The sequence below is a fragment of the Nymphaea colorata genome, chromosome 10, assembly GCF_008831285.2.
Source record: "Nymphaea colorata isolate Beijing-Zhang1983 chromosome 10, ASM883128v2, whole genome shotgun sequence".
In the NCBI taxonomy this organism is placed as follows: Eukaryota; Viridiplantae; Streptophyta; class Magnoliopsida; order Nymphaeales; family Nymphaeaceae; genus Nymphaea; species Nymphaea colorata.
Window position 1 is genome coordinate 24,439,215 of NC_045147.1, and position 71,865 is coordinate 24,511,079.

The 71,865-nt window shown below is 39.8% G+C and overlaps 5 protein-coding genes across 10 annotated transcripts in view; 1 reads left to right on the forward strand and 4 right to left on the reverse strand.

Moving 5' to 3' along the window:
• Window positions 1-5,993: 5,993 nt before the first annotated feature.
• LOC116262996 (flowering-promoting factor 1-like protein 3) lies at window positions 5,994-6,665 on the forward strand. The gene has a single exon (XM_031642553.2). It carries the CDS (start codon window positions 6,119-6,121, stop codon window positions 6,452-6,454), a length of 336 nt encoding a protein of 111 aa, XP_031498413.1. The 5' UTR covers window positions 5,994-6,118; the 3' UTR covers window positions 6,455-6,665.
• Window positions 6,666-10,204: 3,539 nt separating this feature from the next.
• On the reverse strand, window positions 10,205-38,276 carry LOC116262542 (DExH-box ATP-dependent RNA helicase DExH8). Of its 5 annotated transcripts, none has more exons than XM_031641996.2 (15): window positions 37,987-38,276; window positions 30,859-31,036; window positions 26,755-26,931; window positions 26,125-26,272; window positions 24,175-24,492; window positions 22,587-22,733; window positions 22,315-22,495; window positions 20,243-20,526; window positions 20,001-20,123; window positions 16,375-16,519; window positions 16,044-16,303; window positions 15,766-15,954; window positions 13,886-14,419; window positions 13,440-13,694; window positions 10,205-11,290 (listed from the first exon to the last, which is right to left on the reverse strand). In XM_031641996.2, exons 1-14 carry the CDS (start codon window positions 38,102-38,104, stop codon window positions 13,479-13,481), a joined length of 3,018 nt encoding a protein of 1,005 aa, XP_031497856.1. In that variant the 5' UTR covers window positions 38,105-38,276; the 3' UTR covers window positions 10,205-11,290; window positions 13,440-13,478. The 5 variants fall into 5 exon arrangements, with proteins under 5 accessions (XP_031497856.1, XP_031497857.1, XP_031497855.1 ...); XM_031641997.2 differs by lacking the exon at window positions 10,205-11,290 and adding an exon at window positions 12,560-12,576; XM_031641995.2 differs by lacking the exon at window positions 10,205-11,290 and having other exon boundaries at window positions 13,068-13,694.
• A 1,924-nt stretch (window positions 38,277-40,200) lies between these two features.
• Window positions 40,201-49,084, reverse strand: LOC116262526 (aquaporin SIP1-2). Of its 2 annotated transcripts, none has more exons than XM_031641978.2 (3): window positions 48,406-49,084; window positions 48,016-48,288; window positions 40,201-40,539 (listed from the first exon to the last, which is right to left on the reverse strand). In XM_031641978.2, the coding sequence occupies exons 1-3, from the start codon at window positions 48,694-48,696 to the stop codon at window positions 40,390-40,392; spliced, it is 714 nt and encodes a 237-aa protein (XP_031497838.1). In that variant the 5' UTR covers window positions 48,697-49,084; the 3' UTR covers window positions 40,201-40,389. The 2 variants fall into 2 exon arrangements, with proteins under 2 accessions (XP_031497838.1, XP_031497837.1); XM_031641977.2 differs by lacking the exons at window positions 48,016-48,288; window positions 48,406-49,084 and adding exons at window positions 44,388-44,660; window positions 44,777-45,570.
• An 8,124-nt stretch (window positions 49,085-57,208) lies between these two features.
• LOC116262780 (vegetative cell wall protein gp1-like) lies at window positions 57,209-59,185 on the reverse strand. The gene has a single exon (XM_031642274.2). It carries the CDS (start codon window positions 58,778-58,780, stop codon window positions 57,332-57,334), a length of 1,449 nt encoding a protein of 482 aa, XP_031498134.1. The 5' UTR covers window positions 58,781-59,185; the 3' UTR covers window positions 57,209-57,331.
• A 2,772-nt stretch (window positions 59,186-61,957) lies between these two features.
• LOC116263087 (protein PIN-LIKES 6) overlaps window positions 61,958-71,865 on the reverse strand; it is a 13,472-nt gene continuing 3,564 nt past the window's right edge. Inside the window, exons 4-10 of the mRNA XM_031642675.2 lie at window positions 70,876-70,997; window positions 69,521-69,712; window positions 68,462-68,536; window positions 66,320-66,420; window positions 64,803-64,855; window positions 63,315-63,509; window positions 61,958-62,382 (exon numbers count right to left, since the gene is read on the reverse strand). Coding sequence (XP_031498535.1) covers window positions 62,261-62,382; window positions 63,315-63,509; window positions 64,803-64,855; window positions 66,320-66,420; window positions 68,462-68,536; window positions 69,521-69,712; window positions 70,876-70,997 — 860 coding nt within the window. The 3' untranslated portion in view covers window positions 61,958-62,260. The remainder of the gene's footprint in view (window positions 62,383-63,314; window positions 63,510-64,802; window positions 64,856-66,319; window positions 66,421-68,461; window positions 68,537-69,520; window positions 69,713-70,875; window positions 70,998-71,865) is intronic.

Consider the following 71,865-nt stretch of genomic DNA (forward strand, 5'->3'; position numbering starts at 1 on the left):
CTCATAAACCATGAGCAACTTCCCTAAATAGATTCAGTCAAAGATTGGGTTCCTCAAATAAATGTATCTGGATACGCTCCTTAAAATAAGTAGTGAGGGGTAAACCATCATTTTGTAGCGGCATTGGCAAGCAAAGTTGAGGAATTGGTTTTATGCGCCTCTTTTTGCCTCCTGGATGTAATTGGTACTCCTCCTTACTTTGTTGCTCACTCATGTTTTTCCTACCGAAAGGATTTTTTTTTTTTTTTAAACCTTCTTCCTGTTCCTTGCATGATTAATCTTCTGTCCGCTGAACTCTCGAGAGCTATTTCATCTGTGCCTACTGAACACTTTACGATCGTTGGGCCACTTCGATAGGGTAAATAAACTTCGCTGGATTAGTATGACACTTGTCCAACCATGATCTTGGAAAAGTTGACTGCCGAGATGCCTCACTGGGGCCTATATTTCTTTATGATGCTGTCCGCCAGTACTGCATGCAGGGCCGCAGGTACTGTAGCTGCAATGAACTTGACTCCACCATCTTAATAGTGGCTTTTTTGAGTGTGGAGAATATTGCTCATGTATCCACTTAATGCAATTTCCTTTTCTTTTTTTTGGGGGTATTAAGAAGTGGCGGAAAGAACAGAACAGAAATCATGTATCACTTCCTTCCTTCAAAAAGGCCTTACTTTTTCTTGTATTGTCACTGAATCCTATATATGGATGAGCAGATGCGTCGTAAATGATTTATTTAGTTAGAAACGAGAAAATTAAACGAGTACTGACTTGCTACCAGCCTACCACATATTGTATTTCCATCAACAAAACACTCAATCCTCACAATGAACATTAAAAGGCTGAAACATTGTTGGATACCCTTCAAATATGCCAGATTCATCAGGGTTGAGTTTGTGGGCATTAGATGCAGTAGTGCTCCCCATGAAATGCGGGACCTGAGCTGAAACCTAACAGGGGGACATGTGCCCTTCATGCGCCCTATGACACCGCCATACCACCATATAATGGATGACAGCCGAAAGATAAGAATTGGCCCCATACATATGATGCGGTATGTACAGAATTGTTCCCGGCCGGTGAGCTGCAGAAAAGGTCCTACCATTGGCAAACAAACACATATGTCACAATAATTGTGGATATTTTCATCACAAATATTTGTTCACTTCAACTCTGAATAGATCAAAAACACCAACGAAAGATCATGAACGCTTTGGAATACTTATTATATATTCTGTAGAAACCTGCTACAAGGCCAATGCGATCAAAACCTTCGCTGTAAGTTCCGCTAATCTGTATAATGATTTCTTCCTATATTATAATAAGTGACAATATTTTCTCAAATTTTAATAATGCATAGAAAGACAACATCCGCAGTAGTGTGTTTCCTTCCTATTGCTGCTGATAAGCCGATCGAAATTAAGAATGCGTGCCAATGTTGTAGTAAATCGATGACATTTTTCCACTCAATTATGCTCCTTTTATAAGAATACTTTACTTGGCCAAAAAATAAGATGCATGGCTAGCTAGCTACCTGCTGTGACTGCCAGGAAAATACATACAGTGATCATGTGGAAATCAAAGCTGTGACATGTTCCTATCTTTCTTCGGATTTCTCAAGAATTTCTGACCTACGTACGTACGTGCCATAAAAAGAGGAATGTCCGTCCTATGCCATTAATTTATTATCCAGTCACCTGGCATTTCAGACAATTAACATCATAACATGGACCAGGACCAACCTATGCCCTTCACGAGCTTGTTGCTATAGCAGTCATGTAAACTGCATGTGCATGAAATGAGTGGCTCTGAATTCTGACGGTGTTTTACATTACTAACCTACAGCACCGCGCGTCCTAACCATTTCAATTCTGCACACATTCCAAAAGATGTATCTGTTTGCATTGTTTCATTTATATATTGAACCACATGAAGTCGATCCCATACCACTCATTTCCTACAAAAAGTTAGAAGAATTTATATTTAACCCTATTTTTCCACTAAAAATCGTCTACCTACGTACTGTGATTTAAGCACATAGAGTGAAACAAAACGGAATCTGGTGACTGCATCGAGTCCGGTGTGACTTGATCCAACAGATGGACAGGTAAAAATTTTGGAATGGGTGTCAAGTACTTTTAGGGTCTGAATGACAGCGGCATAAGAGAATCGTTCTCTCGTACTTAATGCAGAGTAGAGAAGTACTTTCCCCTGCCGCTTTCTACTCCATTCATTCATCTGTCGAATTTTGTGACCAATTACTTTCAAGACTGCAGATAAGACCGCCCTTGACCGGACGTCTTCTGGTGGTTACAAGACCAAAGCTTGCTAACAAGATGCAGTCGCAGTATGATTGAAAAGAGAGAGGGATTGATGTGAAAGAGATTGAGAAGGGGAGAGTGTAACTTCTTACTCCTGCCGGCTATATTGTAGTTGTAGCTGGCTATATTGTAGTTGTAGCTAGCTATATCTTGTGCACGAATCAAAGAGTAGGACATGCGTTATAGTTCTGGTGTAAAGCTTGGAATTTGAAACCCCATTCACTTTCGTGAGCTAATTGTCTATTTCTGTCGTCTATGAACTTGATCGCTTTAGTATTAGCTAGGTTTTGATCTGTTTGGCTCATAGACATGACCGACACTGACATGAAGAATAAGCTGATCCTTGGTCGGAAACCAGTAATGCGGGTTACAAGGGTCATGAAAAAGTAAGGACAAAGAAAGAAAAAGCCGGAGAATATTACAGCACAGAGGAATGTCAAATACATCTTTTCTTTGTTGGAGTTTATAAATATCAGCAACCGTCGTTCACTAAACTTACAAGGAATAAAAAGCAAACAAAAAAGTCTGTTTCTTTTTAAGTAAAGGGGCCGGGAATACAGTCGCGAGGAATCTAAGGATGTTCCTGCTCTTTTGGTTATTTTCTATTTCTATCTCCTAGATGAGAATATATATAACCAGCTTGAAATAGTAAAATAATGGAAGAACCAATCATTTGAAGCGGAAAAGCTTAATTCCAAACTGAAGCATAAACATGGAGGGGAAAGCCGGAAAGGAAAGATGGGCAAAGGAAAGTTACTTTGGTATGCCCTAACTAACATTTGCTTTCTCTTCTCATGAGGTGAGGGTGTGGTCAGCAGTCTGAGTGGATGAGTGATGGAAAACCGAACTCTTCTACAGCATTGCTTTGCTGGTCCAATATGGGACGGAACGGACTACTCAATGTGAATACGCTGACTCCATCTGCGCCAGATGCTCACGATATCGGAAGTCTTGGAACTTTTTGAATAGATTGGTAAAAGTGGGCAACACCCAAAGAGTGATGTAGGAACAGACGAATAACTTTTTTATATCAGCAAGTATGTTGACCGACCTGTTACCCGCAATTTACAGAAATCAAAAAGCGGTTCTGTTCGGTAAGAAAAACCTAACTTGCGACTAGGAGGCCCTGTTACGACTATTCCATGTCCTTGAGAGGGAGGAATTCACACTTCACAGATAATACTATACATAGGCAAAGTAAATATGAAACTCGTATGGACTGATTACAAATATGTTTTTGTCAGTTTAATTGACAATATAATTGTTATTAAGGTGCGACATGTAAAGGTAATTTTTACAATGTATTAGTTATCACGACATTTTGTAAACCATCAATTAATATAGTTTTTGTGTTTGCTTATTGAATATATGTGTTTGTACGTGTGTGTGAGGATGCTACGCACACCCCCATTACAAGGAGCCGCAGTTATTTAATCTACAACATAAATAAATAATGGAAAAAACAAAAATCGTGAACTCTCATGCACCTACATACATAGACACGCTTTAGTTATATTATGCACAATATTTAATTTGATGGACCCTGCATGCTATAATTAAGTTGATTTGTTGGAAATGGATGTTGCAAATTAAAAGAATATGTTCGGACTTAGAACCTCTCCCAAATTAATTAATTGCTCTCCGTCTCTTTCTTTCTCGGGGTTGATGTAGAGAAGCGCGATCCCCGTTATAAGTTGAAGGTGAAGGATGCGCGGCCATCAGAAGAGTGAGTAGTTGGACGTATGGTCATATTTAATTTGTAATTGCATGGGTTAATATTTGCATATTTAATTGTGGAATTGATACTCTTCGTGTTGGGAACTTTATGCTTTGAATGGGAAGTGCCATGGGATACAACCATGTAATATTTGGCAGAGCATATGAACTATGGTTTTTAAACAATATCAATAAGCGCATGTCGCGAGTTTGTCATAGGTAGACATGGCTTTATGACCTAAGCAATCAATTTTCTTTATGTAAAATTCCCTTTTCACTCGGTACTTGCTTATATTATGTATCCTTGAAGGTATAAATACCCTTGATAACGACCATCATTAAGAGGAATATTCCGGGCTCGAACTCTTCACAACTCGTATTGGGATTCCGTCCCTCTATAAATATATGAAAGCGCGAATGTGGGTGTTCATGTGTTAGAGATAGAGATGGAGAAGTGGGATTAATTTTTGGGATTTATAGATGATTTTATTTTTATTAATATGTATGTGACAGGGGAGAGATTCTTCACACACTACATTCTCATCCGGTGGCTGCCTTTCCCTCAACCAAATTCTAGCCTTCAACTTTTTATTGGGAAGGAATCCAAATAATTGGGGGTCAGATGTTGAAAGCCATCGGCTGGGGAGTCACCTGGCATGCATGCAGCGATTACTGCACAAAGGTAACAACATGTTTGGCATGAATCCAAACTAATTAACGAGAGATAAAAAAAAATGATGGGTAGAGCATCTAGAAATTAATAGAACCGGTGAATGCAACTTGATTCGATCCTGGACCCATGCCACGTGAACTTCATCCCGACCCAGCGTCCATCCTTGTGGTGCTCTCAGTTGGGGGGATGGGTGGTCCAGGTTGAGTGGGGGCAGGAATTTTGACGCCCAGAAAAGTAGCTACTGTTGATGGGGGAGGGAGTTGCCTTGATTGGTATGGTCTCTGTCACCGGCCCTCTTGGCATGGAGAAAGAGCAACAGGAAAGGGGAAATCATGCCATCCATGCAGGGTGACACATATGGATGCTCCAAATATGTTCACCAGATGCACCACCTTTCTTTCACTAAGAAGTGCTTGATGTTTTGTATCTTATCTTTGGAGACGTCGAAGTGGAATTGGACCGCTGCCAACTTTAGAGAGATGGTTTTCGATGTTCTGCTGAGGTTCGATGGTTACGTGATGTGCAGTTGGTATCCGCAGAAAGTTAAGAGGGGAGAGTTAATGTTACTGTAAGTAAACATTAAAACAGTGCTGCCCTGGGAATGCTTTTCTGTCTCGTTTCAAAAGGAAGAGGGTTCTTGTCCGGGTCTCTTGGTTTCCCAAGAAATCTGAGCATCCCAATCCATGGGAGTTCAAATTTGATGATCCAAACATGTTCAAGCAAGCTCCGATAGTTCAATAAATATCACTTGGATGCGGATGCCCTCTCCCGGATATTTGTAGGGCCCAAAAAAGCCTGCCACGTGACTGGTCGCCATCCCCTCCCCTTCCCTTGCATAAGACAGAGCCCATGATTTGGATCTCATCCACGGGCGGAAATGCCCGATTAATTGTCAACGCATACGACGCCCCAATTAATTGCGATGAGGGGAGAGTGATCGATCCTCTTCCAAACTTGCTGGCTCAATCTTCTTCTTCTTATTAGCTGAAATAATACGCGGGAACATGAACTTACCTCCTCACATCATACACTTGTACTTGCTCACAGAGACCCAACCGATTGATCAGAGAAGCGAATAATTTGGCATTTTCGTGGTTTTGGATTGGACCCAGTTGGTTTGGCACGGTACAGTCAGTAGCCACAAGGCACGTCAGTAAAGAAAGAACATTAATCAATCCCATTTTTTTAAAGTAAATCATCCGCTTTTTTTTTTTTTAATTTCGACGATGGCCGTCTTTCACGTGTATATAAGTCCCTTCCCCCCTTCGTCTTTCCATCGCATCCCATCACCACCTTCATTTGAAGCCTCCTTACTAAGCAGTAAGCACCATCTCCTCTCTCTGTCTCTCTCTCTCACCGATCGAGTACTGCTTGCTTTGCTTAAAGCACTCGCAAGTTGAAGCAGCAGAAGATGTCCGGAGTGTGGGTGTTCAAGAACGGAGTGGCTCGGCTGGTGTCGAACCCGGCGGTGGAGCCGATCGACGGCATTGAGCCGACCTGCACGCGGCGGAAGGTGCTGGTCTACGTCCCCACCAATGAGGTCATCACGTCCTACGCGCTTCTGGAGAGGAAGCTGCTGAGCTTGGGGTGGGAGCATTACTACGACGACCCCGACCTCCTGCAGTTCCACAAGACCTCCTCCATCCACCTCATCTCCCTCCCCAGGGACTTCTCCAGGTTCAAGTCCGTCCACATGTTCGACATCGTCGTCAAGAATCGCAACGTCTTCGAAGTTAGAGACATCTAGTTTTCCCCACCTGCCTTTCCCTCCCTCCCTCTCCGTCGCTACTCTTACTACGTATATGTTGTCCTCATGACTTGGTTTAGCCCTAAGGTGGTGCAGTGTTTGAGAGTGGTGGTGGTGATTCAACCAACATACATACAGCGGTATGTTTGGTGTAGTGTAGCTTGGATGTTAAGATGTCGTTTCTGAGTAATGAAAAAGAATATATTGGCTTGTGGCTTTCTCATTCTTCGCGTTTTGGCTTCGGAAAGGTGCTGCCACATTCTTGAATTGAGCTGTGCACATCAATCGAACCAAAGAATATCCGGTCAGTCTTGTCAAACTGCAACTCCTCCCTCCGTCCTCGGTCCCCTTTTTCTCCCACTAACTGCTTGCTGTGTACGTCGTCAATCAACACCGTCGACGACCGGTTCATCATTGAACGAAGGCGATAACTTGAATGGGGGGCGGAGAGACGACATTGGCCTTTGACTGTCCTGAGAAAAACGTTTGATTCGCCTGGCGATCTGCGAAGAATTCTAGCAAATAATTTTCACAAAAACAAAAAATCGCAGCTCCAAACATGCAACTTTTCATTTCTCGTTCACCGTAAATGGTGTTCCCGATTTGTTAACTGAACGCTACCCAGGACGGCGCGTCGCGAAGGCACTCGGGTCATGGAAAGAGAAAAGAGGTGACTGGTTAGAGGCCTCCCCATCTCTTTTCCCTTCCTCCTCGATAATGGAGGAGAGGGAGAAGGATGGCGTGTCAGTGGGACAGCTGCTGCGATTTGAAGGTCGGTGGAGGACGACCCCCGTCACGTGACGTCCTACAACCTGGGCAGGACGGCGTGAGAGAGAGAAGGGACAAGAAGGGCGAATTAGCACCCGAAACACGTCCGAGGATCACCGTACAACCTTCTTTCTCCCCAAACGCGTCAGCGTCGACCCAAATCGGGAAGATGATGTCATCGTCTGGCCGGAGAGATCGAAGAATCCCCACCGGCGTTCAACGGCACCAGCCGGCCCCTTTTTTGCCCCACACTTCTTTTCCGCGCTGGCCTCCTTGCTTTGCATAGAAACAACACCAAGGGAGAAATCGGCCGGAGTGCTCTTCTTCTCTGCCGCTGCTCCCTGAAAAGCCTCTACTGCTTTAAAAATCTATTTTCATAAACAAAAGCAAGCGGATTAAATATTACTTCTGCACAGTCTCGTTTACTCTTCGATTTTTTATGTGCCATTTCACTTAAGCGTACTTGCGAGAGTGAGAGAGAAGCGCAGGCGTTCATGATTCCTATCGTGAGAGTACCATACCGAGTTCATTCTTCTTCCAAAATCCCGTAGAATGAAAAGGCTGCACTTGAAGCATAAGTAGCGGACAATCAAGTGCGTGGTTCCTAAATGGTGGTTACTCAGTTTAGTTTAGGAGATACCAACCGGACCCTTAACATGCACTATATCTGGTCTTTTGCTCAATAGCTTAATCTCCCCTGATTGATTTGACCATCTTCGTCTCAATCCTAGAAGACAGAGTAGCCTATGCTTGAAAGAACCTCAAGACGTTACAGCAAATATGTTCTGATCTGGAGGGGAAAGTTGTTGGTACCTCCAGCCCAAATTCCGCATATACAAATCGGTTGGTCGAGTATCTAACCGAAAATCTGATGGGTGGTACAGTCGGAAAATGAACCCAGTAACTGATGGGTACGCGGCAGACGATAGTCACATGAGAGTACTGGAGCAAGAGCGCCTGTCAGTGTGACCGGCGGATCGAATTGAGCTGTCAATGACACACGGAGCACATGTTGCAGGCTGGCGCTGCGCTTACCCCAACCTGACTGACACCCATTGAATGTTCAGTCACTCATGGAGATGGACTAGTCGAGAGGGTGGAGATGGGCAGCCAACCTCCGGCCACCTTTTTCCATAGGCTTCCAACTAGTTGGTCAGGCCTACTTGGGGGGCCTACCGTCCTCTTTTGCCACCCTGCCACTACATCGCAGTCTTGGATGCTACTCAGCCTTTGCTCGTCGGAAACGGCCATGGCATCTCCATACCCCTCCATTTAGGTTGTGCAGTAGCAGCAACCATGTCCGGTGGTTGTACGTGTAAGTTGCCGTTCTTTCAAAGCTGCTTTCCTGGCATAGAAAGGGCACCCATAGCCTGTTGTGCGATTAGCTGTGATTTAAAAGAACATGAAACGCCGATAAAGTTAGAAACAACCATAAATTGGGACCACAGCCGGTTTAATTAATTTGTTCCAAGCAAGGAGATGAGGAAAGGTTACATATCTAGTGTTCACACAACTTCGAAACAGGAAGTACACGTATCCCCTACTAACCTTGTAAGAATGTTGAGGAAATATTGTAGGTTCATGCGAAGATGAACAATTTTAATTAGAGGCCTTTCATATCAACTTTAACTGCAATGAATAAAAGCTCGGCAAGAAGCCAGTTTGTTTACAAGGCGAAGGTTTGTACCAAAACATCGCTTTCTTGCTCTTCTTAGTCAGTTTTATTTTTGTTTTTTCAAACGGTCCTACTCAATTTTACTTTTTCGATGAATATGGATCTACTTTATTTCCAAAAGCAAGCAGAGTTAGGCCGACTCTTGCTAGATTATTGCCCAAACGGGACTTGACTTTTGGGCTCAAAGGTTTCGAGTCCCTTAATTTGATAAGGCAGATGGAGGAGTTGTCATCCTTTGCATATTTTTCAGTTTTCTTCGGATGAAGGATTTTGTATTTTCCATTGGGGAACTGCGTTGACTGCAACACTTCGTCTCGGAGAATATCGGCTAATACCTGTCGTATCTGCTACCATGCCGACATGGGTTTTGTCTTTTCATTTTATAAAATTAATTTTAACCTCACATAACCAAAAGATCAAGTGATACGGATCAATCGATGAGACGATCACTTAGGGTGCATTTGGGTACCTCTCAAAACGATGTTTGAGAAGGAATTCAAGGAAAACAGTGTTTTGCTTTCCAAAAGCCATTTAGAAGGTGTTTGGATGACTTTTAAACGGTGTCCAGTTTTTCAAAAACGACGTTTTCTTCCTTCTTTTGATAACCTCTGGGGGAGGGGGGTTCCTTTTTTATTCAAAAACACGTTTTGGGGCACACCATATCATGTTCATTATAATTATTCAAATTAAAAGTAATAATGTTATGGTCATGTTTTCTCATTAATGTATGATGCATAGTTGTTTTAATGGTTTCCTATGCCATAAAAGTTTTAACACATTTTAACACAGTGAACTTTAATTCCATTTTTACTAAATTAATTCACGTATACATACGTGTTTTTCTTATCATACGAGTACTTGAGATGGTTTTTATGTATGTCTACAGCTTCGACTTCCACACTCTGATCAGTAGCACTGTTCAGCCCGTTTCCATTTCTTTTATTATTAAACCATAATAATATAAAGGTTCTATACAGCACCATCTAAAAATCATTTTTTGTTATCCAAACAAAAACTAGGTTTTAGAGAGTGAAAACCTAGTTTTTTATCATCTCATCCAAACACATTTCAAAATTCATTTAAGAAAATGGTTTTTAGAAACCAAGTTTTCACAAAAAACAATTTTTCAATGTCATCCAAACGCAACCTTACATGTCGCTGATGCTGTAATTTACCACATTAACTGGAGGCTTTGTTAAAGTTAATTAATGAAGGCACGTTAAAGTAGGGGTAGAACTATAAATTTTTTTATTGAACAATAAATAAATAATGAACAAACTTTTATTTAACCTCAAGGTAGAGATCCGAGTGTCGTGGAGCTGCTAACCCAAGTCCACCGAGATGCAAAACCAGTCCCCACCTATCCTTGCCCCTTCCTTAAAGAATAAGAAATACAAATTCTCACTGAAAGGACACGAGATAGGTTCATAGTCTCTGTCATCAGGACACGTGGTAGGAACAGTCTCTTTCAACAGAACAAATGTAGCATTATCACCTGACCAGAGCATGAAAGAGGAGGGCCGATTCCTTCTTAGTCCCCATCAAGTAGTGCCTGCCCTTGATGTTTACACCCCCCGTCGGTAGAGAGAGAGAGAATTTCGTCCTTGCTTTATCTGCGTATCCACATTGCAAAATTGATTTTGATGAAAAGGTAGTGAAGGTGGTTCAAAGGTAGAGTTACATTCCTTTTCAAAGCAGACTGTTGCCCATGATTCAAATGGCACCTTCGATTCCAGAAGCAATAATTAAGATTTTGCATGCCCAACTTTTGCGTCCCCATTGTTTTGCCGAAAGAATGCATAAACCACCCTTCTACATCCGCAATCCCAACGGCCGTTCATTTTAACGCCTCGCAATGTCTCGGAAAACAGCCGTCAACACCATCATCATCAACAAAGTCCATGGGGTTTGTCTCCTTTTCTTTGCAGCGCCTACCTTAATTTCATGCGGCTCGTGGCCCCATAAAAATTTTCATTTCGCAAATCGAGAAATCTCCGTTGGAAAAAGTGGGTCGTAATTATGTAACTAATAGAGTGGCCAGGATACGCCTCTAGTTACCCTGGTTTAACTTTTGTATCTGTTTACTGTTATAGTCTCGGCCACAGTCTACAACTCAAAGACTGAAATTTCCTTGGACGGTTGAACCGCAGACACTTTCATCATGTTGCTCAAACCGAATGCAAGAAGTCATGTTCATCACTCAGTTCAACTAGAGCCAACTCGCCCATTCCTTCCATGATATATAAGCACATGTACAACTGACCCTTGGACCAACGCACCTTAGGCTCATTTTGTCGTAGATGTCAGATATTTCAAGTGGAGACAGGTTTGTTCGAGATTCTCCTTCAGTATGCAGGAAAACACCGTGGCGCATCTCCACTTTCAATGAAGGCCTGCGATCGTCACGGTAAATGAAAAAAGAATAAAAGTGGATCCCATCATTCTTCTAATGGTTAGTCTCATAAAACGAGCCATAGGCATAGACATGTTTCTTAGCTAAATTCACCTCATAAATCAATGGCTGGAGAAGCATAGGCATGCTTTTAGCTATCCTACTCTCAACGCATTGCATGCATAACTTTAGAGAATAAATAATTCATTATATAGCCTGAGCCCACCAATTCAATTCAAGTATATTGAATTGAAACCAAAAACTTAAGAGCCCGTCCATGTACGATCCATACTAGATCTAACCTCCAGCAAATCTCTCGTTTGCTTTTAAAAATTGATGTTCCTTCTCTTTATCAAAACGTTTAGCTAGAACTTAGTGTCTCATTTCCATACAAATACATTTAGTCCACCAAGTAGACACGAGGTTCCACTTCTTTTAATTTCATACTGTTTTACATCTTCACTGTTTTTCTCCGTCGAATTCAAGCCACTATTGGTGATATGTAAACCATCTAAAAAGATTTTTCTCCAACCCACCAATCTTCAGAATGCCGGACATGACAACCAACGGTTTTACTTTCCTATTTGCTAGTATGAGTGGGCTACTGGAATAACTTAATAAAATATTAAGTATATTACGACAACGCACATGCTTGCCTCTATGAAGCGACAACAGCTCAAGGTAGAGAGACAAGGGAGCTAAATGGGTAAAGACGTCAGAGTCAACCCCTAGAGATCAGCACACAATCTCTACGAAGCCATCCATATTAGTTTCCGGTCATTCCTAAGAACTTACAGCAACCTAGGATTACTGATCGATTTCAACGTACATATAAGCTCGTTTCAAGGACAGAGCGGGCGGTCAATTCAATTCTTAAGATATCATCGCACGTAAGCGCGCGTTCAGCAGGCATTCCAGAAAACCACCTCATTGACCTGAATAGTTGGTTTTGAGTAAGAGCCAGGATCAACAAAATGATCCAAATCTCTTCAAGGTACTAAAGGCAGATAGTCCAGCTGGAAAGTTGAATGAAAATCAACATTGTGAAAGGTAGAAAAGCCTCTTGTGGCCAATCTCTACTTTCTTCCCCAGTTTCTGGCTTTACCAAACCATATAAAAAAGCAGCATAGTACCACGACTCCATGATTCAAAACTTCTCCCACCACAAACAAAACGGTGGACCTGGTTAATTCAACGCACGCTGGTGCAACTTTTGATAGAATGTGGTTTCAAAGTCTCAAGTTAGCCACCGTGCCAACTAAATGCCTGCAAGCTTTCCGCTTTCCTCTGGAAGAAAAGAGTGGCTCAGCGACTTTTTTCCCCACACACACAAACACAGAGAGAGAGAGATGCTTTGAAAAGGAAGAGAACTGTCTCAGCTTTTCCAACACCACATCGGCTATGGTATACAGTAGAAGATTAGTCAATTAAACAAAGCCACAAAAACGTGGTTTTAAGCATGCCAAACGCAACAAAGAAAACAGAAACAAGCCTTTTCCGGCTTTAGCAAGGGACTGTCAGAAAGAACCTCTCTGAGTTGAACTGGGACAAATAACTTTTCGCTTACACAGGAAGCCAGCATCTCTTCGGCAAATCAATCATGAAGCTATGAAATATGCACTTTTTTACAAGCTAGAAGAGGTGTGTGTTACGTGCTACGACAGTGTCTCTTCAGAGACATCCCATAACATTGTAACGATACATGCTTGCAACAATTTTTAACATCTTATGGGACTAAAAACTTCCTATTAGCAATGGTCACCTAGCACCTTAGCATGTTCCAAGCAACCAGGGCCTCGTATTTCCACAGCAATTCCAGCAGTAAGTCTAGATACACATTCATCGGAAGTTGAAAAACTATAAGCAGCTTGTTGACTGTATACCTTTTCACCTCCATACAGGGAGGTGTAACTGTTTTTTCCCCTTAGCCCATTTTACTCACCTCTAATCCATACATCCTCTTAACTTTGACATTTTCCTTTACAACAGCATATCAATGTGTTTATTTAAAGTGATGAATAAGGAGTAGGGCACACCAGGCAACAATGCCACTAGCAATTCTATTTACAGAGCTACAAAGTCGTCGAAACTAAAGTGATCCTAAACAGGAAACTCAAAAAAAGGAACATATATTACGTTAGCAAGATTACCTTCTGAATCTGGGATCGTGCCAAACCATTAGAAATTCATCATTGTGTACAATATAGACCCTTCCGCAGCATTGAGGAATAATCTCCAAAAAGCATGTCACTGGGTGGATGCAGATCAAAAACATATGAAACAGTTCTCGAAAAAGCTAAGCTGCCACTTGTACTGGCAATATTTTGAAATGCTCCAAAACTTGCTTCATCAAATGGAAATGATTCAGTAAGGAAAAAGAAGCAGTCCCTTCCCAACTTTTCCACCTACAGAGAAAAAAAAGATTATCACAACCATGTACAGCAGGAAGCTCCATGAAACAAAAAACCATTGAAATCTTCATAAGGTAAATAATATTCATAATGCAAGTGTCCCTTGTAATTTGCTGAAGAAAACGGAAATATCCCAAGGTGAGATTCCTTAAATTTAAAGCACTTGAACAAAAACACCTTTATACCCGTAGATGTGCGAACTTGTTGTTGTTCATGATTAGGATAACTCGAATATCAAGCAAGGCATCAGCTAACATTCTAATGGCAAAAGACTCGAAAAATTTCTGCACCAGTTGGCGTTGCCTTTCTGTATCTTCATCATTGAAGAACTCAGCAAACCATAACACCTTCTGGACCTTCTTCCATGAAACCTTCATGTCCTTTTGATTTGTGAGAACCAATTTGTGGATATCATGAACACCCCCTACTATTTCGACATTGTCCAAACCATCAAATGTTGGCATACCGGACAATGATGAGGTTGCAATTATCATCAGTGCACTGAAATGATTAGACAGGTTGGCAGAGAAGTAGAGTTCAGTACTATTATCCAGGATAAGTATAGACCGGCCATCATCAGGAAGTAAGATTTCCATAAGCGAGTAAGCGTCAGTATCAGCATCAGCTTCTTCAGGCAAGCACTCGTACTGTAAGTTTAATGGCATAACATTTTGCTCAAGGCTGTGAGAAAAATAGCAGGATTCACCATATCGACACCCCTGCACATGAACAAAAATCATAAGCTCCAAAACCAACGACAGTCTGTGCTACATATCCAATAACCATCTACGTAATGGATAACAATTTGAGACTATCATGCATGCACAAATGCAAACACACAGACTGGAAATGGATATACACATCAGGTCAAAGATAAAACAAAACATAACTAGAACAAATAAGTAGACGCATCCATCCTCTTATCTAAACATTAACCCATCTTGCATAAGGGCTAGCAAATGAGCTGACCTGGCCTTGTTGTACCCATTTAATAAAGTTGAAATCTGTAGAAGAACAGTTCGCAAACAAATCAAGCTCAATGGTGTATGATGAAACCACTCGCTTTCTCAAAATGTTTTTCATTAAAATACTGTTTAAAATTTTCATATATGATATCAAATTATATGTACATTACACGATATATGTGTATAATACAGAAAAAACACATAATATACACAGCATACATGTCCAATGTACACAATGTCTAGAAACATGGAACAAGAGGTCTGGAGTAAATAGTGATGATCTATATGAATCCAGCAGCCAGTCATGGTACATTGCTCACTGTGTAACTGTACTTTCAAAGCCCACTTCGCTCATTGGATATTAGCTATTTTTGCAAAGCCATTTTGATAGTCATGAATGAGCACTTTCGTTTGCCAAGTCAAGTGATGAACCAGAGACATGCACCTCATTGCCGACCTTGCTACATCTCCCCAATGCTAAAATATCTCCATGTTTTGTCCAAACCCTGTACACTTCCATTAACTCAACCTTATCTAAGCTGCATAACACAATTAACAAGCAGCATATAGGTTATAAACTTACTAAGCCACATGTGGCACTTCATGAGCAAAACAATTTGAAAATACCATTCTTATGCGCAATTACATAAATGTCCAGTAAAAACAAATTTTTCATGGTCAGCCTAAAAATGCTGTTGCATAGGCACCTCCTTAATAGTGGCAAGAATTAAAATTGAGAATGAAGAGATAAGTTTTCTTATTGGCCAAAACGGGATCTTAGAGTGAAACTCATAATTATTTAGCAGTTATCACGATTAAGAGCTGCCTTCTCTGGTTCTCCTACAAACCAGGCAACAAAGACATGAACTCAAAGAAAAGTTCTATCACGTCCCAACAGGTTCTTTTACAAACAAATTCATACATATCCAGCCCTCCAACACTAGCTGATTTTATCATCACAAGTTCAAGCCTGAATAGCATTCAAACACAACTGAAGCATGTCAAGCAGATATCCCAGCATTCTAGCTGATTTTACCACAAACACTTCTGTCAGCAGTTTATGAATCAGACAATTAATTACAAAAAAGGACAGATGGTACCTCGAGAGAGAGAAAAAATTTGCACAAGGGTCGCATCGCTTCATGTGAATGTGAAAAAGGACACAAGCTTCCCCGGTTGCAACCTCCATTTATGAAAAATTTACATTGAGGACCTGTATTAAAGGATGTAAAAGAATTCACATGATGAGGTTGCTGCTCAGGTGTATCCTCCGAAAACTGAATTCTTATCTGTTCAACAAAACCATGAAAAACTGAGTAAATTACAGAAAACAAATTGAAGGCAAGAAATCCAAAAAGGGGTAATTCAAAAAGAAGACCTCCTTGACAATTTTCTTCAATTGCTCAGCAACAATACTAGAACAAAAATCCATAGAACCAACAAATGGTGACGCGACACACTTTCTGGACTGGGAAGTGAGATCAGAAATAGTAGGTCCAGCATCTACACCATCTAAATGTTTTGATTGAAGAAGGCATATGTGCATGAACTCGTGAGGTTCATAGTAAGTTGGAGGTTCATGTGTCACTGCCAAAAATTGTGGACGGTATCGGTGCATCGAACTGAGAACAGCCTCATCTGCAAGGAGAAAAGTAATCATCTATGTGCTGTTTTTTTCTTTTCTGAAGTAAAAGCACAGGAACACATACATGCTTCAGCAACAGCATGCAGTGATGTTGGAACAAGATTGTGAAAACTGCACCATTCCACCTCAAGGTTTGGAAATTCCAAAACTGTAGCCTTTGAATTTTCAACACTGAGAACATTGTTTAACAAGTCCAGGTGCTGCTTATCCTTCAAAGGACACAATGCTAACAAAATCAACAATAAAGCATATACAGTAAAGTACGTACAGGTGATGGAAGAATTGGCACAGGGATAAATACTTGCTTTCCAATTCGTGTACAAGTAGCACAAGAAGATGAAATTATGGGGCTGTTAACAAGTGTGTACTCTTATTCTAAGGATGCAAAAAAATGAACTCAGGAACTTCATTTTCAATTAATAAAAAATCAAATCAACGTCCATGTGAAAATAAAAAGAATCTAATTTGAGAGAATGAATAAGCATGCTGAACAGGGAAAAAGAAAAAAAAAAAAAAAAAAAAAGAAAGAAAACTATTGAATGCTGCTTTCCATCATCTCACCAAGTAAATAAACTAAGGCATGAAATACTTAGCTCAAAAGCTTACATCTAAACTTTTAAAGAGACAAAACTGGGACATCACCATGCTCATATGCTGGAAAACCAATCTTATCAACTTTCCCCACATCATAGCACACCTTTGTCCAAATCAACTATTTAAGAAAAAGAAGTTTTCAAACAGCTCATGTTAACTAGGGGCATTGTCATCTTTTTTTATTAATAGATGGTATCCCTGAAGCATGGCCAAAGATGCATGAAATGCATCGTATTATACATCATAATTCAAGAAATTATCCATGCTTTTTATTGTTTAAATTTTAAATATTGTGTCTACGATACTTTGAGTGATTGGATAACAAGATTCAGGTTTTACTCAAATTGGAGCTAAAATGAGAAAATTAGAGGCGCTTTGGAGCAATTCTACCAAAGGATTCAGCCTGATCCAGATAAAAGCTAATGTGCCTTGGACCAGATAAAAGCTGTAAATACAAGCCAAATCCAAATCCTTCTAATATATTTAGTGAAATTCAAAATAGCTCCTCATATGGGACATCCAAAACTTGGGAGCAATTATGGAAAGATCTTCGAATTTTCTGAAAAAAAAAATTCTGGAGAACCCTATTTAGAATTCCCCAAAAAAAAGTTTCTCCACAACAAAAGCTGAAATCCTCCTCTAGGGAGGGCATCCAGCCGAAAAGTTTCTCCATTGTGCATTCCCCTTCTCAGCTAGCATAGCAATGCTCCCTCAACTCCAGCCACCCTTCTTTCCTTTCTGCCTGATCCTGTTTTCAATGCCCCCTTTGATCTTATTACACCTACCCTTTCTTGAATTACAGTTCATCATTTACATTTGCATTGGGATTTGCATTCGAGTAGGACCCACATTTAATCTAAGATTATGTCAACATTAAGCTCCACACTGGATCACATCTATGTGGGCCCATTTGGACTTTCATTGCATAGATTAACTTCTGTTAGATCCCACGCATGTGCACTTGACATTAGGATTAGTTTAGCCTCACATTATATAGCATCTGAGGTCAGGTTAGAGACTAGACATTATAAAACCCACTTTCCTAGGCTTCCCTAGGCTTGATCACCCTAGACATCATCCTCTCTTAGGCTCCACTTCTCTTCTCTCTCCTCTCTCACATTTAGATTAGTGTTGCATTTTATTTAACTGAATTTGCATTTAATTGATTATAGTTTTTTTCTTTTGCTTCTCATCTACATTATAATTAATTTTAATTGCATTAATAGCCTGTGCCTAGGTAAAGCCCATGGTAGGTCGTGTCTCCCTCTCTGTCTCCTCTTAGTTAAGTTTAAGTCAAGTCCTAGCCTATTTAGGTTAATCTATACTGCCAAGTCACTAGTCAAGGTCTTTTGCCTTGTTTCTTTGATTTTGCTTGTTTGATTTTCGTTTTAGGACATTAAATTTTTTTATTGTCTCTCTATTTTAGAAAGACAAAAGTGTAATTGAGTTGTCTTTATAGTATATTATAAACAGCAGGTTTTCAGTCAATCTTGCATCGTCATTCCGCATGAATCTCTGATGAAGTTCCATTTCCAAATACTTTTGGTAGATTCATCCTCTTCTTGACTGAGTGCACACCAAAGTGTATCCAATCTGAAAGTCATCTGGCTAGGTTTTTAGAGATCTTTTCCAAACTAGTTTTCAGATACATAGAATTTCAGGACTTTTCAGGTTAAGGGCATTATCACACTTTTGGAACCAATATCTTGAGGTTTCTGATGAACCTTTCAACTCGGTAAATTGGTTGTGCTTCTAGAACGTGTGAAGAACCCAATAAACATGTTTTTATCAAATTTGGATATTGTTTGCCTTCTGAAATTTACAAAATTCAACAATTTGTCCCTGATCTGTTTTTTAGCACTATAGAAAGATGATATAAACAGATTTCATTTCTTTTCTTGCATAGACTATTAAAACTGTTCACTAACAAGTAATAATGTTCTCTGTATTCTTAGGTGCTTTTGAGTTGCCTCTTTTGGATGTCTAAGGCCTGAAATTGAGGAATTTATTACTATTGAGGATTCTCTAGGAACCATTGACATACATTAAAGGAGAGGGCTCAAGCAAGTTTAGGATTTTAATTGAGTTTCTGCTTTCGTTTTGAGTGCAATTAGTTGTCAAAACTTTTATTTGAGTTCAATAAAGTTGAATCGATTTTCTAACTATCCCATCTTGAAACCCCTTCCCAAAATTTGATCTGGACTTGCCTCTTCCTGGATTCCAATTATTTAAATTTGGTCTGCAGTTTCCACTTGTTTTTGTCGAAAATATCATATCGAAAATACTCCATTGCAAAATTGCCTCAACAGCAAATAATGTATCACATTTTCTTGTCAAGCATCCATTCTCGTTTTGTGTGTGTGTATTCCTCCTGCCACACAATAAATCTAATGTCAAGATGAATGGATGTCTTGCCACTTTGCTCATTTGAGCGCCACTTTTAACAAGTCCAACTATGTATACCAATGAAGAATTTACACAACCATATGTTCAAAGAAGATTGTGAGAATCCAATGTACGTCAGATTTTAGAATGATTTTAAGCACAACAAGCTCAGACTGTTAAACTTTCTCAGCTCATAAAGTTTAAGCTCACATTGGATTTTCCCGCTATTTTATTATTATATTTTCCAATACTTTGTGTCCATCAATGCAGTTAGATTTTCGAAGAAGTGATAAATCCTCAGAAGGCATTTCATTATTATATTTTCCAATCGTGTCCATCAACGCAGTTAGATTTTCATACATATATACATATATACATATATATATATATACATATATATATATATATATACATATATATATATATATATACATATATATATATATATATATGTATATATGTGTGTGTGTGTGTGTGTGTGTGTGTGTGTGTGCCCCAAATAAACCAGTGAATTAAAACCTTGAATATTTATCAGAACAATTTGCAGAAAAGAAAAATAACTGGCAATATAGGCATGAACAAGAATATGTATCTACAAACACATGCCAAGACACCTGAAAAAGAAGTAAAATGAGAGCAGAAGCCATCACAATATACCACGAAAGACAACAAAATTCACATAAGAGCAAGAGCTATGTTGGTTTACTTTACCTTAAACACACGCATCCAGAACTCAAAGGCACACAAATTTCCCATAAGAAGTAGTTCTTTTCTATCTGCAGACACTATACCTCGAGAATCATACTTGAAATACTGTTCAAGATGTTCTGCAAACTGTGGAAAACAGAAACATGAGACTAAGGGGCAAGCAGACAGAGAGCCATGATATGCATCAATTACAAGCATATGAATTCATTACATCAATTAAATGAATATCAATTCATTGAACATACCAGCTGGTGCTCACCAAATGGGTAATGAACAGGTAGTGGCTGTACATCCATCATTATACCAAGCAGAATACCTTCACGCAACATTCCACTAGCACCAAATTTGATTGAAAGAACTGATGCATCAAATGAAAGTGGAAGACACCCCAGTAATCTTCCATAGAAAGTTGGTTCATATCGTCCTCTTGAAGATTTTGATTTTTCCAGAGCATGGATACGAACCAAAAACCCCAATGCATCTTCAACTATTTCAGGATTTGGAGGATCCAAAGCCTTCTGCATAAGAGCTTATATACACAATGTAAATCATTAACCTGGAATTCTTATATCCTTATGTCATTCTTATACTCAAACATTAAAATTTTTAAACTGGATTGAATGTCATGACATTCAGTTTTTACTTTATTATACAACAAAATTTTGAATTTTGATATATCATGTATAAGCCTATATAGCTACCTATTATTGTCAAGAACATTAATAATGTACGTCAACCTGTGTCATGCGCTACATGGAATCAGGATAGTGCACAGGCACGAGTAATTTTCCCAAAACAACATAGGGGCTAGTTATATAAAATTATAAATAATTACATATATGAAAAAAAAAAGCAAAAAGAAGATATTTGATATTTCTGCTCAACTTTTTAATATTTTGAAATTTTTATTGAGAAAAATTAACCAAGAAAAAATACTTACTGAAGAGAACTTCTCTAAATTCCTTAATTTGAATATGTCATACTGGTACTGCTAAAAAGGAGCAGTACCTATGTCCAATGGGTACGACAACAGTATGGGTACCGGCACAGCCCAGGACCCAGGTTAGTCAAAGTTGACCAAGTACTCTTCCATCCTAAAATTGGGGCTATTTTTCAACTATGCATATCATTCATGCCATGTATTGCTAGTATTTGTGTTGTTTTTCCTTTTAATTTATAAGATATACCATGTTGTATGTTGCATACCGTGCTGTTACTGTTGTGTGCTTTTAGTGTATTAATATGTTTTTTACATAATGAACATAGAATGATAACAATTCGTTACATTTATTAAAAACCAATAACTTTTATCTAAATTTATTTCGTTTGAACTTTTTTTTAACAATAAGTACATTAACTTATTCTTGTAGTATTGACTATATATTATATTGTTATTTTCTAAGTGCTGCCCTCTTTGAGTTTAAGTCAAATGATGGGAAGCATGTCATGTTAGTGACTTCCCCCTCTTCAAACTTTAGTCCTAAGTTGATAGCGAGAATGGATTTACTGCCTCTAAAAAAAGGAGGTGGCCATTTGAGGGAATGCTATAGTTTGTTACGAAGTGATAAAAAGGTAATGGTGCTAAATTGACATACCAAAATTGGACCTAGGCATGGGTTTAGGCTTCTTAAAGGACTTATTGACTTAAGGCTTTAAAGTTTGATTTTTTTTTTCAAAATTTTCTTTAAATTGAGTTTTAAAAATGATATTTTATATATGATTGGATAAGCTAAAGAGATGAACAAAACCATACATGACATGGATCTGACCGTATTTCTCACATGGTGTGAAAAAAGAAGTATGTTTATCTTTACGCAGGTCTAAACATATCCTTGCCAAATTGGACTAGGATCCAAACTCGAATTTGAACATGATATATGATGGATGCAGGTCCCATTCCCATGAATCTGGATTTCTATTACATAGTTGCGAGACATACTAAAAACTCAAAGCCAAATGAAGAAAAAAATGGTACAAACAGTGGACATCAGAAACATCTTGATATGCACCTAACCTCAGACCTTCAGAAGGAAGAACAAAATACTTTTACCTTAAAGCAGAGAATGCAAGTTAGAAAAGGGTCAAAGAATAGGACTACGGAAGAGGAGATCAAAGCACAGTTCAGTATTAAAATTCATGATGACCAGTTCCTTTAATTTGTGGAATCTGTTATCCATTCACGGTAACTTCATGTTACTTTCAGTAGAAAACAGCAACTTAAAATGCATCAACATCTTCAAAAGCTGCCTTTAGAGATAGGCTGGTGGGACAAGACAATAAGACATGAATGAAGATCATATTTCATAAAGTGACTTACCTTTAGGATCATTAATTGCCTTTGATCCAGAGCAGCATATCATAAGAACATGCTTCCTTAAAGATAATCTCAACAACGCTGGCCTTTCAAATTCCTCCAAATTGGAATAAAAAGATCGAGAAACTAACCGATAAATCATACCATCACAGGTTCTACCTGTTCTTCCCTTACGTTGATCAGCCTAATAGACAACATATGAAGTTATACACACATCTGCACTTAAAAACACATGCACACAAGTGCACACAGGTACACTTACAAAAAGATTATACCTGGGACTTAGACACCCAAACAAGCTCTGACACATCCCTCTTCCTATTGTCATCCCAAAAAATTTGTAAGGAACGACATGAATCAATTACAAATGCTACTCCAGGTATTGTTACTGAAGATTCTGCAATATTTGTTGCTAGTATCACCTACAAAAGATGCCAAATTTAGATTAAACAAACAAAAACAAAGAATAATAAGAAATGAGATGATATGATCTAGGGCAGTATTGACATGATCTAGGGCAGTATAGTTTGGCATCAATGTTCCCAAATCAGACAAATTCCTTAAATATATTAGGCTCATCTGAAAAAAAGAAGGAAAGGAAACAAAAGGACCCCATTCTTGAGTAACGTTAGGATGCAAACCTTAAGATTTTTTGGTTTCAGGATATTTAATATTTTCAATGACAATATTCATCAGAAAGAAGATTTACTGGGTTATGGTAAGTTGAAGTTTCCTAGCATCCTATCAACCCTGTACTATTCATTTCTAAAAATTAGACACAACCAGCCAACATTATTCGGCTGTCTGGATTTGTACACAGCCAAAAATGGCAGAGAAATATGAAATAAAAAATAAAAGAGAAAGTACAAACTGATTCAGGTTCCAAACAAGTTGGAATTTAACGAGACCAATTGCTGGGTGGACCTAGAAATGAAGCTGACAACAGACCCAATGTGTTTCACATCAAGGTCCAGTCACAACTCACAGTTATTGGAAATTTGGAACCATTTGATGTTGGTGGCCTCATGCACAAAATCCTTGACCATGAACTTGTGCAAGCCAAGGCAGAAAAATTCAAAATGCTCTGTTACAATTAAAGTCTTCCACTGCCTGTGGATATGGTCATTAGAGAAGAGGTAGGACCATATCTTCGTGTAGTTTCCAACATGAGTAGTATATAAGGGCATGTAGGATAGAAACCGGAGAGTCTAGTACTAGGTCTTATACACTGAATCCACCGAAAGTAATTTCATTAGAAAATTTGTGCCCACTGCCCAGTAAGTGTTTTCATCTTTTATAAAGAGGAAGGCCATTATTGGACACTGGAAAGATGGTTTACTACAGTAATGTAACGATATTTTCTACCAAAATTAATTACATTCATCTTGATAATAGATGAACTACAATAGGACCAGGTATCAGGATCAGGCCCAAAAAGGGTATGGAACAAGCTTCTCAGGTGAATATCGTAATTGAATCCAGATATGAATCCAATATGCGCTAGGACATGGATTGTTTTGGATATCCATCAAGCCATTCTGGCAGATGCAGGAATATCTGACCAAACTGAGCTTGTATCCAGATTTCGCATGCTGAAGCTAACTCTTTTTTTCATACAACCCTATACTTTGGACACCACCAAATTTCATGAATCTAACAAGGTTGAGTTGGCAATCTGTTCAGGACACTGATTGGCCCCAGGCATCCTCAATCCAGTAACAACTTAATTATGCCGCAATAATAACGCCATGAAGCATGTGTGAAGTATGTTAAAACTGATATCAGCAAATGACCAACCAAATCAATTATGACACAGAGATATCGAGGCACTTACGAAAAAAAAGTAGCAGATAAAGAAGTCACCTTGCGATGTGACATCGAGACTTGCATGGCCTTAAGTGACTGTTCTGTATCAATGCTGCTATGTAAAATGTGAATTTCAAAAGAGAACTGTTCTAAGGACCTTAACTGCAACCATTGCAGTTCCAATGCCCTGTATGTTGGGAGAAAGACTAAAATGCTTTTCTTGATATCAGGCTCACTTTTATGAACGTGGACCACCAAGTCAGAAATGAGTTCATGCATTCGCTCTTTGATTTCAGCATCATCAGAAAAGAAAGTCATTGCTGAATCCTCCATTCCAGACAAAGATTTGGCATGTTTGCCAATTAGTTCAATAACCTGGACTGACAAGAGTGCTGGATTAAACAAAAATGAAGGCTTAATTCATATTGCTAATCAACAAAGCATTTCCACCAGATGCTCAACTAAGAACAAAAATGCATCTTTATGAAGAAATAGGACAATAGCAAAAACAGAAAAATTAAAAGACAAAATAGTTCTCTTCCATGCTTGGCAATAAATTGTCAAATAAAAATGACGAGTCCATCTTATGATGGAGATAACATGTAAACCTCTATAGCACAACACTTTCTTTGTAGAAGTTCCTAACAACAGAAAGAAAGAACAAGTAATGCACACAAAGTGCACAAAGGAATATGAGAAGAGGACACGTTGTCAATGCATCAGTCTTATGATGCAGATAACTTGTAAACCACTATAGCAAATAACACTTTTTTATGAAATTTCCTAACACCACAAAGAAAGAACAAATAATGGACACAAAGTGCATGAAACGAATATGAAAAGAAAAGGCGTTGTCAATGCATCACAAGTAAAGAAGATTTTGGAAAATTGTCATAATTTTGCTGGAAAACCATGCCTGACTCGCACACCGACTTCTTATCAAAAGCAGCTTGGTAAAATCTCATAAAGCAGACGAATTATGCTACCATGACAAGATGGCTATTGGCTAGGCTTAGAGGTGCATATCAAGCCTACCCAGACCAGTGATTCCAACGTCATCATGATGGCAGCTTAGGTTTGATTATTGTGCCTGTCTACTAGCATGTCAAGTTATTAGTTTTGGGGGTGCATGTCAAGCCTAGTCAGACAAATGATTCCAAAGCCAAAACAATGACAGCTTGGGTTGGTGCAATCCGCTCTAGCTGAATCCCCATCCAACTGTTTCAGATGCCCGCTATTGCAGCAGTATTTCAGGGAAGGGGAGATAGAGAAGCTACATGACATGCCAAATTTGGCAAAGTTACCATCATCAAACCTGAAGTATCTTCAGATCAGAAAAAAATTAGGCAAACCAAAAATACGTCTTTCCACACCTGATTCTAACTTTGCCATAGATTTTTCAGGAACGATTCAGTATTAAAGGGATATGATTTGACCATTCATAGGGAGATAAGCATGTCAATTAAGACAACCATGTGACATAACTCACATAAGTTACCAAGTAGGGAATAAATACAAACAGACTACGCTTTATCTAGTGATGAAAACAAGATACGGAAGCTCTGTATCATTAGGTGGATTCACGACACCATATTTTTTTTAACTGACATGACAGAAGCATGGAAAGTAGCATAGTGATGTGAAGAATTTTCCAGAGGATAAAAAGCGTGCGAGCCCTGCAACACTTAAATACGCAGGAGACACACCTTATGCAAATCAAAGTGCACAACCTTTATCTACTTAACAATTTTTCAAGCACTGAGTAACAAATTATTGCCCAAAAGCGCAACCTAGCACGAAATTTCAGGAAAATGTAGTTTGTCAACCTCATTTCTCATCTAGTATTTTTTTCAATTAACACTTCTTGTCTTCTATTTTACTTAAAATACAGTTTGTAATGATAGGGAAGCAAATCTCATTTGCATCAACAAAACTTATAGAAGAAGACAAAGCGATAGGAAGTTCAAACCTAGAAGCTATAATCAAGCGAAGAAACATATTGATCACCTGTTCAAGGTATAAGACCTGCCTCTGAAAGATTAATTGCTGTGGATGATTTGGTATTGCAATAACTTCCACTTTTTCGTTCCTTCCGAGATCTTTGAAATAGTCTCTGTATCTATTTATATCAGCCGTAGCAGACATCAATACAACTCTAGATCATGAAAGAGAATCAACGAGTCAGCAGTAAGATTGTGCTTCCTGGCTCAGCAGTATATTCATAAAGGAACAAACTAATACTTGAGGATATGACAACAATGAATGCTGCCTCTGAATGTTGTTTAACTGACCAAGATGAAATATTAGAAAAACGGCAGTCCGTCAAGGCTGGTTTGTCTTGTTAACTTAAAAGAAACAAGAACCAATAAAAAACTCGGTAACTCGTCCAGCTATATCATAATAATGCAACAGCCAATCAGAAAAAAGTGACTTCTATATACAAGGGGCATGCAGCAGAAGTCAAAGTGGAGAGTAAGTGCAACGTAGCTTGCCCAGCTCTGTGTTACATGCAACCATGTCTTTTCTCCAATGACTTAGCTTGCCAAGTCCACATTAAGAGAAACCATGTTTTTTTCTTCAGTTGCACAAGAAAGTGAAGGAGAGAGAAAGAATAAACCATTTAGTCAGACTGCGCACCTCAAGGTTCTGTTTCTCAATAAGAATTGTTTCACACACACAAGAACCATATCAGATTCCACAGATCTTTCATGCACTTCATCAAGAATAACAATGTTGTACTTTGTAAGGGCAGATAATCCTCTATCCCTCATTTCTTCCAACAAGACGCCAGATGTTTTGAAGACAATTTTAGACCTGCCAACATGTCTAAAAAATGAAACAAATAGACGACAAATAAACCCTGTAATAGTCTAATAGATAATGCTTGAGAATGCAATAAAAAATAATGCTAAGTGAAGCACTTGTACACCAAGAAAAAACTGTAACGGAAGAAAAAAAATAAGAGGCAAAGAAGAACAGAGAAGGCTGTCTTCTCAAACGTTCAATGAGGAGTCCCTCTAGAAGCACCACACCATCCAAGTCACATAAGTGTGGGCCCAGATGGGGTATTTTTCGAAAAAGTCAGATAGCGGTATGCTTTTAAAACATTATATTTTAAAAAAAAAAATCCATCCCCGCTCCCTTTTCTCTTCATTGGGTTAAAAAAAAACCTCTCTCTCTTTCTCTCTCTCCTTCCTGTTGTCTTCTAACCATCGCCACAAATATCATCCACGGGTTTTTATTGGCAAGGTTTTTCTCGGGTATTTTTCGGCAAAGTTGCTTTTCGGAGAAAATCTAGGAGATTTTTAAAAAATTAAAAAATCAAAATGTTAGGTACTACTTTTCCTACGGCCACTAGTGGGTCACTACTTTTGCTGGTGTCAATCCTCAACCAGTTAGCAATGATTTATTAACAAAGATACTAACAAAGCCATGCTGCTTTGCATCACCAGCAAGGTCATTTCAAAATCATTGTACAAGCAGCCTGAAGACCATAATGTCTGCATTAAAAAAAATACTACTCATAAACAGAAGGATCAGAATGACTATGAAATAACTGTTCTAGCAAAGCCTTAGGTTGCCTTCCAGATAGGTTGCATCTATTTCACATGGGTGCAAGAACAGGTGTGGATATGGGTCAGATGCAGACACCAGTACGAAGCATTTCAAAAAGATCGGGTACAAAGATATGGCCATGTGTGTGCGTGTGTGTGTGTAATATATATATATATATATATATATATATATATATATATATATATATATATATATATATATAGGAGAATTGAAATCAGCCGACCACCAAATCTTGTCAGATGGTCAAGATCACCATCAACAGTCACTATACCATAAACGATCGGTAATGCCCTTGTGGTTGTAGAGATTCACATTGAATGACGGTTTTAAAAGTTTTGGCCATTCAGCAACATCTAGCAGCCAGCTGATTTCAACTTCCCAATGAGTATACATATATAAAGAAAGATAGAGCAACAATAGCATTTTAAGCAACACACATGTTTATTGTTTATATTCATAAAATACAAATTACTAAACAAAAAAGTACCAAAATATATCCAAAAATGCAACAAATAAGCTTTTTGTGTCTTGTTCCCACACCTATGCCTGAACATTGAGTCAAGTAGCTCAGACTCAACTCAGTAAAGCTCATCCTTAAGCTCAAGTTTGAGCCAACTCCTTTTGCAAATGAACGACTTTGAGTTTTTTTGAAAAAGAAAACTCATTGTTTAACCAAAATCGGGCTCGAGTTCACTGAATTCGACTCGATAAAGTTCGACTCAACTCATGTGCCCACAGGTCTGTTTAAATCTTTTTGCTTGTGGAGGATGTAAGAAAAGAGAGGAGGCAATTAATTTCTCTCTCTCTCACTTTCTTTCTTTCTTTCTCTGACATTTAAGGTACGACAATGGCTACATTAATTACTATCCCCCTCTCACACACACATTAATTACCCTTTCTCTCTCTTCATCATTTGGTCTTGTCTACCTATGTGTGATGAATGTGAGATTAGACCCTTTTCTTTCTTTTTCTCTCTCAATCATTATTCCAATGCATTGTTGGCAAACTCGACAAGTTGGCTCGGGAATCGCCCGATTCAACTCGAGATTGTTCTCTCACTGGGCCACAAGTCAGGACCCATGCAAGTTAGCACCAAAACTCGGGAGACTCTGCCAATAATCAACTAACTCATTGGGTTGGTGGCTCGGATCAAAATTGCCCAAGTTTGGTCTAACTATTTTAAGGTGTAAAAATTCATCTTGATTCTTAAGTTCTTAACTTATCAAAGATGTAAGAGGAATACTAGCCCAACCATTTGCAAGAATATTCTCTCCATCAATCTCTAAACATCCAGAGACCAATGGAAAATCAGCTGGTTGGTACCTACGACACACGGACACGGCAAAATAGCACGTGTACCCGCTTCGATATGCCAACACGCGGACACGGCAGGATACGGCTTGGATCAGGTCTGCGTTAGACCCGATCTGAACCAATTTTCTAACCCGATTTCTTTACAACCCTCAACTTTCCTTTTACGCACCACGCTCGACCTTTAACCTTCACCATTGACGATTGCTGCAGCAGAGAGTTTGGCAACAATGGCGGGAGACCGCGACGACGTCCGGCAACCCACGGCGATGTCTGGTGGTGTTCGGCGACAGACAGGTAAGTGGTTTTTTTTTTCTTTTCGAAATTAGAACTTAGGGTTTCATGTTCTTGATTTGGGGTTTTTTTTGTTTTGGATTTGCCAATTTGGGGATGTTTTTGTTTGAAGATTGGACGGTTAATCCGTTGATCTTGATCCTTAACTCTTCTTCAATGCTATGGATGGTTTTTTTTTTATTTGCTCATAAACAATGTTTTGTAATAAACAATGTTTTGTTTGAAACTTTCTTTCTTATGAGATTGTAAGAGTGAACTATTAATTTAATGTTTTTTTTTATTTTATCATTTTTTAGAATATAAAATTCACCGTGTCCGTGTATCTAAAAATTTTGAAAATTGTTGTGTCCCCGTACCAGCAGCCATGTGACATAGGTTAGCACACACACACACTAAGACACAGAGAGAGAGAGAGAGAGAGAGAGAAATTCTTGATAAATACAACCCTAACCAAGTGTTCTTAGACTCACGACTTCCTTCATGGTTAGTGCCACTGACAAATCATAACCAAGATCATGTTGCTCCATGATAGATACAACAAGATTACAGTAAAAATACACTAAAAATTTACAACCTGACCCGACCGAGTCGCCAAGTCAATTCGCTGACCCACTGACCCAATTGTCTGCCAATCTGAGTTTGATTCCCCAATTTACCAACTATATTTCAATGCTTATATGCCTCGATATTGAAGGCAGCAAAAAGTTTTTGTTAATTATTTAAAAATCAAACAAGCGAGCTTACCAAATTGAGTCGAGCACCAAAAATACATTACCAAGTCGAGCTTGAGCCCAATTTGTGGAGCTTAACGAGCTCGAGCTGAGTATTTCAAGTGTCGAGCCACCCAGCTCGAGCTCAACTCGGCTCTTGTTCAGGCCTACCCACACCCCTATCCAGCTGTGTCGACACAGATATGGTGTCTTTGCAAGAGTGTCTATGTGACACAGTTGCCATATATGACCACATTGACTTTTGTGTTTATTTTTCTTCAAGATGATGATCTTAAAAAGTATCTGCTTTTTAACACTTATTAAAACTAATGGCTAATAAAATGAAGTTATGCAAAGCCCCAAAAAGCAAAGCTTGGTGCCAACGTACACCTTGCACAAACTTTCAATAGCAAAGAGAAAAAGCCAATAAATTACAAAATATACTTTACTTGCCACCTTGTTTGAAAGAAGGAAAAGAAGAAAAAGAAATATTCAAGTTCTCCTTAACGGAATGTTTCTGAAAGTATTAAAGGAGACATAATTATGGAAATCTAGGTACAAAAGAAGTCCAAAATAGATGCATCTAGAGTCTCCCTTAAGATAAAGAGAAATATTTGGAAGTGTGCCTCACAAAATTCTGACTTATTCCAGGAAGATTTTTCTGAGGCCCACAGAGCCTCATAAATTTCACCAATGGGCAACAGTTTAACAATTATTGGAGGCAATAAAAACATTGGGTCCTCATAGTAGTAATAACAGTGCAAAGAACTATTAGTATATTCATATAAACAGAAGAAAAGAAAAAAACAGGATGACAATGAAAGTCAACCACTGGCTAAAGTTATAGTACCTTGTAGCCACCACCCTTGAATAACCAATATGATAACCCACTTCATCTCCAACAGCAGTATGACGAGCTTCTGCAACCATCTTAGCAATTGCAACAACAGCAAATCTTCGAGGCTGTGTGCAAAGTATTGGTTCCAAATTCTCCTCCAAAAGAAATTGAGGTACTTGAGAGCTTTTACCTTCAGTAGCAAGTCATCATATTCATAAAACTTAAAAACAAAATGAAAGTGTAAAAAAATTAATAAGATAGCTTATTATATGTGCTAATTAGTAATTACATCATATGATCAATACAACAACACTAAAAATCAAAGAACCAAAATATACACCGGTAGCAGAGAAGGTATAAGATTAGATAGATTGCGCATTCACTCTGTCTTCATTTGCACACCACCCCTTCATGCCCCTTGGCCACTGCAAACTGGAACTGCTCCAGCACTGGCTGCATGATCGTCGATCAGCGCTACCATGAGGATATTTTGTGTGAATACAAAAGATATGGGTGGCTGCTTGTTTTCTATGATGGCATGGGCGCAACCAAGAGGTTTTATAGACAGAGGCAGAATAAGTTCCAGCTGACCACTTAATTGAAGTGTTTAGCTCCGATAAGAAAACTAACAAACGACAACATGAGTCTTCTTTTCCATAGACATGCCGATCAGTTGATTTTAACGTCTCATCAGAAAATCAGTCTCACAATCAGGAATAATCACAACCGAATAATAGTCTGTCAAGACCAAAATCATCCAATGGTCCATCGATGGCAACTGTCGACAAGATACATAGACAACTACGGCTCGTATGCATATCATTAGTATGCGGACTCTCCAAATATCTCTACTTGTTCTACAAATAAAACAGTCGTTTGTGTCTTTTAGACAGTTAAAAACCGAAGCGAGAATGACTCTGGATTGTTACCCATAATTTGCTCCAAAAGTATCAGAGAAAATGCGAGGAAAAGAACAAGACATTTCACATATCCAATTATGCATGTATGTGCGGGTTCATGTATAAGGACTACGCAACTCATAGTACGCCAGGATATTGTCGAGAATAGAAAATAGCATGGCGTACCAATGCAACTGCATGAAGAATAGACTAAACCATTTGTTTTCATCCGATCGAAGTAAATGACAGCATGACAAGTATCAGAGAAAATGCGAGGAAAAGAACAAGATATTTCACATATCCAATTATGCATGTACGCACGGGTTCATCTATGAGGACTAGGCAACTCATAGTACACCAGGATATTGTCGAAAATAGAAAATAGCATGGCGTACCAATGCAACCGCATGAAGAATAGACTAAACCATTTGTTTTCATCCGATCGAATTAAAGGACAGCATGACGAAACGGAAGATAAGAATAACGCCACAAAACGAGAGTTCGATGGAAGCAGCACATGTCAAGGATAAAGCATCACAGCCCTAAGCAAGAGCTGTTACGCAACATTCTCAGTGGATTAAGATGCACATGATCGCCTCGAGAGAATAGGGATACACATGGAAAGATATGGATGAACATGATCTTTGTTCCTAAAATCGGGTGATGATAACTTACCAAAGATTGTAACGATGCCTTTCTTGTACTATATATACGTTCAAAGGGATCAATAGAAAATGAAGTTCTCTCCAGCCTTCTCCGTTCTTCTCTAGTTTTCTCATGGTATCAGAGCATAGGGAAGACAGCAAAGTCCAACCGATTCCTTCCATGTCTAGAAGGCTGGCCTGCTGCAACTATATCTCGTTCCTCTGCTATGTCCCCAATTTATCTCAACAAGAACAGAATGATGACCACGGAAGGACCGGCGAACCAAGCGGCTCTGCCAGTACGGCACAGGAATTTTAGACCGCAGATGGTCGTCGCCGACGCCGCTTCTTTCCCTTTTTGAAAATCGGCGTCTGATCGAGCCGTTTAAGTCGGCTTTCCTTCTCCACGGCCTCAATTGCTTTCTTCTCGTCAATATCCTTCAGCACCTGTTTTTTTTCATCTTCAGCTTCATCTTGACAGAAGCCCTCCCTGCAACGGCAGGCTTCTTCGAAGGGGCGACAGGTTTCGCAGGCTTCTCTGCGGCGGGCACCTTGAAGGAGTTCTCAATCTTCGCAGGCTTGCCTTGAGAGACGAGCTTCCTCAATTTGATGGAAGGGTCTCCATTCTTGTTCGATGAGATGCAGACTATGATAAGTGCGACGTAGTGGCCAGGATTCGCTTTCATCGACGCTGCTAAAAAAAACCGACCGCAACCACTTATTCGTTTGGGTGCTGAACAGGACCCGTCATTAAGCTAGAAGGAACTATGGCAGACAAAGAGAGGAATATTGGCGACATCAACATCTCAGAAAATTCTCATGTGATGACAGATTCCTTTTATTTACATCATTCTGATAATCCCGGAAGTGTGTTGGTATCTCAACCACTTAACGGTGACAATTATGCCATTTAGAGTAGAGCCATGATAATGGCTTTGTCTGCCAAAAATAAATTAGGCTTCATAGATGGATCTATTAAAGAGCCAAATGAAGGAGATAGGAATCGTGCCTTATGGGTTAGATGCAATAATATGATTCTTTCATGGATTTTAAATTCTATTAGCAAAGAAATTGCTGCTAGTATTGCTTATGCTACTTCTGCTCAAGATGTATGGGAAGATTTGAAAAGTAGGTTTACTCAGAGTTTAGCCCCAAGAATATATCAACTGCAGAGTTCTATAATGTAGACTTCAACAAGAGACTCTATCAGTCACCATGTACTACACAAAAAATTAAGGCGTTATGGGATGAACTTAATTCTTATTCTCCCATACCGCCTTGTTCATGTGGTGCTATGAGAATTTACTCAGACCATATTCAAAGAGAAAGAATAATCCAATTCTTGATGGGGCTAAATGACTCGTATGGAGCAATTCGTGGTCAAATCTTACTTCTTGATCCATTGCCTAGCATTAACAAAGTTTATGCTTTAGTTCTACAAGAGGAAAAACAACGTGAAGCAAGATTCACGTCGCCACATTCTGAGGCTGCTCTAGCAATCACTCGCAATTATAATAGAAAGACGGAAGCCCGTGATCAAGTCTTTCGGTTTAAACGAAATAATGGAGGACGTCAGAACAGGCCCATGTGCAGCTACTGTCATGGTACAGGACATATAAAGGAAAAGTGTTATAAGCTAAATGGCTATCCTCCAGGGCATCGGCTTTATGATCCCAATTTCAAGTCTTCCATGGTTGCAGCTATAACACAAAAAGTGACAAATCTTCATACTATCGATGGTGTTGGTAATGGTAGTCAAAGTAACATGGGAATTGTGCCTTCTTTCACTATGGACGAGTACCAGAAACTCTTGTCACTCGTTAAGGATCAAACCGCCTCAATCAACTTCGCAGGTAATATCTCTTCATGTAATCTCAACTGTACACCTTGGATTATAGATTCTGGAGCAAGTCGACATATTTGTGCCGACAACTCCATCCTCCAAAATCTGAAAACTTGTCATATACCCATAAACCTTCCAAATGGCAATATAATCCCTGTTCATCAAACCGGTGACGTTCACTTGTCTTCTTTTACTCTTGACAATACTTTGTGTGTTCCCTCTTTCAAAGTAAATTTGTTATTAGTTAGTCAACTAACCAAGACACTAAACTGCTCAGTAACCTTTTTTCCCACACATTGTGTCTTGCAGGACCTGGCATCGAGGACGACGATTGGTCAGGGTGAAGAAAGAGGAGGACTATATGAATTTAAATCATTGGCGTCACCTACAAAATGTTTTGTCGTAACTTCATCTCCAGACCTATGGCATAGGCGATTTGGTCATCTTTCAACTTCTCGACTTCGGTTAGTTAGTTCTTATTTAGGGTTGAATTGCTACTTAAATAAAGATATTTGTTGCGATGCTTGTCATCGAGCAAAGCAAACACGTTTGAAATTTGATTTAAGTGATATTTCTACTAAGGAGCCTTTTGAATTAATTCATTGTGACATTTGGGGTCCCTATTCACAGTCAACTCTTACCGGAGCACATTATTTCTTGAGTGTTGTGGATGATTTTACTCGTGTTACATGGATTTTTTTAATGAGACACAAACATGAAACATTATATCTTGTGAAAATTTTTTTTGCGTTGATAAAAAATCAATTTGGTGTCATCATTAAAAATGTGAGAACTGATAATGGTACCGAGTTTTTTTCTCATGAAATGCAATTCTTCCTCAATCAACAAGGTACCATTCACCAACATAGTTGTGTCGCTACACCACAGCAAAATGGAGTGGTAGAACGCAAACATCGTCATCTTCTTGAAGTAGCAAGGGCTCTCCGTTTTGAAGCAAATTTACCAATTCAGTTTTGGGGCGAATGTGTTTTAACGGCCACCTATCTTATTAATCGTATTCCTACACCTACATTGGGAGGCATAGCTCCATTTGAAAAATTATTTAAAAAAAAACCGTCCTTTGAACATCTACGTGTCTTTGGCTCTCTTTGCTATGTTACCAACAACAATCACAACAAAGGCAAATTCGACACTAGAGCGCATAAATGCATCTTTATTGGTTATCCTGAGGGACAAAAAGCATATAAGGTCTATGATTTAGAAAATAAGAGAGTTTTTACTAATCGGGACGTTGTTTTCTATGAAAATATTTTTCCATTCCAACAAGTCATGGAGGAAGAAAGATCGATTGTTTTGCCTATGCCAATAACCCAGGAAAGTATGGTTGGCCCATTCGATGAAGTGTCACCTACGGCTGATGTTAGTGAAGACCCGAGCATGTCTACAAGTAGTGAGACACATGTTCCACCTCATGATATACTTTTGCATGACATACAACTCATCAATAGAGAAACCCTGCAATCAAACCAAGCCTTGGGATCTGAGCCAAATGAACACCTTAGAAGATCCTCTCGTCAAAAAAGGTCACCCACTTGGATGAAAGATTTTTATTGTTCTCTAATTTCGACATCTTTGATCAACGGCGACTCGATGGCAAATCCTGTAACAGGTACAAAGTATCCTCTCTCCAAGTTTACTTCTTTACATCGTTTCTCTTCTCAACACTCCATTTTTTTAGCCTCTATAGCCTCAATTTCTGAACCAGAATCCTATGAAGAGGCCAGTAAACTTAAAGAGTGGCGAGATGCCATGGACTTAGAAATAAGTGCATTACGGGACAATAAAACGTGGACTTTGACTACTCTACCAGCAGGCATCCAACCCATCGCTTGTAAATGGGTATACAAAGTAAAATTTCGGTCGGATGGATCCATCGAACGATACAAGGCTCGTCTGGTAGCAAAAGGATTTTCACAGAAAGAGGGATTAGATTACAATGAAACATTTGCGCCAGTCGCCAAAATGGTAACAGTTCGAACCCTCCTTTCCATCGCTGCTGCAAAAGGTTGGTTATTATATCAAATGGATGTAAATAATGCCTTCCTACATGGAGATTTGCTTGAGGAAGTGTATATGCAGGTACCACAAGGATACGGCCGTAAGGGGGAGAACTTAGTGTGTAAGCTTCACAAATCTCTCTACGGCCTTAAGCAGTCTCCAAGAAATTGGTTTCACAAGTTATCTATGGCGCTTAAGGAATTTGGGTTTATACAATCCAAAGCAGATCACACGCTATTTACTCTTAAACAAGGAGATGCCTTTTTGGCTGTTTTAGTATATGTGGACAACTTGATCATTGCCGATAATATGGAGGATTTTGTTGAAAAATTTAAGTCTTTCTTGTGCCAAAAGTTTCGCATGAAAGATCTTGGCAATCTTAAGTATTTTTTGGGGCTGGAAATTGCCCGGTCATCCGAAGGAATATACATTTCACAACAAAATTATGCACTCAACATTATAAATGAGGTCGGATTGTTAGGCGCAAAGCCAGCGGAAATTCCCATGGAGCAGAAACATGATCTGGATACTACTCAAAGTAAAGAAATGAAGGATCCGATGAAATATAGAAGACTGGTTGGACGTCTTATTTATTTGAGTATCACGAGACCAGATATTCAGTTTGTCGTTCATGCTCTAAGTCGTTTCATGCATGCACCAAAGGAATCACATTTTCAAGCTGCCTTGAGACTTGTCAGATTTATTAAAATGAATCCAGGACAAGGCATTTTATTGGGCAAAGAAAATAATTTTCAAGTTAGTGTATTTTGTGACTCAGATTGGGCAGCCTGTCATGAAACACGAAGATCCGTCACTGGCTATTGTGTTCTCCTTGGAGCATCTCTCATATCATGGAAAACAAAGAAACAGTCCACTGTGTCTCGCTCTTCTGCTGAGGCAGAATACCGAGCAATGGCAAATGCTGTTTGTGAGGTAACATGGTTAAAATATTTATTATCCGACTTAGGTGTCCAACACTCACAACCAGTAAATTTGTATTGCGATAATCAAGCCGCAATACATATTGCAGCCAATCTAGTATTTCATGAACGCACCAAACATATTGACATTGATTGTCATTTAGTACGAGAAAAAATCAGTCAAGGTGAAATCAGAACATGCTATGTCAGAAGCAAAGAGCAGCTAGCTGACATCTTTACCAAGGCGTTAGGCAAAGAAGCATTCAAACATTTGTTATCCACACTGGGCGTAAAGAATCTTTATGCCTCAGTTTGAGGGGGAGTGTCAAGGATAAAGCATCACAGCCCTAAGCAAGAGCTGTTACGCAACATTCTCAGTGGATTAAGATGCACATGATCGCCTCGAGAGAATAGGGATACACATGGAAAGATATGGATGAACATGATCTTTGTTCCTAAAATCGGGTGATGATAACTTACCAAAGATTGTAACGATGCCTTTCTTGTACTATATATACGTTCAAAGGGATCAATAGAAAATGAAGTTCTCTCCAGCCTTCTCCGTTCTTCTCTAGTTTTCTCAACACACGAATCCGATCGAACCAACTCAGACGCATCATGGTGATAACTAACATGAAAAAGCAACCTGAGGCCTCGGCTTCTTCCTTTCGTCCGATAGTAAGGGTGTGGACGAGATTAGGTAAAATAGTAGAAAGATGGAACGAAGCTCCGCTGTCCAATATCATAAAGAAACGGAGAAAATGTGCAAGAAAATGACGGAAAAAGGGTGGGTTTCAAGGCAACAATATTAATACCACAACCAGTGTCCCCGACGATAAGCGTGACGCGATTCATCTGGATCTTGTCGACGATCAGGCTTTTCATCTTCATTATGGGAAGAGAAGGACGAGAGTTCGCCGACGACGAAGCCATGCCTCCGCTCTCTCTCTCGTTCCTTTCCAGGAGGGAGGACGTAAGTGAAGAGATTGGAGAGTCTCTGTCTTTCCCCTTGCTTCCGCCGTGCCCCAGGACCCCGCCTTCCCCACATGCGCGGGGTTTGGACTTACGGATAGCTAGCTTGCTGGAGAAGCAACTCTTGAAAAAGGCGGGAGCCGGGCTTCACAGCCTCTGGGATTCATTCAAATGACTAAAAGGTTATTTACTGCGTAAATGTTTACCCAAATTTTACGAATACTGACCTTGTAAATTCTTTGGGTGGTTTGGACCATCACGTAATCCTTTTCCGGCTTGGCGGTGTATTTTCTCTGCGTACGCGGCTTGTAACGGTTACTGTAGAGAGAAAGGACGTATGTTCGGATCGGGGCAATCAAAATCAAATCGGGTTTTAAACTGAAGTCTCAGACCCGCCACCACCCTTGGTTCGGCCGCCGTCCGACGGCTGGGCTGGGCTCGCGTCAGTCACTGCTTTCCAAGTTTCTTGACAGCGAAACTCGGCCAGTTCGGTGTTAGGCAGTGAAAAGGCTTAGCTTTGAGCTACTCGAGCCGAGGACACCGATGTCACATTCAGAGGAAGAAGATAAGAAGCACGTGCTTCGGCTTGAGAGCCAACATCCACGTAGAGAAGGAGAGAATACTTTTCATTGGTTATATTTTCATGGGAGGAAATACAACATTTTATCAACATGTACTTGGCGCACATAACCATTTTCCTTCTGTATTCCTTGAGGCACCTCCAAGTATACTTTTTCACCATGAAAGGACACATTTTTCTACATCCAACTGCACACTGTCACTATTATATTTTATACAGTTCGCTCACTTACCAATCACCGCCTTTTTTCCTTTTTAGTTTAGGCAACATGACAAGCTCCCAAGTATAGTTCTTCTATAGAGCAGAAATCTCTTCTTTCATAGCCTTTCTCCAATTGAGATTTTGCTCGTCTTCCTCAAAATTTAAGGTTCTATATGCTGGTAGGTATTGAAGATGTAGGATCGTTAAGGTTTTGACAAGCTTTTACAGGTTGTTTCTAGAATGCATGTTATTGGACGACAAACATATGTAAATCACCAAAGTCGAGATGGAAAACAAATAGACATGGATGGTCTTCTTAGGGTTCGCTGAGGCTAGTATTGGTTAGGGCGATAGGTTGGGAGTTACTCTGGTTGCTACTTTGATTACCTTCATTTCCGGTGCAGTGGGAATTGCCATTGATCTCTGTGGTGTTATCGTTGTGTGGGCTAATGAGAGGTAGGCTGGGATTTCCGCTAGTCGGCGACTCGGCGGTTCAACGGAAGACAACGACTCCCTCGAAAAAAGCTTCTTTTTGAGAAAACATTACATTACAAGAGAGAGACAATTTTTTGTCAGACCCAAAACCATTGAAGGAACAAGCGGTGCCTATGGCGTCGGCCCAAAACCATTGAAGGAACGTTCGTATGAAGCATAATAGAACTGGCAATGTCAAGAAGTTGTCCAATTTTTTGCCCGGCAATTCCATTCTGTATTGGGCTTCATCGGCAGGTTTCTTTGAGGGCATATACCTTTTTGACGCATAAAGGTTTGGAGAGTTCCATTGATGTACTTTCCTCCATTGTCTGGTCATAGTTTCTTTATTTTTACCCCAAATAATTGGCTGAAAACCATGTGATAAAATTCTTCAAAGATCTTGGGAACCTACTTTTATTTTTAATAAAATGAATCCAAGAAACACGCAGTCTTATCTTCAACGAAACATAAATAATAGTTGTAGCCCAATTAAGACTTCTCTGGTGCCGTTCCCCAGACATGGGGAGTGCACAGTCCCAAAAAGCTCGGTAGATATACTACTACTGCTTTAAAAAGGTGACCTAGGTGACTTTGAGAACTCACAGGCGTCACGCACTACTTTCAACAGCCACTTCAGGGACAAGCTACTTCAAGATGTGGTGAGGCACATGCCCTAGTCGTGAGTGAAAAACACAGTGCTCAGAAATCCTCTTAGCTTCCCCTGTATGCACAAGGAGGCCGCCTAAAAGTTTCAGCCAGCCATACATTCAACTTGTGCACCGTGATGCCAACATCTTAGACATAGTAAAATTCATTGTGATTACTTTAATCATCATGCCCTTTTAAAAATAAGCTAAAAGTAACATCATTCTTCTCCACAAAGAGCAGATAACAATAAAGAGAATTACGCAGTAGCATTTACCGTCTTTTACATACCAAACCCGCGCCATTCATTATTTTGCAGCCTTGACAAACAATTTGGGATCTGAAACTAGGCTTTTTTCTCTTTTGGTTTAGGAGGAGAGAAGAACAATCGGAAGAACAAAGCAGCCGTAACTGATCCAATTAGAGGACAGATCCAGTACACGTAGAACTGCTCCCATGTGTTGTGGCGATTTCTTACATATGCCCAGCCATACGCCTGCGTCAAAGGAAACCCCATACTCAGAATTCATCGAACCCTCATAAGATCATACATGCAAGGCATGTGAACAAGCATCATTTCCACAAGAACAATTATCACCTGGATCCAGTAAGGCTAACCATGAAATTTAAGAGATAAATATACAGCATTTTAAGTCTAATATGTCAAAGAAGAAATTATATATCACAGAATGTAAAATTTAGCCAAGAAAATATATCTAGTATTAGCACAACTTAAGAATAAAAAGAATCTAATCTCCACAATATAACTGGATAACGGGTAGGGGAACGAGAACAAGCTCCTCGAGTGAGTGAGAAAACAAAGAACACATTATGGAGAACGTCTTGCCTTGTTCTTTTGCATTTCATTAGCCTGCAAGAGAAAGCAACCAGGCATATGGGTGGACATTTCATTTCTAAATTAGGTCATTAGAAAATTACTGCTGCAACTCCTCCGCGATTAGCCTAGGATCATCATTTTACCATTCTGACCAGCAGGGTAGCAGAATTGAAGCATTTGAAACCTATATGCATGCTGCAATTGCATGGTCCAGCCCTACCATATAAACCACGTAGGAGCAATCTATGAACTTATGTTAAGTGTGTGGCAGTGTGCATTATATTCTGTTATCCCTTTTCTTCTTAAAAAGATTCCTATGTTTTTTCTTCTTAAGAATGCTTCGTTAGTATTCTTTATAGTTTATCGATCCCAGAAGTTCCACGACCTTCATTAGAAAAGCTATATTTTCTAAAAGCTACCAAGAAAAAACTAGAGGTTTTTCCTTCTTAAGAATGATCCTTTACTAGCCAATACATCTAAAGATTTTTTATTAGTGTTTATGGTTTATAAATCTCAAAGTTCCACGACCTTGATCAGAAAAGCTATATTCTGTAAAAACTGCTAAGAAAACACTCAACGACTGCATGTGGAAACATTGCAACATTCTGAATCTCAAATATAAAAGCAACTACCAGGAAAATTTGGAACGACATTGGATGCTTTAAATGACATTAAATTCCCATAACAATGTCACACACGAAAATTAAAGTTCATGTTTGAAGTTGACAGTCAACTTCCACTTGGTTTCTGCCAGCAATAAACACTTCTCCTCTAGTAAGGAAGACCCTTTCCTTATTCCATTTGATCATGCTATCCTTTCTGCTATGTTTCTGTACAACCAGATTCAGTTCTAGAATTTTACTATTTTCCACCACTTGTCTGCTTTCCTTGTTCTCTGATTGTACCATTTTGTCTGCTCTAAGACCAGATTCTGTTTAGGAAATTTACTATTTTCCACTACTTATATTCATCAAGCATTATAATTTTTTATTTTGTAATTTGAGTGTGGTTTAGGTGCCTGGCACTTATAAGTGGCACATTTCACGGCAAACATATGGAAATCATGCTGTTGACTGTCCATTTTCCACTCAAGAAATATAAATTCATAGTTGCAGATTTCCTGGCCTGAAATTTGAGACTTCTTTCCCGAGGTCATCCACCTATTTGCATGGATGCATCTCTTTCACCACCATCAAGAAGATGCCCAATGTATGATGCTGATTGTCCTTGGGAAATTTTGAAGATACAATCGTCCAATCACTTAGACAAGCAGAAATTCAAATTAGGGTTCATTGAAATATCAAAGCCAACCACATGAAAAATTATCTGTTGATTTATTTTAGAAGTACAAGATTCTCTTACATCATGGCTATTTGAAAGGATAAAACTTCTAAACTTTTTCTCCGAGATCTAAAATAGTTTGCCCAGATCAGCTAGTAGAGCTCTAGGGGCTGCTAAGGGAGAGAGAGATTTCTATATGGTGTATATCCACCCGAATCCTGCAATGATATCAAAATCTGAAAAATCAACCCAGCTTGTGGTTCATTACTTCATTTCATTATGGAACTAGGAAATGAAATCCTAGAATGGCATTTTTTTCATGTCCTGCTTCAAGATTCACCACACTGTCCCTGTACCCGTGATTGCATAACCAAATTGTAATAAGGGATTGCAATTTCACATAAATTTCCCAGTCCTAAATCCTTTCTTAATTGCTATGTACCCAATCTAGCTCTGGTGAATCACATATACACTAATCTTCACATCCTAAGTCTCCCAAACCAACGTCTGGAACATATGGTTAAACTAGAGCAGGAACTCAAAACTGATGCTGGAAAAACCAAGTCTCTGGACGTATACCATGAGAGAAACTTTTCTTGACCAATATGATAGATCAACGAAAAATGGTTTTGTATAGGCCACAGTTCTTTTACATAATCAAGATGGATTGCCAATCCATTGAATTCTCAGGAATCCTTAAATAAGCAAAATTGCCTGATTCAGTCCATTGAATTCTGAGGAATCCATACATTTATATATTATAACACAAGAAAATAACTCATTAGAATAAGTGCTATGGGAAATAAAATATAGTTTTAAACTTGTCAAATGCAAACCTAATCAGAGGAGCATTGCCGGTTGAGAGAACAAACAATTGACTCAGGTAAAGGTTTGAAAATGACTAGATCATAATAGAAGAGGGAAGTAGTTGATCAGTTTTGTATAACCAAGCTGAGACTAATGACATTGCAATATACCAAAACCATAGACAAGGGGACGGTTTGGATTGATGCAGAATTGCATAATAAAATAATCATCAATCAATTTTTGCATGGTATGCATATCACAACAGGTAGATTACTCATTACTTTTTACAGGAGATCTTTTTCACTGTCACAAGTACCATTATGTAAGTTTCATTGATCGGAGAAGTTGCTTTTCTTGATGGTGTGTGCACACAAACTTTACATAAAGCCACAGTCAGCTTTTCTGATGCAAACTCTCAGGCAGGGTCACTGGAATATACTCGACCAACTAGATACTGTATGATGAATGAGCAATTGCCAGAAAAGTAACCGAAACTTGCAGGAAAATTGAAAAAAAAAAAAATTAATCTTCCATACTCAAGACGGAGCCGAACTCCCATACATCTATCATTTTATAAACAAGAAATTCGATTTGTGGAAAATAAAATTTTGCATTCTTATAAGCATTTTACTTCCGGTAGGATTTCTATTGCTAAACAGAATGAAATATGAATAAGCATACTATCACGTGTAATCTTAGTCCCAAAACAACAAATCAAATAACAATGTCCACGTATCAAAAGTATGATCTACCTTGACCCTATGAACCTGAGCCACCTCTTTTTCCTCTGTGTCAGTGGGTTAATGGTGAAATTGACCTTATCCTTGGTGCGATAGATGTATTTCTTTTTTCACATAAATTTACTGCTTCCTAAAAACACGTGCCCAGGAAGGCAAAACAAGAAAGCGAAATCCATAAGCAGGATTGCAGGCACTTAGTTTCATACTTTCATGTCTAACGAACTAGAAGATTTCAAGTTCCTAACAGATGACCATTTGTACAACCTACGGAATAAATCTGTTCAAGGCTGTAAGTTCCTCAGAAGTGACGAATTGTTGAGAGCAGCAAAACTCGCAACATGAAGCATCGTCTTTCTTTTTTTTCACCGCGAGAATAGGACAATAGGTATCTCTTCCACATAATGGGAAAAGCTTATTTACACTAATATAGAAGATAAATGCCCTTACTTTGTGATACATAGATATTCGTTTTGCGATATATAGATTTGGTATGACGCCAACAAGCTAGAATATATGAGCTATGAAATGGATGAAATAATGGACAACCTCAAGATTCTAAGTAATCAGCACCCCAGAGGATCTGGAAACCAAGAGTTGGTTCTGCTTCAAATCGACCATCACGAGGAACAATAAAGAAAAAGGTAGTGAAGAGCAGAGAAGAGAGGCTGTAGAGTTTACATTGGCGGGATTCATTGCTGGCCCTGTATACTTGGATCCGTTGACGACGAGTGTTACAGTTGTCGCGGCGAGCAACCACAGCTTCAGAAACTTACTCTTGGGGCCCCTCATGAGTACGAAAAGTACAATGAAACTGATGACGAAGGTCAATACTCCTTCAGCAATGGCTCCGGTGTGCAAATCAACCTTCACCGACGGCCCGCCAAGCATGTGCTTGTACTTTGCAGGCATGAACTCCTTTATGGCCAACGCACCACCCACCGCGCCGATTGCCTAAAGCACACCAAACAGTAGGGGCAGCAACAGAATTAACTCGACAGGAAATGTGTAGATATGGAACCAAAAGGAGCAGGGGAGGCTTGTGATGGGTTTGGGTGCTGTCTATATACCTGAGCAGGGAAACGGATGGCCATGGAAAAGAGGCTGTCACGACCGTAGCCGGCGGCGTAGAAAGAAGCCGTGGCCGTGGGGTTAAAATTGGCACCGCCTAAGATTTGGCCCACGGTTGTGAAGAGGAAGAGGAGGATGAAGACGAGGGTGGTTGTTACAAAAAGGGTGAGTGGGGGCTGGACCTGCAGGTAGGAGGATATGAGGGAAGTGAAAGGCCCCAAGGTAGAGATACTGAACACCCAGAGGGAGGTGATCAGTGCGTCCCCTATGGCCAATTTCACCACCCCCATCTTTGTTCTTCTTCTTCTGCTGCTGCTCACTTCCTCCTCCTCCTACTATCTATCTATCGACCTCTCTCTCGGGACATAAGAAAACTGAACAAGGTTCAGCAAAGACACTAAAGACACTGGGGCTAGGGATGGAGGAGAGAGCAAATAGGCAAAGAGGGGCAGGCAGATGCAGGGGTTGGAGCTTCTCCTACCCGCGTCGCTTTGCGTGAACGACCTGTCAAAATCGGGAACACCCATTCACCGTATTACTTTATTATCCACTTTCCCCTTGGGTTCCTCCCAGTTTCTTGCCAAGTAGAACCTGTCGCCGGTCGTAGTACTGAGCGTGGGTGGACAGGAACGCCCGCCTCCCGAGCTGGACGCGTTCCGGGCACATGAGCGGCCACTGTAATCGAAAAGAAGAGAAAAGGGAGCCGGCGTCCTCCCTCCTTCGGCACGAACCGCTTTCCCACCAAGTGTTTTGTGTTCCACTTTGCCAGAACATGCAGTAACGTCCCGAAAATGCGAAAAGTGGCACCGATTTGTGGAGGCCTCGTTTTCCCGGCGCAGACCACTTAACTTTTGTCAAGACCGTACTTATTATATATATATATATAAATATCTGACGAATTGGTAATGTGGACTGAAATATATATATATATATATATATAAATAATTTTGGCAAAACCTCTTTTTCAAATGGATCACGTCCCCAGGTTATTCACAACAAGTTTCAGTCTTATTATCCAAACACGCAAACCAGTGTTTTCAAAAGTGATTAGAAAATTAATTTGTTACCAAACTAGTTTTTACAAAATTATTATTTTTATGTGCCATCCAAATGCTACCTATATTTTTTCGTGAAAACTGTTAAATTATTCTTTTAACTTGAAAAGGAAAAAAAAACTGGCCACGAATTTTTTTCAGCATTACCTTTGTAACACAATCACATTCCTATCGTTTTGGCTGACATTTTTTTTTATTTCTAGTTAATAGAAGTTTACGTCGTACTTTTTATTTGATTTTTTTTTAATGAAAAGGTAATTATTAGTTAAAGAGATCCTTTTTGAAATTGCAAACATACAAGAATAGAAGGGAAACCGGATGCATGAATATCAAGTAGAGTAGCAGAATAGAATGAACAAGTGGAAGAAAAAAAGCAACAAGGCTCTTCCATTTTTTAATCGGCTCGGCAGTCGGCGCTTCTCCCCAGATGAAGGCTAGGTGAGATACAGCAAGCCTCCTTCCTAACTCTAGAGCAGAACCGTGGGTTCTTTGGACGGTTAGGTAATCTGCATCACCTTCTTCGTCTTCCAAAACTCTGCCAATCAATGCGGTCGTTGAAACAAACAGAGGAGACAGGATGGTGGCCCATGCCGACGGCAGACCCAAAACGTTTTGGCCCAGGAATACTAACTAAGAAAATCTTGAACCCCCTTCTAAGAAAACAGAATAACACTATATACATATATGATTAAATGCTTCAAAGGTAGGCAAAAAATGTGGGATCCACTCATTCATTTATATAAAGAAAGTCTAGGGGGGCTGCGTGAGCAACTAAGCCCACATGTTGCCATTAAAACTGCATGTCTGCTCCGCATACTTCATCCCCACATACTTCAGGATTACGGGGAACCGAAGCTCGTCAATCCTTTCTAGTAGGCATAAATCGAGAAAATTTTTTGTTATGTATTGAACATCTTCCTTGAAATCCAGATATAGAACCTTTCTGAATTTTCCAATACAATGATCTCGGTGTTTCCAACAGATATCAAATAAGAATCATCTACCCCACCCGTGCTTTGAGCTTCAACTTCGGTCACATTCAAACCGAAGCCATGAGAGCAGTATTAAGACACCAAGACATAAGAATCATAAGCCAAGCTTGAATTGTCCTCTCTTTTTGAACTTCTTGCTATTTATTGTGAATTTTTATATCCATAGTGCCGAAATCTACTGTTCAAACAAACAAACCATAGATCCCCAAGAGCATGGGTTTTAGATTAGCCTTGAATCTCAGCTTAATTTGATCTTTTGTTTTTCTGAAGAAGCAAGTGGCCCACCTCAAAAATATTAAAAGGAAGAGGCTTTCCTCCGCAGTAAATGGCAAATTTAACTTTGACCCTTACAGGACAACATTTAAACGAGTCAAGCTAAGTTAAGTAGGCTCGGCAGCTTCTTAATGTTTCATATGTCAAATGTCTGTTCTGGTGTATTCACAAAAAAGGTTTTGGGTTTAATTGCAAAAAATTAAATTAGCTTAAATATTTCCCAAGAAAGATTGCAATGGACACAAAACCTTATGTCACTTCATCAATTATCCGAATTCCTGATCTGTTCACATCTTGCTTTGCTTCAGTCTACCATTGGAATTTGCCTGGGTATGTTGACTGATTACTATGCACAAAGGAATAAAGACGAGAAACAAAAGAAAAACGAACATTTGAATTTTTGGCAAAAAAGAAAAAGAAAAAAACTATAGTTCAATCTTTCCTTTCTATTTGTGATATACTGAAATACCAACTACGTTCCTGGTCTCAGAATACAAACGATAGTTACAAAGAAATGGTTGGTGCTAGTGGCATTTAGATCTAGGGTGCCCATGAAAAAGCAAATACGAGGACGACTTTGTCAGATGCATGTTTTTTAGTTTTTTTTTTTGGGTTCATCCAGGTAAAGATCTTAGGTCAATATTCAGATCCTATTTTTAGACTGGTACGGTAAGATGTCTGATATCAGAGGAGACTGGAGAGGCGCTCTGATGTTAAACTAATGGACCTCAGGTGGTGGGGAGATCTAATGCCAAACTAGATCAGAGATAAGAGTTTAACATATTATGAGTTACCTTGTTCAACTAAATCTGCAAAGATATATGGCAACAAAGGCATGACCTTGTCTTCATATGGTTTGCAGAGTAAAGGAAAAGAGTGTACAGCTAAACAGAGTAGAGGGAGGGTCTCGAGTTTTACATTAGCAGGGTTCATCGACGGCCCGGTGTAGCTCGATCCGGCCATCCTGAGGGAGACGGTCACCATGGAGAGCAGCCACACCTTCAGAATCGTGCTATTGGGTCCCCTAATGATCACGAAGAGAAGGGCAAGATTGAAGCAGAAGGTCAAGATTCCTTCAGCAATGGCTCCCGTATGCAGATCCACTTTTATCGACGGTCCGCCAAGAAGATTCTTGTGCGGCATAGGCATCAATTCCTTGACTGCTGATGCACCACCCATCGCGCCAACGGCCTAGAATTCAAAAACCAACGAAAAGAAAAAGGCAACGATAAAAGGTCTGCAGGGAACCTCTGTGGGTGGAAAGCAACGAGATGTCCGGCTGTTCGACCCGTGGTTGGTCGTTCATACCTGAGCGGGAAAACGGATGGCTAAGGAAAAGAGGCTGCCGCGTCCCAACCCGGCGGCATAGAAGGTAGTCGTGATAGCCGGATTGAAGCTGGCACCACCGAGGAATTTTCCGATGGAGATGAAGATGTAGCGCAGGAGGAAGACGATCGTGGTCCTTAGAAGGAGGGCAAGTGGGGGACGGGGTTGCAGATAGGAGAACAAGTTGGCGGTGAGCGGGCGCAGCGTGGAGGCACAGCCCACCCAGAGGAAGGTCATAGCTGCGTCCCTTGCGGCTATCTTCACCATCCCCATGTTGGTCGTCCGCCAGTCGGCGCCTCTATTGGCCTTCCCCACAAAGGAATTAAGAAGAGAAAAGGAGAATCAACAGGTTGGGCTCATTGCAGGAAAGAAGCCTTATCGCGGGAGAGGGAGAGAAGTGGGGCAGGCTGCTCCGGACAAACAGTCCGAGGGACGCAAAACAAGGGTCCCTTGGGGTGGGATGAGGTACCAACCAAACTACCATGATCCATTAATGGCCATTCGAAAAATGTCCTTCACTATTCAATTTCCCATTCTTAAAGATATCAGGGAAATTGCCATCGACTGCAGAGCTGCAACAATTTCAGTATCAACTGAACCAGAGTGGTCCGCTCCAGTGAAATGGGTATGCTGCATTAGCCAGCCATTCCGCCCCTGATGTCATCTTTCTTAAAATTTGGAGGTTCATGTCTTCTGGAGTTCCACTGACTGCCTGAAATAAGCAGACAACAGGTCAAGCCTGCTCTGCAGTCACTCTTCTGTGCTTGCACTCTCTCTTCTCCTCATCTTGCACACACACACACACTTTTCTAAGTATGGATCAACAGCCTCTTCTCACCCTAGAAGGCCACTCGATCCCTGTTCAATGTGAAAACTGTAAATACCTTACGTTCTTTTCCCTCCAACTTTGAGCGCTACTGACTTGGGACTAGGGATGTCAAGGAATCCATCCCGAATTGCCATATTTGGTTTTTCAGATGTTCATTTGGATTTGAATTCAGATTTGAATATGAGCGAAGAAAAACTCTGTCATATATGAATCTGAATCCAAATTTACAAATTTGAATCTGATTTTCAGATTTATATCTGAACATGAATCCGACTGTCAAACCAAATACAAACTGCAATATGGATATTTATTTAAAACTACAGCCAATCTGAACCTGAATACCATTGGTTGTTTACTTAAATACGTATCCAAATCGACCAGATGCCATTTTCATGAAATCTACATCCGACCCGATTTCTTAATCGAGCATAAAATTTTTCATCCGATACCGGATTTAAATAAAACTTATTGACATCCTTAGTTAGGAAATATAACTATGTGACGCATCTCTTCCTTAAGGTTCAGGTCGTATATTTTTTAATGGGCAAGGCGGGGCCGTGATTAATTTTCTTCTGTTCTGAGTGCCGTCCCCTTTTCTGTCATCCATAAGTTGACCGGGATGGTAAGTGAAAGATCCTCATTTGCAGTGGTGACTAGTCTGAGATAGCTGAAGGAGAAAGAAAAAACGAATTATGTATGGGTAGAAAAGCGACAGATAGTTTAAAATGCGGAGAAAGACAATGGCATTAGGTTAACATGAAAAATGTGGAATTCCCTCGACATTTATCAGATCAAGCTTCGAGTAGCTCGTAAGTTGTTTTTGATCAGATTCTTCTGATTGACTTTTTTTTCTGTTTCCTTAGAAAAAGACGCACGACTTTTATATATTCTCCGACTCGCGAGTGTCATTGTGTGTCTCAAATCAAATGTTTCTGCATGACTGCTCTTAATCCAAGACAACTTTACTTGGTGGCGGAGCCAAAACTTTCTGGACTTTTAAAACTTTAAAGGGCACTCATGTGTAAAAACAGTAAAAAAGAACGAAGTATCAGTAAGTAACTAAAGTATATTTTGTAGACCAGCAGCCGCTCCACCACTGACTTTAGACTTTAGTAGTTGAATAGAAAAATAGGAAAAGATGGAACCTACCGCCCATACCAACTTTCTATTAAAAATTGAATTTCTGAATGAATTGGTTTTCTTGAGCCCTTGGCAATCATTACGAGTTGGAAATCAAAATTCGTTTCCAATTCCATCCACTTGGAACGTTAGGCTAAAGTAGTTGTAAGATACTGACAAAATTGAAGATGAGGTTGATGTAGCTAATCTTGAACCGAAGTTAAGCAGTGTTGGGAATGCATGATTTAACTTGTTAGATTTTGTAGAGGTTGTAATTACGCCTTCCTGCGTTCGGACATGATGTTCCCCTGATTACCCAATATCTTGGGTACATGTCCTGAGGAAGTGGGACGGTTGGTTTCAAAGCAACTCCTACTTATACTTGAATTCGGAGCGTTCATTTCCATTGTTTATTTCTACTTCAACGCAGAACGTTATGAACTGCTTCTGGTTGACGAACTTTTCAAGTACAGAAATTGACTCATGAAGATTCTATTACTGTTGGAAGCATTGTTACAGCGAGCCCAACATACTCAACGGCTCCTCTCAAACTTGCCTCATTGAAATCTTTGAGAACATTGAAAGGATTACTACCATTCTCGTCAGTTTCCTTAATAATCTTGATTAAAGTTCACCAACGTTCATATATGTTGCTGCTTTCCTCATATATATACTTGTAAAGCAAAGAACAAAAATGAGAAAAAAAGAGGAAATCAAAGGGGCTGCTGCTCTATTGATATTTGTGGATGTAGGTCTATGAACCGAACCACGTAAAATTAGTGTTTCAATTCTTGATTCTTCTCTACTCTCCCTTTTTCAACATGGTATCAGAGCCAATCTGACCCCTGAAAAATTCCAGCCATCGTGGCGGCGCAGAACCTGAACTCCGCCATTCTGTTTCAAGAACTACCCGCGTGCAATAGGGCTTTTGGATCTCAACGCGATTTTCCTATGTAGCTTCGTTGGACTTAAAATTTGGAGCGTCCACTCCTCAGCTTGTTGACAACCTACTGTCAAATTTTCAAGCAAATCGGAGCTGTATGTGATTTTTAAAAAATTTGCGAGCCATCCGACCCTGTTCTATTCCTGAACAAGCCTGTGCGACTCATAGGCAGAAACTCTCAACGAGTCACCTCCTGGAGACTGATCCCGTTCTGATCTCTTGGGCATCTCATCTGCATCCTATCAGCCATCTTTAGCCCAAATTTCAGGCTAATCGGGGCAAGGGGTGATTTTTGGCAATTTTTGGAAGAAGGACATATCCTGTGCCTGGCCCCTGTTTTCAACTGACGCCTGCTCCTATCCCTTCCTTTGTTCGTGTGAACGTTACCAACGGGAGAAAACAACTTGTCTCACGTTTAAAGATTCAATCGGCGTCCAACATATCGACAACGCCAGCTGCTAGAAGGATCGCCTGCCTCTCACCATGACAGAAGATTCAAACGTTGGAACCACCAGCATGGTGGTAGAAAAAATTATTGTGCAGGAGCAACCAAGCCCTGCAAACAGAATTACTTCTGTACTTCTAAATGACAACAACTATTTAGCTTGGTCCAAATCGGTGGTGCTCTATTTGAGTGGCAAAAACAAGTTGCATTTTGTCACCGAAGATCTTCCAACACTTGCTGAAATAGATCTGACCCACAGAGAATGACGATCCACCAATCATCTCATAATGTCTTGGTTGATTAACTTCATGGAGCTTAAGGTCACTCGCGGATTCTATTTCGTAGAAAATGCTCATCAAATTTGGAGAAACGCGAAGGAACTCTATAGTGAAAAAAATGGCATTGCTCGTATATGTCAACTCTCTTAAGGAATTCAAGATCTTAAGTAGCAAAACAAAAATTTCGGAGACCTGCTAGGCGACATCCAAGGTATGTGGGATGAATTTGACTATCTTATGGATATGTCTGCTACTCTTAGATCCAGAGAAAAAATGTGTGAACAAGAAAATTTTTGAACTTCTTGAAACTTCCTTCTCGGCCCAGAGTATGAACTCATCCGAAGCCAAATTTTAATGTCCCTGGAACTTCCTTCTTTTAGCACTATTTGCTCAATTTTTATGAGAGATGAATCTAGAAAAAAAGTAATGCTTCAAAATTCTCAGTCTCTTAAAGAGAACTCTAGCAATATAGAATAGGTCGCCTTCTATGGAGTTGATAAAAGTAATGAACATAAGTGGAAGAACTGTCCAAGACGATTCTGTTTACATTGCAAAAAGGAGGGTCATACTAAGGAAAGGTGCTGGTTCCTCCATGGAAAACCCACCACCACAAGGGCAAAAAAAAAAAAAGAGAAAGGAAGCATCTCTACCGTAGCCAATGTTGCAGTTAAATCTCTTGATACTTCAAATCTCCCTCAGGTGCTAGAAAAAAACAACGAACTGCTTAAAAATGTCAAAGATCACCAGGGTAAATACAGCAAAATAGTACGATAGCTTTAGATAGTGTTACTGGTAACGCTCTTCTTCCCCTCAAATCTGATTATTGGATTGTCGATTCTGGAGATGTCTATGAACTGCCAAAATCTTAGTAATTATTCTTCTATGACTAGAAAAAAATCTGTTGTTATTGCTAATGGCTTCTCTATGTATGTTTAAGAAGGAGAACTAGACATTTTTAGAAATGATGTTAAATCTAAAGTGCTCTATATGCTAGATCTCTCAACCAACTTGCTGTCCGTTTCAAAATTGTTAGAGATTTAAATTGCCAAAGTTATTTTCTCATCCACTAACATTGTTTTACAGGACCCTATATCGAAGACGAAGATTGGTGAAGGAACTCACGAAAACGGGCTATATGTGCTGAAAATTAATCAACATGCCTTGACTGCCCAAATCAACAGAGAGGGGGAACTTTGGCATCGAAGACTTGGTCACCCATCACGTCGTGCATTGAATATTTTGTTACCAAATTTGAATTATGACTCTCATGTTTGTGAAACTTACAAGTATGCAAAAATGTCTAGACTTCCGTTCCATGAATCCTTAAACAATGCTATGTCTCCTTTTGATCTTATTCATACCGATGTGTGGGGGCCGGCCCCCATGAACTCACACTCAAATTTTTGTTATTATCTCATTTTTATTGATAATTTTTCAAAAACCACTTGGATTTATCTACTGAAAACCAAGGATGAAGCTTTTGCAAAATTTCTAGAATTTTACAAAATGATTGAAACTCAATTTGCAACTCGTATAAAATGTCTTCGATCCGACAATGGTATGAAATATAAAAACAAATTCTTTGAAAAATTTAAAAAAGGAAGCGGGATGGATCATCAATTCACCTGTGTAGATACACTCAAACAAAATGGGGTGGCGGAACGAAAAATCGTCACCTTCTAGAAATGACTAGGTCTTTATTGTTTGATATAAATGTTTCTAAGCATTTTTGGAGTGACGCAGTTTTGACAGCTTGTTATACTATCAATCGCGCACCTACAAGAATTCTTGATGGAAAAACTCCTTTGCAAGCTCTCATTAAAAGGAAATTTAAAGTGGACCACATGAGAATTTTTAGATGCACTGTTTATGTTAAGAGTAAAGTTGCAGGCAAACTCAGCTACAGAGCGAAAAAATGTATTTTCTTGGACTACTCATCTACAAAAAAAAAGGATTCAGATGTTATGATGTCATCACCAAACAGATTCATATCTCTTGCGATGTAGTTTTTGATGACAAAAGGCTTCATTTCTCTCAAAATGCAAGACAAGGGGAGGATAGTTCCAAGCACAACATCATGGTCACACCAAACAGTCAATTATACCATGATTTTGATATCACCATAGTGACTTTGAAGAAGGAGAAACCATTGAAAACCTTGAAATTGATCTCGAACCTCAAGTAGATCAAAACAGTGAAATTGGAGCTATAGATCCTATTGAACCTTACTTGGAGACCTTAGAATCTTAGCCGTCTGAACCCATTCTAAGGAGATCTTCTCGAAACATTCAACCACCTAGACATTTGAAAGATTTTGTCACCAACATCGCCTTCTCTCATCCCTTAGAAAAATACTTGAGTTATCGCAACCAACCCAAATATCATGTGGCCTTCCTTAGTCACATTGAAAAGGAAAAGATTCCTACTACATACTAAGAAGCCAAAGACCAAAAAGTTTGGGTTGAAGCCATGCATGAAGAGCTAGATGCTCTCTACAAAAATCGTACATGGGAACTAGTAACTCTTTCAATAGGAAAACGTGCAGTTAGGTGCAAATGGATCTTCAAAACCAAGTACAAAAGTGATGGCTCTGTTGAACGCTACAAGACACGCCTTGTTGCTAAAGGGCATACTCAAACACAAGGGTTAGACTATGAAGCAACTTTTGCTCCTGTAGCAAAAATGACCACCATCAAAATTCTCATATTTATTGCTTGTAATCTTGAATGACCTCTATTTTAATTAGATGTGAAAAATACTTTTTTATAGGGTGACCTTCAAGAAGAAGTATATATGATCCTACCACCAGGCCATCATATGGAATGCACTTCAAATCATGTTTGCAAACTCAAGAAGTCGATTTATGGATTGAAGCAATCTCCTAGAGCTTGGTATCAAAAATTGAGTGATGCATTGGAAAACAAAAAAATCACCAAATGCTACTCAGATAATTTAGTTTTCATCAAGAAATCTTACGATAAAATGTTGTTATATTGATTTATGTGGATGACATAATAATTACAGGCAATGATGGACAAAAGATAGCTCGCACCAAGTGGTATCTTCACAATACGTTTGAAATCAAGGATCTGAAAAGACTAAAGTATTTTTTGAAGATCGAAGTGGCTAGGTCCAAGAAAGGTATCTTTCTGAACCAACGCAAGTACATATTTGATTTATTTAAAAAAACAAAGAAAACAAGTATGAGGCCAGCAAACATGCCCATAGAAGTCTACCCAAAACTTGACAATACCAAGGATGACCTTATTGAGAATGTGCCAAGCTATCAAAGACTTGTGAGAAAATTAATCTATCTCACTGTCACACAACATGACATCAATTATGTCGTGAGGCTGGTAAGTCAACATATGCATTCGCCTAAAGTAGTTCATGTCAAAACTGTAGAAAGAATTCTCAGATACTTAAAGAAAACTTCAGGGCAAGGTTTGTGGTACAAAGTGAATGAAAATGTTAACATACGAGGTTACTTAGATGCAGACTGGGCCGGTGCTTCAGATAGAAGATCAATGACAGGTTATTGTGTGTATATTGTTGAAAACCTGGTTTCTTGAAAAAGCAAAAAACAACACACTGTTTCCAAATCTAATACCGAGGCTGAATATAGGGCAATGGCAATTACCTCAAGCGAGCTCATTTGGATAAAATCACTCATCCAGAAACTTGGATTTGTTATCAAGTCTCTCATTCTCATGCATTGTGACAATCAAAATGTAATTCATATAGCTGCAAATTCAGTCTTTCACGAGCGTACCAAACACATAGAAATTGATTGTCATTATGTACATGAAAAGGTCCAAAAAGGAGAGATTGAAACTCCATATACTAGAAACACAAATCAACTAACCGATGGATTTACTAAAGGACTTCCTACAAAGCAATTTGAAGATATTAAAAGCAAGTGGGGCTATTTGAATCTCTATGCCCCACTTAAGGGCAGTGTTGAAGCACATCATACTCAACTGCTCCTATCAAACTTGGATCATTGAAATCTTTGTGAAAGTTGGAAGGATTACTACCATTCTTATTAGTTTCCTCAACAATCTTGATTCCTATATGTAAAGTTTACCAACGTTCACATATATTGCTGCTTTTCTCATGTATTATATATATCCTTGTAAAGCAAAGAACAAAAATGAGAAAAAAAAGAAGAAATCAAAGGGGTTGCTGCTCTAGTGACCGAACCACGTAAAATTGGTGTTTCAGTTCTTGATTCTTCTCTACTCTCCCTTTTTCAACAATTACAAATTAATAGAATTCAGCTAACTCTTGAAGAGAAAATAAAAAAGCTATAGTTAGAAAGAATATGTCAATACGAGACCGCGCAAAAGAAATGATTAGATGAAGAAAAAAAAAGCGTGAATTGGTTGTACCATCAAAAGCTGGGCACGTTTTCTTGGTAAAAATTTTCACTGCAAGAATTGATGCCAGTTTAAACACTTTCAAGGGACGAAACCCTGATGGGAACTCATGGACGCTTTTAGCAAATATATACAGATGGAGGCGGCCAACTGTGCTGATGACTGTATAAATTGTTCTTCACGTAAAAAATGGTACCGCTAGATTGCAGCAAAAGTGCGTCTATGGTAGCTGGACTCACAAACAATATTATAACCAATGAAGATTCTCAAGATAATTCGGGATGTGGAAGTTGCTTTCCGGCCGTGGTTGCGCTAGCTGTGAGGTTGAGGTCTAAGGCCTTCGAATTTTTTATTAAGTTTTGTAGCAGCTCTATTTCCAGACCAGCATGTTTTTGCAAGGTCTCCATAAGGTGGGACCTGCCCACAATCATCGTTTCATGCTCGGCCGTGTGAGAGAGCATTTTCTGCTATCACTCGCTTATATTTGGATCTTTTACTATTATTGGTTGCTTGTGCCGTTGGAGTTTGAGCGCAACAGGCAAGAGAATTCTGATCATAAAGATCCCTTTCAGAGATAGGTAAGGATTCCTTCGATGGCGCTTTATGGCCAAAGCTGATTGCCACTTTGTTTCTCTTTTTCCTCATTTCTTGTCTCTCTGTGTAGTCAATCAACAGATTCGACTTGCCGATTAAGCAAACCAAAGATTCATCAAAATGAAAAAGAACAGTCTCGATCGCCTTCACTCCTTTATACAGGATGGTCGCTTCTTTCTCTTTCAACATAAAAAGAAGTGAAGTAACTCTTTAAATTCATTACTCGAACAACTATGTATACGATGGGCCTTACATCTTATTTCAATGCCATACATAAACGATTAATAAGCGGACCCAGTTATTTGGTCCTTGTGGGCAGAGCTATGGTGGTGGGGTGACGCCCCGTGGCTTGCCATGCAAACGAAGGTGGACTCCTGGGCTATTATGACTGCAGTTGCACCCGTACATGATCGAGTTATTCACGCTCTGGATGTTGCTGTTTACCATTGCCGAAACCGGTTTGTGACGGTGACTCGGTTCCTTCTTCGCCGACTCTCCTTCTTTTGCGGCTGCATTTTTCCCCACCTCTTCCTTATGATTCTCGCCGCCGTTCGCCACATTGTGCGCTCCTCGGCGGCCGGCGATGATCTGCATGGTGGCTCCGTTGTTTTCGCCGGAGATGGCAATGATGCGCATCCACTCATCTTCGTCGTCCCGCACCGGGATGATGCGGTTCCTGTGCAGACCAGGTCCTGAGTTGCCGTCCCCATTGATCTTGGAATGCTGTGGCGAGGTGTGGTTGCGTTTTCCTGAGTCGGTAATGGCGGCAACGTGAGGATTATGCGGAACGTTTTTTATTGTGACGACCTTGTCCGCCTCCTTGACCTCCGTTTCTGCAGTTGGGTACTTGGGAATGACCTGGCCTTTGACGATCTCAGCTACCGGGTAAGGCTTGGGCACCGGGGAAGGAGATGGTGGCCCGGTGGATGAAGGAGGTTGTGCAGTCTTGAGAGATTGTGGCTGAGGTGGGGGTGTGGAACCCTTCAACTGGGGACGCGGTAATGGCGATGCATGTTGGGATTTTGATGCTTGGGGAGGGGAAACTTCTGGCGGAGAAGTTCGGGTTTGCGGTGGTGGTGGTGCTGGTTGGAAAGCTTGGCGTTGGGGTGGTGAAGGTGATGGCGGCTGGGTTGTGGGGGGCGTTGCTGGTGGTGGAGGAGCTGGTTGGAAAGCTTGACGTTGGGGTGGTGAAGGTGATGGCGGCTGGGTTGTGGGGGACGTTGGTGGTGGTGGAGGAGCTGGTTGGAAAGCTTGGCGTTGGGGTGGTGAAGGTGATGGCGGCTGGGTTCTGGGTGGCGTTGCTGGTGGTGGTGCTGCTGGTTGGAAAGCTTGGCGTTGGGATGGAGAAGGTGATGGCGGCTGCGTTTTGGGTGGCGTTGCTGGTGGTGGTGGCGCTGGTCGTAATGCAGGAGGTGACAGCGTCTGTTGAGAAACTTGACGTTGGGGTCTAACAGGTGCTAATGCTGGTGTTGGTGAGGGAGCTCGTGCAGGTGCAGCTACTGGTGTAGGTGTTGGTGGGGGAGCTGGTGTTCGTGTGGCTGTAGGTGCAGGAGGGGGTGCGGATACAGGTGGTTGCACTGGTGGGGGTGCCGGCGCGCTTGCTTGCACTGGCGCTGGTGCAGTGGCACGTGGTGGTGCTGGGGCGGGTGCGATTGTCGGCTCGCGAGCTTGTGGAGGTGGGGCAGCTGGTACCGGTGTGGACACCGGTCGGGCTGGCATCTCAAACCGTTGGGTGGCCAGCCTGAGCCATGGAGGTCGATTTTGAGCCATTTCAGGTGCGAAATGTGTGCGGTTTAGGAAATAAGTTTGAGCTTGGTATTGGGTGGTAGCGGAAGAGGAGCTAACGTCGCTTATATATAGATACACACATTCACGTGGGGTACCGTGCTTCAAGGTATTAAGCCTGTGCGGTGGAGACACGACGCATCAGATTCTTGGGAAAAGGGAGGAAGGTATAGCAGCAGCCGTTGGTTAAAAGTCTGGTATCTCCAGATAAACGTCGGAGATAGCAACCTTGCGTTGCCTGAGATGGTGCCCATGTGGCTGCACGGTCGCCCCCTTCTCCTGTTTTCTGCCCGAGTGGTTCTCACTTTGTGCTTGTCCATCCGTGGGGCAAGGTGCGCCAATATTCTATCCTGCAAGAAGTACCACTACCGGCAAACTAGCCCTATAAGCCGAGAAGCTCATCCCATTAAGTAAGCACGAAATCTGTTCAACGAGAACAGGCGCAAGCTCTAACATTATGAGTCCAAGTCCAGCATGAGTCGAGGCTCTAGGATGAGGTGCGGGACACGAACGGGCTGCTTTTTTTTTTTTTGGAAAAGGGTTTCCCTTCTCTAGTTGCTTTTGGAATTAAAATGTAACATCATAAATATATCATATAGCATCAAAATATGTGCCTAATATGGATACCCCAGTATGAAGATATCTGGCTTATGGGTCGGACAATCTGTTCCACACCCACCCCATTCAATTTAATCCAACTCATAGCAAGGTTTGGCTTATACATATAGACATGTAAAGATTTCACGTCTATAATGGACTATGAAGCTATTAGCTTAAAAAAAAAATCACCCTTGACTTGCTTGGCCCAGCCTATTAAGTAAAGGAGCCCTGGTCAAACCTGGATTCTAAAGGCCGATCCATTTTTCACCCAAAGACTGGCATGATGGCTAATTTTAATTTTCTTCTAGCATAGCCACCAGCAATTTGACTCGAGCATTCTCAGTCCTTGTGCTGGATGCCACCAACTCCACTCCCCAGCCACCGGTCCACGCTCATGCATGATATCATGGATGGGGGACGGTTGATGAAGGGGCTCGCTACTCCTTTATCAGATGCTCCAGCCAGCTAGCAAATATTGCTTTAATCTCTCTTTCTCCCCTTAGTTCTCCCTGCCCCGCCATACTTAGTGCTATGGTCCACTGACTTTCACGCTGGAAAAGTAGAAGCCGGCCCATGACACTGGTCGCTGCTGTCACTCACTGCTGGGTATCTGGTGCTTTCCTGGAGAACAAATGCCCACCCACCATCCCCAGTGACCGTCAAGCCTACAGAAACTACCCGCTCTTTCTTGGCATGTGATACCTTTCAGCAGGGTTCAGGATTTGATTTTTTTTAGTGGCCGGTTAAATGGGAGCTGAGTTTTGTGGGTTGGATTCATCAGCTGTCGCAAAAGTTGAGTTGGAAACTTTCAATTGTTTTCCGCTAATTCAGTACTAAAAAGCTAGCAAAAAGTGATGTCCATTTTTCTCTCCAGAATTACACCCATCGGTTCGTCGAAAATTAATACTCTGTGGGGACTTTGAAGCACACTGATTCCGCAATCTTGTAATCACGAATCACGTGGTTGCTTGGTGATTGTTCACCCAAAAGAATGGTGATTTAATTTCGAGGAGCTCAACCTGGATTTTATGTTTTTGGGTAAATAGCATTCGGATAGGTAAATCTTTGTGTAATGTCGGGGAGAGGACCGAAATGGTCTTATCCTATTCCTACCTATCTGCAATGCACATACAACACATGAATGAAAGTGCGATGTCGTTCTTTTCTCACTTTCTACGGAATCCAGCTCTGCAGAAGCACATGCGTTGAATTTGTTAGCCATCTTTTAGATTCTCACGGTCCTGTAATTTGTTATCTTCCTCGTGATGTATATAAATGGAGGTTGGGCTTTGCAATGGAACTTGTGCAAAACATGACAAGACGGTATTAATATATGCGATCTAGAGAGTTCTAGTCATTTGCCAATATCAAATGAAAGGGTGGAGTGTCCATTACATTTCATCTAAGAAGCCCTATGTAACACAAAGTTCACTGGAACATTAATTATGTTTTTCTTATATATACTGTGAGACAAGTATCCTTGGAAATTAAAGACGAATTCCTCGTGGGTGGGTAGGACTAGGAGAGCTGGACGCAATCGTCTGGTATGCTGTACGTAGCAATTGCAAACCAAACGCTTGGTTCGCCTGAGAATATGAGAGGAGTCTTTCACAACGAAGAGGACTCGGTGGGGTTTCCGACCTTTCTTTACCAAAGATTGATCTAAACCGTAGGTAAGGGGTGAAGGAGATGGGGAGTGAGTGAATCTTATTCTATTTGGCAGAGAAAAGTTACCTCGATCTTGATGGTGAATTATTTATTTTTTCGCAGCTTAATGGGAACCATATAACAACGATATTGGGAGTCTATCTATGGGTGCCGTCCTGTTATGATCTCCACCGTGCCACAAAGTTACAAGAGAAAAACGCTTACACTTGTGGGCCTCGACCAGATAGCGGAGGTCTGGTGTCCGACTCAGGCTCGTAACAACCCAGAGATGTAGAAGGCATACATGAGTGCCATGTTGACCACTACCTTTTTCAAACCTAGAACTTCTATATATGTTACCTTCGTCGATGCAAGATGGGTCTGGCATCTATATTACCGGATCTGGATAATTTGCACTTGGATCTGAGCAGAATTTGCGAAACGTAATACCGGAATTATTTCCGCACAAGTTGGAAGCGTTCAAGGACATAGGTCTCACCAAGTGTTCCACACGAGGACACTTGCCTAAAGATGGAAACCTTGCAAACACGACACGCAGCGAAAAAGACTTTGATACTCATGGGATCTGTCAACAGAATACTTTCTTTTTAAGGTGTTCCCATGTTTCTTAAGTGCTCAACAGCGAACCTTCCATTATGTGTTCAAAATTTTCAGCCTAACCTAACCAAATTAGTCCACCGGCTGTCCACTCGAGAAGGACTGGTTCAAGTTGAGGCACCGACCACGAACCTAACCAAATTAGGGTCATCGAATTGTCACTTGATAGAGGGGCTAGCGCAAATTGAGCCACTGACTAGCACAGCCTGGACCAGGCCCCAGTGCCCACCGCTATCCTAAAAGAGATAGCATGAAAGTAAATAACGAATGTTTCCGTGGCTGAACAACCTCAACAACTAATATACCACTGCACTTGATCATGATATTAAACATGATTTGGACCAGATACAAAATTTGGATCCGTGCAGAGAAGGGCCAACTTGCGGAAAAACCAAACCCATTGGCTTTTCAAACATGCAGCTCATTTTTAATTTTTTACCTGCATCCTATTCTCTCACTTCACGAGTATCCTGCTATACTTGCGCCCTTGGGCGATGAAGGAAATGATCCAGGGAGAGTATCCGGCCATTTGGGATGCTGCACCTGAAATGATAGCTGAGGCGTGTCATCAAAGATGAACTGGATTAGAAGCACAATGTTCTAGAACAAGATGGCAAGGAAAAGCACGATCCATCCTGCCATTGAGAAGACAGCAAAGATGTGAACCCAGAAAAGAGAAGCAGCAGCTTCCTTGCCACAACCTCTTAAGTTTGCAACGGCACCTGTTCACCGCAAGGAAAAAGGAGAAAGGAATGAGACTTGATGATTATGCAGAGAGCCTTAATGACTTCATGGCAGCTAAATAAACCAATGTCAAAACCAACAACCAAGGGATACGGTGGATATTCAATAACCACCACCTCACACACAGGCAGCAATTAGCCTATATTTCTCAAGTAGAATAACAAATGACTGCCAAGTAAGACAGAGTGAGAAAAAATGTGATTAACGGAGAACTTTCCACATGATTGGACAGGAAAAGTAGCGATGATACAGAAGGAAACTGTTAACCTATGCTTTCCTGGTTTCACAGTGCAATTAGCAATATGGATTTATGAAATAATGCGCATCATGTTTCTGACATGACTTCAGGAGGTTGACTGCCTTGTAATTCAGGATGCAATTATGAAGAATTTTGACATGCCTGATGCCAAAAGGTGGATCGATCAAATTTTTCTACAGGCTGGTCCACTGGACCACTACACGTTTCCTTGGAGTGATGTCCTCCAGTTTTTCTCCAACTCTCTCTCTCTTCATGTTTTTGAGGAGTGGTGTCCTTCAGTTTTTCTAAATCCCTCTCTCCTTCCCTCTCTGTGTGCCAACTTTTTTGAAATATAAAGCTTAACTCCTATGAACAACGTTTGTCTATGTTCCCTGCAGTGCATAGAAAAGCACATGATTCAACCTGTGATCATAGTCAATCTTGTTTAAAGTCGAACCCAATTTTGCAAGCATGCATATGGGCAATAGCTGAAAAAAAAAACACCAATAGAAGAATCGTTGGACTACTCTAAGCAGCGGTAAAGGAGGAAACAAAATGAAAACTGTTCTGGAATCCGACAAACAACTCCTCCCCTCCCAGATGGTCATACTAAAAAGCTATAAATCAAAACTATGGTATAATGCTACTTCAAAAGATTCTGCTATTACTTACCAGACAATACAGATGTTGGCATTGAATGCTGAAGCAGAAGCACAAATCGGAACATCTTATCACCCTCCGGAAGAAAGCCGAGCCGATCTGCCAGAGTGACAATACCAAGCCCAGTTGGAGGAACCAAAATCAACCGCCCAAAGATAATTGCAGCAATTGTTTTGACTCCAAGCTTGGCACTTCCTGGTCCTGGTCCTACAGTATGTAATACAAGAAGGATGAAGGACACATCAAAAGGAACCAACACCTACCATTTGAACAACAATGTTGCAGGCACATCTACAATTGAAATCATAAAGGCAAATCTGAGATTTATGACTCATTGCATGCATGAACTCTTCCCAGTCTGGTAACCACTGGAACGTGAAACCCATACAATAGAGACACACAAAGGCTGTCAATAAGCTAAGTGAGAATTTTGATACAAGGTCAGGTACAGCAGACTTAATTTCCTAAAGCTTAGCCACTTGGTCAACAGCTACAGCTAATAGGCCTAGTTGAAGAACTGATTCATTTTCACCTGGATGACCAGAACTCACGGCTTATTGATAGTTTCATGGCAAGACAAAAATTCAAGCCATGCAGAAGGGCAACAATCAGGCATGATGCTGTCCATTTACAAGTTCTGGCTAAAGGTGAAAAATATTGATAGTTTCATGGCAAGACAAAAATTCAAGCCATGCAGAAGGGCAACAGTCAGGCATGATGCTGTCCATTTACAAGTTCTAGCTAAAGGTGAAAAAATAATTCTCATTGGCAAAGGTGGGTGGTTATGAACCCAGATGGTCCTAGTGAAACATTTCTTTGTTAATCTGCTGAGCTCCATAATTCTCCTACACTCCAGATTTTAAATTGTTGCAAAGGATGTAATACCCTGGGTATCTGACGTGCATGCTACCAATGTCTACCTGAAATCCTTCCTTCCCAAGGCTTACATTTCATAAAATCCGCAAACATCTGAAGGCACATACAACTATGCTATTGCTTGGTACATATATCAGTTGAAGCCAGTGAAGAAAACATTTGGGTGAACTCTTGCACTTATAGCAAGTTCAAACCTTTATATTCTCTGACTGCTAAAAAATCAAATTACAAACTATTGGAAAGATTAAATTCTAAAATAACGGTTCTGAGCTTTGAAGAAATGTCCAAGACTGCAAGCAAAGAAATGTCCATAAATAGCAACTATAATTTTGAGCCACCATATTTTTCTTTCTCAAAATTTCATGAGGATCATGGCTCAATACAATAGGAAAGTACTCAGGCTGCCAAGCAAGAGATCAAGGACTCATGACTCATGAGCTTGTTCTAGAGCAGACACTTCTTCCAACAAAGGAAGATAGTTAAAACCACCCTCAGTGACTCTCCTGAGCAACTCCACATACAGGACCAAATGGGTTATGACCCCTTTCTATTCAAATTTTTAACCGACATCTGTACCATCTAGCAAGACAAATGTAATTAAAAACATATGCAGCTTTAACTTACCATCAACAAGGTTTCCACCCAAAGCCAACAAAATACACGGAATCATAGCCCCTCTGTAAAGAACATAAACTTGTCAGACATGGAAACAATGAATCCAAATTTTTTTCAAAGAATCAGTTATATGGAGACTTCAAATTCCACTCGGTCATATAACTTGAACGCTAGGTGAAACTCTTAATATTACAGCTACCAAACTAGATTAGTAATTTAACATCTAGAAGGACATTATAAGATGACCCACACATTGTCATATAACTTTCGTAACATTGACAGCCTACAAATAGGCAATTCAGATATTCTTTGCAACAATTTGGTGAACCACTTAGCATTCACAAGAGGACTGAGTAATATGGGCATCATATGGATATTATGACAGAATCTAAGCTTCTATACATCTAAGTCATATTGACTCATTGAAACAGTCACCCCACTTGAGTGACATGACTTGGATGCAAGTGCAGCTCCAGTACGGCAACCATTCTTTTCACTAAAACATTGACAAAATGAGAGCTTGTTAACCGTTAAATTTGTGTGAATGTGTGTGTCACACACTCTCTCTCTCTCCCTCTCTCTCATATATATATATATATATATATATATTATACCCTCGCCGGACCTGCACTTATGTTTTCATGAAAAATGTCACACAGGCACCTGAACCGACACACTCGCCCTGCACCTGTGTGACTTAGGTTCACATAGACCTGCAAATGGTAGCAACATGATGTTTCACAAGCTTGTAACGTTTAACAGTATGCTTCCTATGATAATATAAATTGAAACAAAAATCCGAGAAAATTTATCATGTTATTATGATATTGGTTCTTAAGCTTCCGCCAACAGTACAAGACACAATACAAGTTGTACGGCACAAAATTTTCCTACCTAATGAAAATATACAAGATTTGTCTGATGAGAAGAAGACATTGAGGAAAAAGTGGTTTTTCAGTAAAGCTACAGTTCAGGGGTACTCACCCACAAATCATATCTTACACATAAAAGCTGTTCTGCAGTTCAGAGTACTGGTAGCTTTATGGCCTAGGAAAAAGGCTTATATTCTGAACCAACAATCTAGAAGCATCTATCAAAACTGAGCACATATGCAGAGCTTTGAGCTTTCATGCAGATTAATAGATCTTGAATCATATTCTAATGATCAGAGTTTTTCTTTTTCCAAGAAAAATCTGAAGTTTCTGAAAGCATTGATGATCAAAAGCCAATTGGCAAAACCTTTCATCCATGACTAGGATTTCTGAATAGTTGTGCATCAAACAACTTGAATATCAGTTATCATCAAGAAGAAGCAATCACTTCAAGAATCAGATTGTTAAATATGTCTCAAACCCAGCAGCTAAGATGTTAAATAAAATATCAAGGATATGCTTGCATCCATTACTCTTGGCATATGCACCAAATTTAGGCCCGAAGAGTACCATACAAATGCAGTAGCAATGTGTATACGTAACATAATGTTTCTCGCAGCATAAAGCAGGATTCAGGAGTCTTATGGAGCATACCCAAGAATGATACAGCTATCAGTTAAAAAGAAAAGTGGTGCATCATCTGTAAGGATCAAGTTCTTGAAGACTGGTACAGCACCAATTAGGATCGCCATAATCTACAAAAGATTGCAACTATGTGGAAGTCAATAAATATCAACTGTCAATCTTACAATACCTTGAATAAGGAGTAGAAAACTCAACAAATTTAAAGGATTTTTCGACCACAAAACAAGGGAAGGAAGATTTGGAGATCAGAAACCTCAATAAAATTACATTCATTCAATTGATACGCACCGCAATAGCTGATAAAGCTAAATTTCAAGCATAGGGGATTAATAAGTATGAAAGAAAAGCAGGAGGGCCATTCACAGCTATGGAAAGATTATGCCATGAGAAAACATTATTTGTCAAAGTCAAAGTTCACTATTGAAAGACTCAGGTGATGCCTACCTATATTGCATGGACACAGATACCGTTGTTGGTGTCGGACATGGGTACGGGTGTCAGATACGGCGAGCTTTAAAAAATTAGACACTTGGACATGGCATAATATATATATATATAGAGAGAGAGAAGAGAAAATAATAAAAACTGTCATATAATCAATTAATTGTTTAATAACTTGTATGTGTTTGTATATATGTTTTATATCAAGGTTACTTTAGTTAATTTGTAGTTAAGTAAAATGAAACATTTCAAAAAGTTAAAGAACATACCCCTGTCATCCTTAAAGAAAAAAAAACTATTCTTTTTCAAAAAAGAAAATGATGATCTTCTTCTAAAAAAGGGGGGTGGAGAGAGAGAGAGAGAGAGAGAAGAGAGGTGTCAATAGGTCTGAAAAGGGAGTTTAACCGAAAAGGAAAAGGAAGAAGGAGAGGAAGAAAGGAAAGAGAAAAGAGGAAATAAAAGAAGGAAAAGGAGCGATGCGCGTGTTCATTTTTTGTATACTTCATGTTCAGAAAATAGTGTGAACTTGTCCCACATGAGTCAAGGCATGTCAGTGACGGATACGGGTGGACACCGAGACTTCAACTTTTTTTGTATGTCCATGCAACATAGATGCCTACTATTGATTAGGTTCAAAGAAAAACCAAGTTCACGATGGTTGGATGTAACTTCTAAGAAGATTAATTCTTAAGAGTCTCACTTAGAGGCATATGCCTCTACTCTTAGAACCTCAGGATATGAGATCCATGGATTTAAGCTCAAGCCCTTCCCCACCCCTATCCCTTCTGGTCTTATATCAGACCTTTTGCTAGTGTAAAACAGTAAAAGAGTAAAATAAGGACTCCAAGTATGAAAATTAGATCTGACCTTAGATCTTTAGTTTGATGAACCACGAGTTTCAGTGGATGTTTTGCCACATAGCAAAAAAACATACCACATCAGATAAATGGATCTCAGTTCAATTATCAAAGTCACTCTTAGAAAATTTATTCTTTCTCCTAGTGATTGTTAACTAATCTAAATTTGTCTAAGACATGGTCTGTAATTTCTCTAGCTTTACTTTCAATCAATATGCATTAACACATTTTTGCACATGTTAATGGTTGGATTAGATACAACCAATTCCTTCACACATGGTTATTTCTTTGTTCTGTTTCAGTCTTCAAAGGGCTTAGTTGAGGAAGATAGAACCATCTCTCCTTAGAAAAGGTATGAGTGTCACTTGGTTCCCATGAGAATCTTCATTATTCTAGTGTGATTGTTAGGAAGAGGGTTTTGTCTTTCACCAAATCAACATCATGTATACTTGTGTTTTGTATGCCTTTTTTTCTAATTACAGAAGGGATAATTTAAGCACAACACTCAAATATCCTGTCACTTAAATACCACTAAGCCTTGTTAAACCTCAATCCTTAGTTTAGCTACCCCACATAAAAAAGCTGACAACAATTGAAACCTTACTAACAAGTCATGTCTCGCCTCCCTAAATTCCAAACTTTTAGAACAAGTTTCTTTCTTGAAAGCCACAAGAGCTGAACTACAACTAACAGATGCCAGATAGTCATGCAAATACCAAAAGGTGAGATAATATAATAATACTACATTGCCTGTTAAGTAATTCGAAATAACCAAAAATTGCCAGAACTACCTATTGAGCTAGAGAAATGCATAAATCTACTAACTCTCAAGAATTGGCCAACATAGACTCACCGAAGCAATAATAGGAGGCTGCATAATTTGCTTAATCTTCAACTTCTCAACCATGAAGGACAAGAAATTAACTACCTGCGCACAAATGCATGATGTCAGTGAAAAGGAAATTCCCCAATATCCTTAAAGTTGTAGAAAATAATGAACCCAAATTGGAGAATACACCTGCATGTGAACATGTATACTTCACTGATTTGAACCGATAATGTCACAACCAATTCCAAGCACAAATACATGTTACACTTACAATGGACTGATTGAACAAGTAGGCCAATGTGAAAATGGACTCCTATAATGATAAATATCGGTTAGCCATGAGTTTGCATGTCATGGTGGTATTCTTCTTGCAAACACAGTTGCTCTTTCATATTGACACTGAAAGAAACACTGAGCGACATGTTAAACTGACTTTCTATTCATGGGAGGCTTGGAGCATTACAAAAACTAGAGTTTACAAAACTAAGCATTCCTATCAATTTGAAGCAGAAATTATATGTAAGTGTGGGCGCTGGGCGGGGCCTCCGGCAGGGGCCCGGTACAGGCCCGGGTCGGCTCGATGGGCCCGACCTGGCCCGTTAATATTATTTTTTTATTTTTTAATTTAATAATATATATGTTATTATTTAAAATATAATTTATATTCAAAAAAATATTTGATAATTTAAAAATCATTTTTTATTGTAACCGGACCAGGCCGAGCCGGGCCCGGGCCCGAATTTCGGATTGTCGGGCCCGACCCAGCCCGATGCCCACCCCTGATTAGATGGTAACCTCATGGGAATCCAAAAAGAGGTAAAAGTTTGTTTCTATGTCCATTAGTTCCCATTTTGACAATCAGTTCCTCTATCTGCATTCTTCTAAAATAATCTTACTATATAGTTGTTGCAAAAATGGGATTCTCTTTCCAAGAAATCATAAAGCTCAAATATATTGCATGTTAAAAGGCATTCTATTATACAAAGACCAAGGGGTAATAAAAGTTTCAAAAACACAAACAGATGGAGGGAGATCTAGGCATTTGTTTAAAGGAACATGGACACACAAAAAAAAGTCCTTTACCTTTTCTTTCTTTGTGGCTCTTCTTGAGACAACTCCATCGGACACTAGAGGCAAAAGCAAGGGAGTAGCTTCAGGAGCAGAACTTTTTTCTGTGACCTTTGCAGTAATTTTTCCTGCTTCAAGGCTTTGGCAAGAATCCTCCGGAGGTGCTAGCATGTGAAATACATATGTGTACAGAATGATAGCACCAACCTGGCATACAAAAAGCACAAGTTGCTTCAATTAGTAGAGTATATAGAGGACGACAACGCCCATAAGACCAAATCAAGATAAACAATTCTCTTCTAAAAATGAAACAGTTCCATTTCCCAGTTATAGCAAAAGGACTCTTGGTAATTGATATAGCATGATTTCCTCTAGTGACTCAAGATGATACAAACAAGAATCACTAGAAAAGCCATGGAATTCAAAATACAGTCTCCAACAATTCTTAGGGTGTCTTTGGATGACACCCTCAAAAAAGCTGTTATGTGCAAGCAGCTCTGTGAAAAATGGTTTTTAAACATTTTCTAAACAGTGGTTTCTGTGTCTGGGTGACAAGTCACACACTCAAAACACAGTTTTTGCGAACAACTTGGGGGCTCAGGTTATGCAGTTACTTTTGAAAATCAAGTTTCATCAAAACTGGGTTTTCTTCGAACCAAACAATAAAAAAAATTGTTTTGGAGTGCCATCCAAACACAGTGTTAGCTTTATTTTAATGGTCATGATTGTATTTTTCACATTCTCTCTTATAGTTACTCATTCACATTATTAAGGAGCATTTGACTTCACAACTTTCAAGCATTCGCGGCCTGAATCACCATGCACAATATTTAGATAATTAAAATATACACTTATTCCAAGGCCTACTTTTTCCAAAAGTTCCATGGCACTTGCAGTGTTACATTTATGGCCTTATCAGTAACCATATATCCTATGCTTGATTCCTGGAAGTGATACATATGATTCCACCTCCAAAAGGGCTATGTTTGTCCCTTGAAAGAGTGTATCAGTGCTCAAAAGTGGATACTCTAGGGAAAAGAGTAGCATGCTTTCAAAGGTTGCAATTAAGCTCTTCAAATAGAAAGCAAAAGCTCACAAAGCATAAGCTTGTTTTCACAGAAAAAGCCAATAAAGTCATGCATGGTACTTCAGGTTTATATCTTATATCAAGAATCATGTAAAGGTAGCATATGTGCAATGCAAGCTTTTGATTGGCATTTTTTACAATATTGATAGATGTGTTATCTTAGTTCTTATGGTCAGTAGGGAAACCTTGTCCCAAAAGTATATAAATCATGAGTCATGACCTAAAATTTGTTTCATGCACACGCACAAAACCTAATTACAATGGGTCCTTTAATTTTACCTACCCATTGACCAAAGGATATATAGGCATTGCCATCTTGGCTACACTTAAGAGGATCACCAAATGGATTGGCCTTATCTCGACATAATGCTGCAATCAGGACAAGAGGTATGTTTCCGATGTTCCCTGTACACAAAACAATAATACATATGTAACGAGCATCAACATTATGAAAACATAACACCTACCCAAACCTCTCATAACACTACAAATACATCAACAATAATCAGCCACTCAGTATATGAACCGGAAAGAACAAAAAAGGAGGTATAAAATGTAGAAGCAGTCAGAGAAATGAGAAGCCATCAGGAACGCAAGTTGCAGGAACTATAGGGCAAGAAAAATATGTTATTCTCAATAGGAATGTGAAGTTAATGCTGATCAAACATTTCATTTTTGAACCAACATATTTGATGTCCAATACAGATGAGTACTTTGTTAACCAAAATACTTGATTATGTTTTTATAACATACTCACTATAACGACATTTGGACTGATGGATCCCAACCCAGCATGTAACAGGCTTCTGTTCATACCATAAAAGCTATGGAGTATGGACCAAAAGAGCTCGTAGTATGACAAACATGTACATGAACCCCTAGTCTTTGTTAAAGTTAATAGGTCTACTTGTGCTCATGTTAGTCAAAGTGTATTTATGTCCTTATTGTAATATGTTTTAACTTAGTTTACAGTTTTACCCCTTGTAAGTGAGGTCAGACTTTTATTAACTAAGGGTAGTCATGTCTTTTACTGTCCGTAGTAGAGTATTAGTTAGGGTTTTATTCCCAATTGCTTTAACTTTCTCTTTTACACAAGAAGAGAATGACGTGAAGAGTGCTGCTGCTGCTGATGTACTCTTGTGCAGATTGAAATAACATTGAATCTTCTTGTTTTCTATGTTTGGGTATGTTGGATTTAACAGTCTTATCACACAATGTGTTAAAGTCCACCCCCTTTAATGCACACATGTCCATGTGTGTGGGACTCCAGGCC

Excerpts from the sequence above, each read along its gene's own strand:
- LOC116262996 (XM_031642553.2), top strand. The coding sequence starts at position 6,119 with ATGTCCGGAGTGTGGGTGTTCAAGAACGGAGTGGCTCGGCTGGTGTCG.
- LOC116262542 (XM_031641996.2), bottom strand. The coding sequence starts at position 38,104 with ATGGCTTCGTCGTCGGCGAACTCTCGTCCTTCTCTTCCCATAATGAAG. Across the intron at positions 31,037-37,986 it reads CGTCGGGGACACTGGTTGTG|GTAAAAGCTCTCAAGTACCT; the intron begins GTATTAATATTG and ends TTGCTACTGAAG. Across the intron at positions 26,932-30,858 it reads TCAAGGGTGGTGGCTACAAG|GTCTAAAATTGTCTTCAAAA; the intron begins GTACTATAACTT and ends ACATGTTGGCAG.
- LOC116262526 (XM_031641978.2), bottom strand. The coding sequence starts at position 48,696 with ATGGGGATGGTGAAGATAGCCGCAAGGGACGCAGCTATGACCTTCCTC. Across the intron at positions 48,289-48,405 it reads CCATCCGTTTTCCCGCTCAG|GCCGTTGGCGCGATGGGTGG; the intron begins GTATGAACGACC and ends TTTGAATTCTAG. Across the intron at positions 40,540-48,015 it reads CGTCGATGAACCCTGCTAAT|GCGTATGGCTGGGCATATGT; the intron begins GTAAAACTCGAG and ends CCTTTGACGCAG.
- LOC116262780 (XM_031642274.2), bottom strand. The coding sequence starts at position 58,780 with ATGGCTCAAAATCGACCTCCATGGCTCAGGCTGGCCACCCAACGGTTT.